General features: G+C 35.9%; 7 protein-coding genes across 13 annotated transcripts; 3 read left to right on the top strand and 4 right to left on the bottom strand.

The window, feature by feature from the left end:
* Positions 1-14,067: 14,067 nt before the first annotated feature.
* On the top strand, positions 14,068-18,653 carry EYE (conserved oligomeric Golgi complex component-related / COG complex component-like protein). Its single transcript, XM_078973494.1, has 10 exons — positions 14,068-14,400; positions 14,981-15,070; positions 15,200-15,319; positions 15,422-15,523; positions 15,586-15,863; positions 15,932-16,077; positions 16,163-16,361; positions 16,432-17,086; positions 17,774-18,109; positions 18,174-18,653. The coding sequence occupies exons 1-10, from the start codon at positions 14,116-14,118 to the stop codon at positions 18,447-18,449; spliced, it is 2,487 nt and encodes an 828-aa protein (XP_078829620.1). The 5' UTR covers positions 14,068-14,115; the 3' UTR covers positions 18,450-18,653.
* A 3,751-nt stretch (positions 18,654-22,404) lies between these two features.
* Positions 22,405-25,293, bottom strand: LOC145015407 (LUC7 N terminus domain-containing protein). 6 transcript variants are annotated; one of them, XR_013665862.1, is made up of 9 exons: positions 25,017-25,293; positions 24,677-24,805; positions 24,283-24,322; positions 24,120-24,195; positions 23,833-24,033; positions 23,536-23,748; positions 22,886-23,457; positions 22,731-22,803; positions 22,405-22,647 (listed from the first exon to the last, which is right to left on the bottom strand). XR_013665862.1 is itself a non-coding variant. In XM_078973876.1 (8 exons), exons 1-7 carry the CDS (start codon positions 25,057-25,059, stop codon positions 23,131-23,133), a joined length of 1,029 nt encoding a protein of 342 aa, XP_078830002.1. In that variant the 5' UTR covers positions 25,060-25,293; the 3' UTR covers positions 22,833-22,963; positions 23,083-23,130. The 6 variants fall into 6 exon arrangements, 3 of the variants coding, with proteins under 3 accessions (XP_078830002.1, XP_078830001.1, XP_078830000.1); XR_013665863.1 differs by having other exon boundaries at positions 22,405-22,803; positions 22,886-22,929; positions 23,083-23,457; XR_013665861.1 differs by having other exon boundaries at positions 22,405-22,803.
* A 12,461-nt stretch (positions 25,294-37,754) lies between these two features.
* LOC145018118 (cell number regulator 6-like) lies at positions 37,755-39,655 on the top strand. Of its 2 annotated transcripts, none has more exons than XM_078976032.1 (5): positions 37,755-37,888; positions 37,999-38,108; positions 38,600-38,714; positions 38,809-39,080; positions 39,171-39,655. In XM_078976032.1, exons 2-5 carry the CDS (start codon positions 38,004-38,006, stop codon positions 39,408-39,410), a joined length of 732 nt encoding a protein of 243 aa, XP_078832158.1. In that variant the 5' UTR covers positions 37,755-37,888; positions 37,999-38,003; the 3' UTR covers positions 39,411-39,655. The 2 variants fall into 2 exon arrangements, with proteins under 2 accessions (XP_078832158.1, XP_078832159.1); XM_078976033.1 differs by having other exon boundaries at positions 37,765-37,888; positions 38,004-38,108.
* Positions 39,656-42,296: 2,641 nt separating this feature from the next.
* On the top strand, positions 42,297-45,284 carry NOA1 (P-loop containing nucleoside triphosphate hydrolases superfamily protein). The gene is made up of 13 exons (XM_078972931.1): positions 42,297-42,744; positions 42,825-43,010; positions 43,092-43,178; positions 43,254-43,333; positions 43,426-43,507; positions 43,612-43,632; positions 43,746-43,791; positions 43,896-44,014; positions 44,121-44,234; positions 44,345-44,449; positions 44,522-44,611; positions 44,687-44,793; positions 44,884-45,284. The coding sequence occupies exons 1-13, from the start codon at positions 42,325-42,327 to the stop codon at positions 45,140-45,142; spliced, it is 1,716 nt and encodes a 571-aa protein (XP_078829057.1). The 5' UTR covers positions 42,297-42,324; the 3' UTR covers positions 45,143-45,284.
* On the bottom strand, positions 45,131-48,448 carry LOC145014543 (uncharacterized). The gene is made up of 15 exons (XM_078972932.1): positions 48,041-48,448; positions 47,568-47,651; positions 47,232-47,305; positions 47,125-47,158; positions 46,943-47,001; positions 46,733-46,847; positions 46,584-46,621; positions 46,399-46,496; positions 46,267-46,322; positions 46,090-46,195; positions 45,881-45,999; positions 45,708-45,761; positions 45,563-45,628; positions 45,411-45,485; positions 45,131-45,334 (listed from the first exon to the last, which is right to left on the bottom strand). Exons 1-15 carry the CDS (start codon positions 48,218-48,220, stop codon positions 45,272-45,274), a joined length of 1,221 nt encoding a protein of 406 aa, XP_078829058.1. The 5' UTR covers positions 48,221-48,448; the 3' UTR covers positions 45,131-45,271.
* A 915-nt stretch (positions 48,449-49,363) lies between these two features.
* On the bottom strand, positions 49,364-51,327 carry LOC145013945 (F-box protein At5g51370-like). The gene is made up of 2 exons (XM_078972299.1): positions 49,891-51,327; positions 49,364-49,777 (listed from the first exon to the last, which is right to left on the bottom strand). Exons 1-2 carry the CDS (start codon positions 51,183-51,185, stop codon positions 49,504-49,506), a joined length of 1,569 nt encoding a protein of 522 aa, XP_078828425.1. The 5' UTR covers positions 51,186-51,327; the 3' UTR covers positions 49,364-49,503.
* A 6,704-nt stretch (positions 51,328-58,031) lies between these two features.
* Positions 58,032-64,942, bottom strand: LOC145015603 (structural maintenance of chromosomes protein 6B-like). Its single transcript, XM_078974071.1, has 27 exons — positions 64,581-64,942; positions 64,384-64,489; positions 64,013-64,146; positions 63,814-63,869; positions 63,589-63,675; positions 63,187-63,507; positions 62,981-63,100; positions 62,613-62,747; positions 62,447-62,523; positions 62,271-62,346; positions 62,134-62,208; positions 61,931-62,035; positions 61,671-61,840; positions 61,483-61,585; positions 61,286-61,398; positions 60,984-61,188; positions 60,345-60,482; positions 60,138-60,252; positions 59,982-60,067; positions 59,777-59,872; positions 59,478-59,717; positions 59,322-59,401; positions 59,179-59,257; positions 58,774-58,831; positions 58,584-58,681; positions 58,384-58,478; positions 58,032-58,260 (listed from the first exon to the last, which is right to left on the bottom strand). The coding sequence occupies exons 1-27, from the start codon at positions 64,726-64,728 to the stop codon at positions 58,203-58,205; spliced, it is 3,174 nt and encodes a 1,057-aa protein (XP_078830197.1). The 5' UTR covers positions 64,729-64,942; the 3' UTR covers positions 58,032-58,202.
* Positions 64,943-70,698: the final 5,756 nt, after the last annotated feature.

The following is a 70,698-nucleotide window of genomic DNA, read 5'->3' as shown; positions in this document are numbered from 1 at the left end:
TAACAAGTAAGGGTGTTCGCGATGCGGTTTAGAGCCAAAACCGCACCGCATATGCGGTTTGAGCTTTTTGGAAACCACAATCCGCACTGGAAAGCATTAAAATGCATTATGCGATGTAGTTTCGTTGGGTGGTTCGTGTGGTTTGATAAATTGTTCCAATTTATAACCCTTGTTAGGTAATCATTCAATTTAAACACTTCTAATTTTTATTAGTTATATTGCATACCCTTTAAAAGTCTAATAAATATTGCAAACGAAAAATATCACAGAATGTTTGATAAGTTCTTCCGATTTATGAATATTGATACCATTATGGATTTTAAGTTTTTACCATACTTAATCATTATGATATAATATAGATTATTCGACATAATGTTTGAAAGTTGGGAGTTCTTCATTGCTTGGGGATGCGGCCCAACCATCAGTTGTCATAAGGCTTAGAGTCTTGGGAAATGAAGGATTTGGCCCAATTCGGATGTGGGTATCATTGTATAAGTGATTCAAGTGTTCGATTGTGTCTTTGGAGGTCGTGGGAATAATCGTAATTGGATATCTCAATCTTTTATGGATTTTGGGTTTTGTTCGGGAGGTTTTAAGTTTTGGGTGTGTTGTTAGGAGCGTAGGGCTTATCGCCACCTTTTCGTGGATATAAGGTACGTTGGGAACGAACCTAGGATGAGGGAGTTATGGTATTTGAAGTTATTGGCAGATTTGGCCCTTGATGGAAAAAGCTTGCATTTCGGTCCCATGCATGCAAAGGTAGCATACGCCCAGCATAATATTGGAAAAGTGGAAGCGGGTATTTGAGCTGTATGCCCAGCATACTAGAACTACACCCAACGTAGTGTGCAGGATCCCCAAACCCTAAATTTTAGGGTTGGCTCACTAATTGAACACATTAAGTCCTATGTGTTAACCCCTCTTTCATCCTCCATTGCCCTCCAACCCAAATCTCGAACCCTAGCCTCATCCAAGAGTGTTGCGAGCTCTTTTTGTGCATCTTTGGTGGGTTCTGGTGCTTATTCAAGAAGTGGAAGCTTGGTGCAAGGTGGTGGTTCAAGGGAAGGCTTGTAGATCTCGACTCCTTTCTCCACTTCCAGCTATTTAAAGCTAAAAAGTTCTTAGCTTGCTCATTAGAAGTTGATATCTAAGATTATGTGGGTTTTGGTCCCATTTTGACCTCATGAGCAAGATCTAGCGGTTAGACACCAGTCCAGGAGCTTTGAGTTGCCACTCTTAGTAGTACTGAGGTTATAAGCTCATAAAAATGCTTGTTTGATGCTTAGATATGGTCCATGCATGTTCTTGTTGGGGTTTGATGGATTAAAATGTTTATTGGGTCCCATTGAGTCATGTAAATGCATAAAGGTGCCGACTTTATGCATTAAGAGCTTAGTTGGAATGTATTATGAGGTTTTTATGGAAGGACTTAACGGATTAAGTCATGAATTAAGTTTTGGAGAAATAGCGGGCACGCCCCATGTAAACGTAAGTATGCCCCACGTACTGTGGACTTCAGGAGTACGCTCAGTGTACTAGTGTGTACGCCTAACGTAAATGGCCTAATGCCATTTTGGGCTTGTTTGTCATATTTGGGTCATGGATTTGGGTCTTGGGCCTTGAAAGTTAGACTTCTATACTGAGGAATTGTTTTTGGAGTTGGACACCTTCTTGGACTAGGTTATGAGATTTCTTTGTTGGGACTTGTGGGCCCAATGGGCTTGAGCCTCGTGGTGTCTTTAGGCTTTCTGAAGTTTACTATTGACCAAGGAACTGTTAGGCTTTTGGATAAGTCACATATGGGGGTTGGGACCAATTTGGAAAATTGGGCCATTAGTGGGCTTTTATAAACTTTTGTAGTTTTGGGCCTTTTGGTTTTGGGTTTGGGCTTCGGTTTTGGTCAGTGGTAAAATGATCATTTTACCCCAAGTATGGATTATAGATCTTGGTTTGGGAACCCAATTGCTAATTGGGTGTTATTTTAGTATGGATAGCTCGGAAAGTCATCAGAGCAGCAGCTAGGTATTTCTTTAAGTGAGCTTCTGCATTCGAGGTGAGTCTCCTTTTCTGAAAGTTATGGGTCGAAGGCACCAACGCCGACCCCTTATTTATTGCATGATATGATGGTTTTCTATATGATAATTATCATCGTTTATGTATTTGCTTGATGATTATGTGATTTATGTGTGATGTTATGTGGTAGTGGTAGGAGCAAAATAGACCATGTAACCGGTTGAAATAAATTGGAGGGTAAGTCCTAGATATGCCTGGCAGGGTAGGTCGTGCACCCAGATATGCCTAGCAGGGTAGGTTAGGCACCCAGATATGCATGACAAGGGTAGGTAGGGCACCCAGATATGCGTGAAAAGGGTAGGTCGAGCACCCAGATATGCTCGACAGGGTAGGTCGGGCACCCAGATATGTCTGTCAGTATGTTTGTGTTATATGTGGCATTTAGGGAACTCACTAAGCTTCGTTCTTATAGTTTGTGATTTGGTTTTAGGTACTTCCAGTTCGAAAGCGAATGGCCCAACTTGATCGCAGCGCATACACCCGTGTTTCCCGTAAAATGTTATTTTAGGATTTAACTCTGATAATTGTGTTACTTAGAAATGTTCTTAAATGTTTGGATCAAGTTACATCTATGTTTTGATTATAATAAAAATGAAATTTTTATAATTTATTTTTGGGATGTTACAATATATATATATATATATATATATATATATATATATATATATATATATATATATATATATATATATATATATATTCTTTACATGATGTGGTGTGGTTTTAATCGTTGTTTTGTAGTTATAAACCGCAAACCACGCCACATTGTACGGTTTGACAAAATTACGAACCACAAACGGCACCGTGAAATTCTAAACCGCATTATGCGGTGCGGACGGTTTATACGGTTTGTACGATTTAATGCACACCCCTAATAATAAGTAAATTAATATTTACGTGGTACAATTTCAGGTTTTACTCTTTTATTCCTATAAACCTATTTTTTTACACTTTACTATTTGAGATACTAGATGTTGGGAGTTTAGGTAATAAACCTTAAATTGAATGAGGCTGAAGGGCAATAACATACTAGTTTTGTCTATTTTTAAAAGATTTTTTTCTATTTAAGATTATACTATAATATTTTTTACTAGATTTTGTTTAGCTTTTCCTTTTTTTGAACTTCTCATGAGGACAAACTATTAATTTATTTTTTTAAATAAAACTAATAATTTATGTTTCTAATTATTTTGAGAATTTTTTATGGGACAGTTGCCCACACTACCCCATGCTTAGATCTTCCATTGTGTTATGAAATCTGTTACGTATACATTTTATTAAGATGTTTAAAGTTTACAAAAAGATTGTCTACATATCAAATCTAGCATCTTCTACTTCATCACATAAAATATTAAGTCTCACACCAACAACAACATACTAAGCAATATTTATGAAGCACTCAACAATATTGTGTCTCTAAATACAACTGTTCCTAAGATCTACAACACATTAAAATACAACTTCAAACTAGAAAGTCCGATAAAATACATATGATTTGATTTCATAGCTATTATATATAAATAAAATGAAAAGACAATATTTATGAAATCATTTACTTGTTTGAGAAAAAAAATCCACAAAAGTAACATCACGCATCACAACATCAACAATAATATAAAACCAAATAAACCGCATAACAAACAACCACCCATATTGTAGCAAACAACAAAAAGCGCATCAAACATCTAAGAGTTAAAAGATAGCATCCTTTCAACAACACAATAAGAGTTAAAAGATATCACTTCTTCAACAACAAAAATATAAGGGGTATCATAAATTTCACATCAAATCATAAAGGCACTATCCACCCACCCAAAGTAGCCTCATATCTCACATAAGTGTTATCCGAAACTCAACAATAACAGTACGGTATCGGGAACATCCTCATACATGATATCTTGATATTGAGAGAGGAGTAACCACTTATAAGAAGATCCATATGCAATGAAAATCTCAACGTTTACTAGTAATTATCTTGATTATGTCCACCTACTTATCTAGAATGATCTATTTGTTGGGTTTTGAGCATTCTAACACTCATATGGTGTACATGCAACCCTAAATACCTTGGATCTATGTTTTCTCTATTATACATGCAAATATCAATTTTTCCAAGGTATTATCCTAACTAGCATATTATGAAGTACAAGTAATATAGAAACTAGTAGAAATACATACCTCTTTGTTGGTGTTTGATTCCATGGAGCTCAAGAGCCTAGTGTCTCAAATGTGACACCTCAAATGGTTCACACAACATCATATGAACTTGGAATAACTTAGAGAGAAATCATCACTTCATGAAATTGGCTTTCCCTCTACATACACACATAGTGGCCGATTTTGACAAGAATGATATGTTTATATTGTGTGACACAATTAGGGTAAACCCTAGTTTTCATGGCTTTCCATTTCCTTGGATCCATGGGTTCAAATACACCATGGAGCATCCTATGGGTTTTAGCCCAAATTGATAATCCATGGAGTATCAGCTCACTATACAAGTATGGATGATTTACACAATCAACCCATATATTTAATTAGTCTTCTTTTGATCACTTAATTAGTTCTAGATTAATTCTTGATCAATACTAATTAAATAATCTTATTAATATATTATAACTTATAATATATTAATAAACCTTAAGTGTTATTTCTCTCATTTTAGTTTATCCAAATGTATGATGCCATGCAACCCAAATGGACCATGTCGGGTCGGGTCAAGTATATACCAATTATAGTTATGGACTTAGACACTAATCCAACACTATTATCATCACTGCATGTCATTGGTGACTAGTACATCAAAAAAACACATCAATGGTCATGACCTCTACATGTAACTCATAACAAGTCACACATACCTCACATGAAATAAAATGATATAATGTATAACTAATATGTCAAGTAATATAGCATGGCAACCATATTATAATAAAACAATAACGAATAACAAACAACAACCTATATGGCAGATAGATAACATAGTTAGCATAATATTACACAACAACAATATACATCAACCTATCATGGTAATCGGATAACATAGACCACACAGTATTAAAACTAACAACAGCAATAGCATGAATCTAAAACCTAACATAGAACAATATGTTGGATTTAAGTTCGAAAACAAAGAAATAAACTACATTGCTATTCTTATGTGAACCAATTTGGTCACATAATTAAGAGCACAAAAAACAGATAAATAATCATGTTTATAATGTATATATGTTTATTGTTTACCAGTTATTAATAAATAAGAATTAATTGTTAATTTGTTGTGTATTATAGGATGAATAAATAAACATTTATTTATTTGAATAATTAATAAATATTCATTAATTAGGTTTAATTAGTATGGGTTGGTAATAAAGGGGTTTAGGATTTTAAGACAAGAAAGATTTGTTAGGATAAATTCCATAACTATTATAAATAAAAGATATCCTTGACAGTTCATTCTATAAGAGACAAAAAAATTGCCAAAAACCCTGGCGTCATGAACATCAAAGAAGGGAAGGAAGAAGCATTCTCTATTGGGACTAAGTGTTATATTGGTATTAGTAGCTCGAGGAGCTAGTGGAGTAGCGGTTCAGAGAGTTGTCGGATAGCAGCCAGAGGGTTATCAACAAAGTTCAGCAATACAAGTGAGTTTTCCCTTTGTGTGAATGGGTCTACAACCACAATGTCGGCCCATGTAGTTATGAGTAGGAAGACCCGGGGGTAGGCCCTAGGCACAATATGCTAGTATAGTATTCAGGACCAAGGTCCAATGTTAGCGGGCGGGTGCCCAAAGAATGGTTTATACGATAGTTTATACTTGTTGTCTGTGTGATACATGAATGTGTCTGGTAGGGAGGTGAGTGTGGGCGAGGTCCCGTATCTCACCAATAGCATAGTATGGACGACGTTCCATTTCTCATTAGCATCAGAGCAGGGGCGAGGCCCAAGTTAGGAAATAAGTGAGTGTGGGTCGGGCCCGTATCTCACTATTAGGAGGAGTGTGGACAGGGTCCCATGACTCATCAGTAGTAGGATAAGGGTGAGGCCTAAGATAGGCAGGGCCTTAGAACAGGATTCAGTAGTATATGTTTAGTTATGTGTTATGGTATGTTTATGTGTTAGTATATGTTAGTGGGTGGGGCCTAAAAGAAACAGGTATGTATCCGAGCGGGGCTCGAAGCCAGGCGGGGCCTGGAGCGGTGGGGCCGTTGTAGCGGGCGAGGCCCGGAGTAGCGAGCGTGGCCCAGTATATGCAGTATGTGGTTATGCAAGGTATGTAGTAGGCTAGGAACTCACTAAGCTTTGTGCTTACAGTTTTCAGTTTTGGTTTCAGGTACTTCCGGTAGCGGAGGGAAGAGCTCGGGATGATCGCATGGCACACACCATAGTTAATCAGCCTGGGATGTCTTACTCTGATAATAAGAACATGTTTTGAATTTATACTCCGAATTTATGTTATGATTTATAATATGGTTTTATAAATATGGTTTTAGTAATGTTTTAAAGGAAATTTTTATTCGTGATTTTGGGTCGTTTCAAGTTGGTATCAGTGTCTTGGTTTGAGGGATTCGGGCACACTTTCGTGTGTGTCTGAACTTAAACTAAGGAATTGGTATAGAAATTTTCAAAAGGAAAATCAGTTTTTGTAAAAAGGGAGTTTTGCAAAAGAAAAGAGTTTTAGAAAAGCGAAAAGATTTTTTAGAAAGAAAGGAACTTTGAAAAGAGAAAGGGGTGTGGTGCATGCACTAAGCCGAGCTCAAGTAAGTACCCCAAAATACCCATACATGTTTATGTTATGATTATTAGTTAGTAGAACAACATGCTAGAATAGGACTAAGGATCTAATAGGATGCCTTATGTACCTGCTATATGTGTTTCAGCTTTATGAGAATTGCATGCTAGTATTGAGTAGACATTAGTAGGATATCCTGTTTAGGTTATGCCTAATAGTATGAGCTTAGCATTGTGTGCTAGTGCAATTTCTCATCGTGAGAATAGATTTGCTTGAGTAGTTTCCTATGTCTGAATGTTGCTTGCTTTGTGCTTTGTAGGACTCTGAGTGATAGGAGTTAGCCATTAGGTGAATACGTCACATCACATGTGATCAGGGTTGAATAATCTCAGAGTGTTGGATTTGGCCCTATTGTGCAGCTCTCGTCTTATTCTAACCGTTGTAGGGACAAATCTTTTACTTAAAGGATTATCTGAGCCTCGTCACATGTGATGGTATTCAGATGATGGCTAATTGGCATTACAAGGAGGCCTTCAGCAGCTGAGGATTGGTTTAGGTGGAGTCAGAGATTTTCCCTGAGGCAAGCCTATGATGAGAGTAGTAGAGATTAGTAGCAGTAGAAGGGACTTGGTTGAGTTAAGATAACTCTTGAGGAAAGTACGGATAGATATGGAAGGTAGTATGGGCCCGTACTACTGAAAGCAGAGGATCCTACTCGATTCAAGAGGGGCCAAGACGAAACTAGGGAAATTGTAGAGTGTGTGTATATGATCCCTCGGCAGTGATGAGTATTCTGATAGTTATTGTGTTATGTTTTCAGCATGGTGACATTACGTGAGAGACCAGTGGGCGGATCAGGCACCGAAGAGGGATCAGGCTCGGGTTCAGGAGCCGAGCAGCTCGAGGAGCGGATGAGGGAGTTGATATCAGTTGAGGTTACACGTAGTATCCTAGACTAGACTCCTATGATCTTTGGTTCGGTCAAGGAGGGTATACTGGAGATTTTGGATGAGAGGCTGGGAGCCTTTCGCACTGAGATGATGGCTCTGATGGGAGCGCGTACTTTGACATTTCGAGAGTTCAGAGTAGTGGAGCACCAGATTATCATGGGGCTAGGGACCCTATTTCTAGCAGCAGGTGGTTGGCTGATGTTGCCAACGATTTTCGTACGAGACGGTGTCCCAAGGGGGACAAGGTCATACTCGCCTCCTGTCTTCTGAAGGACAGAGGCAAGATTGGTGGGAGGAGGTTGGACACACCATTGGTGATGATTCCGCGTTGGACGCGATGACATGGAGTGATTTCTCGGCCAGGTTTTGGGCTGAGTTTGCACCAATTATTAAGGTGCAGCAGTTGGCACGAGAGTTTCAAGACCTTCAGTAGACGACTGAGACTATGGCAGAGATCACCACCAAGTTCAAGGAGAGAGCTCTTCTGGTTCCGCAATATGTGGCGGGCGAGGAGATGAAGAAGGCCCGATATCACGAGATGCTGAGGAGTGACATCAGGCAGTTTATGAGCAGGTCCAGCTGTAAGACGCTGGAGGGTATGATTGCTCGAGCCAGAGAAAGGGAGATTGATTTGGAGACAGATAGAAAGAGGAAGCCGAATGAGATTCAGACAGCCACAGGTTCGGGCAAAAGGCCCAAGGGGTCAGATTTGAGATCGATGGATTATCAGAGCCGCAGCCGATGCAGGAAGTGTGGTAGGGCACACAATGGTACGTGTAGAAGTGGTAATGGTGGTGATTTTGGTTGCTTCAAGTGCGGCCGGACTGGTCATTTAGCAGGGATTGTACTGCTACCACCATCCAGGGATCAGATATGATTTGTTTCCACTGCAGTCAGCGGGGCCACAAGAAGACCCAGTGCCCGAGTTTTATTTCTGCAGGACAGGTGATAGCACCTGCCCCTGTGACGTTGAGGATCACTGATGCCCGTCAGTGACGGGCAGAGGCACCTGTGGTGAGGAGCAGGGCTTTTCAGTTATCCACAGTGGAGCCGCGAGCAGCACCGAATGTTAGAGGTGCGTAACTTTTGCTTTCTTGTCAACTTTTATTCATGATTTTATTGTTATGGTACTTCATTGATGTTAGTAAGTGGATATTTTGGAGTATTATATTGCTTGTCTATGAGTGAGTTATATGTCATCTGCATGCCATGGATGATAGAGTAGCAGTCCGTAGATGTTTCCCTTAGGTCAGGTTTTCAGGATGCAGTCACTGTAACAAGTGTAATTGGGATTGGGAGGGTGCTCTATTAGTTGGCAAGATTGGTTCGGATTAGGTAAAAGTTAGATGGAGCACCAGCAGGAGTACACGTGGTTGTCAGCTAATCGAAACTTTGGATGATAGGAAGGATTAGAAATCTGTTTCAAGCAGGGAATGGTAAGGGATTAGCCGTATTAAAGTGGGGGAGAACCCTACGAGTATTTAAGAGAGGTAGCGTGCGAAATCTGGAGGAATTAGTGACCTTCAAAGAGGAAAGGAAAGCAATCTGAGGGACTGTATGGATAGAGAAGTGCAGGAGTTGGGAGTTTGGGAAACTTCCCAACATTGGGTTCATGAAATTATGATTAGTAGATGATTGGTTTAGGGAAACCAAGTCGGAGATTTTCTCGGCAGAGCGTGAGAATAGCTAGGATGTCATACTACGAGATAGCCGTAGCATTCATCGGTAGAGAGAGAAAGTATGGGAAGTGTGGTGAGATCGTAGGATGACAGTATCATTCGTTAGTTGATGAGTGGTTTATGAAACCAGGTTGAAGGATTGATAGCAGGACTCGAGTGAGTCAAGACGCAGAGTGTATGAACGACCGAAATTGGATGCTTTTGGATTAGTAGTCAGTAGCAGAGACAGTACGGATAGTGTATTAGAACCGCGGAAGAGCCGCAACATTTTAGTAGAGGCCATTTAGAGGAGTGTTGGTGAGGGCCCGTATCTCCTTCTAAGTCAGAGGAGTGTGGGCGAGGGCCCGTATCTCCTAGATAGTAGGGATGGGCGAGGCCCGTGTATCCTAGTTAGCATGAAAATAGATCGATAGAGAGTAGTCATGGAGTTTCAGGAAGGCTTTGGACCCATGTAGCCTTAGATAAGTGAGACCTGAAGGAAGGGTCGCTCAGTAGTATGGTTTAGGTGGGACCCATAGGTGAGGCCCGTGCATCAGTAGCTAGACAGGAGAGACTAGAAGGGGAAACCACTCTAAGATGTAGTCGGGTGAGACCCGTGGGCGAGGCCCGTATGTGAGTAGCAGTACAGTTGGGACCTGGTAGAGACCTTGTGGTCAAGATAGGGCATCGAGGATCCCAAGACTAGTAGGGCCAGAGTTGCAGAGTGGATAGAGCAGTTTAGATAGCCGAAATTTTCTTCGGGAGTCACTAAGAGCGACTGAGCGATTGAGCTGAGGTTTCAGTAACTGGTAAGGGTCCACTAACCCCAGTTGCTGGCAGATTAGTTGGAACCAGGGTGTCTCGGTTTGTCCATAAGGCAGATAAGAGACAACAGAACCTTAGTCAGGGGCAGTGATGCTATGAGAAGTTGTCGCGGGACAGATAATGGACAAAGAAGTGTTACGCCTCTCACAGCAGGGTTAAATAATCTCATAGGGAAGGCTTTGGTCCTGTTGCACAGCTCTTGTATGAGTCTAACCGTTGCAGGGATGAATTTTTTACTTGAAGGATTATCTGATCCATTTCGCTGGTAAAGGATTCAACATCAGGATATAGTAAGAGGAAGCAGTCAGGGAGTGTTAGGGAAGTAACCAGCACTGGGAGTAGCTGGAGGTATAGATACAACAAAGGGTATATCCCTGCAGTGTTAGAGGAGGTGGTCGTTTTTGGAAGTTTCCTTGGGAAGGCCAGTGATCGTACAGGGAAAAATTATGCTCGACATCAGTAGCCGAGCAGGGAAAAAGGGGTGAATCACTAGGGTGTCTGACATAAGTACTCGGGAGTACTGGAAGGGATTGTCGGTCGGGTAAGAGCCGTGTTTTCAGGAGTGGTGGTAATTAGAGTATTCTCAGGGTTCTTACCTTCAGGGATCATTTTTCAGAGGGATTGGACAGGAATTCATTGGAAGCGATCAACAGGAGATGTACTCTTCGGGTATGAGTGTTTAGAGCAAATTGCAGGGCAGTTGGCCGTAGCGGACTACAAGGACGAAGTCTAGTTTAAGTGGGGGAGAGTTGTAACACCCCTAATCCATCAACATCAAGAAAGGAAAAGGAAACCATTAGTCAAAGGGGTCAACTCGTCGAGTCCATGGATGAACTCGACGAGTTAGAGTGGGTCCCATGTCGAGGATTTAATGACTGACTTGGCGAGTCGGGAGGCTGACTCGGGGAGTCTAGCCTGGGTTGGAAAGCCCTAATTTCGGGGCTCAACATCATATTTAAAGAACATTTAAGGCCTCCAACCCAGCCTCCATTACCCTCCTCACCTACTCTTGAAACCCTAATCATCATTGATAGATTTTGAGCTAGTTTCTTTCCTTGTGAGTGATTTGAAGCTTGGAGAAGGAAGGAGATTCATTGTGGTGTAAGGAGGAAGTTATAGATCTAGTATTGGTGTGGAATTTCAGGCCATCTCAAGGTATGAAGCTTAAACCTTGTCTAGTGTTCATCTATATCCCCTTCTTAGCTTAGATTTTGTCCCTTTTATGCCATTTCCATGGTTATTTTGAGACACAAGCCTTGAGGATGTGATGGACTCCAAATTTGATCATTTATGAGACTTAGGAGCTCTGAGTGAGAAGCTTTATTCAGCTATGGCTTCATTCTATGTTTTGGACCTCCATTTTAACTTAGATTTGATATTCAAGCTTCATAGCTCCTTGCATGCATGTAAAGTTGGCAACTTTACGTGTAATGCTAGCCCTAGGAGTCCAGATTTGCGGTTGGAAAACAATGGATTGGACTGAAATCAACAAAATGGAAATGATGAAGATGAACTCGGCGAGTCTGTTCTTGGACTCGGTGATTCGGTTCAAAACCCTAACCTCTTCTAAATGCGAGTCGAGTCAGTGAGTTATGGCGGTGACTTAGTGGGTTAGTCAGGACCAGGACTAGGACTTGGAGGTTGAAGGACTCGACGAGTCGCGGGGTGACTCGACGAGTCAAGTCGCGAAGTATGGGGATTTCGGAGTTGTAAACTCGACGAGTCAATAGGTAGACTCGGCTAGTAGGGTCAACCGGGAAGGTTGACTTTGACCAGGACTTTGACTTTGACCAGAGTTGACTTAGTTGACTTCTAGAGTTAAGTTTGGGACTAAGTGTTATATTGGTATTAGTAGCTCGAGGAGGTAGTGGAGCAGTGGTTCAGAGAGTTATCGGATAGCAGCCAGAGGGTTATCAGCAAAGTTCAGCAGTACAAGTGGGTTTTCCTAGTGTGTGAATGGGTCTACGACCACAATGCCGGCCCATGTAGTTATGAGTAGGAAGACCCGGGGATTAGCCCTAGGCATATTATGCTAGTATAGTATCTAGGACCAAGGTCCAATGTTAGCGGGCGGGTACCCAAGGAATGGTTTCTACGATAGTTTATACTTGTTGTTTGTGTGATACATGTATGTGCCTGGTAAGGAGGTGAGTGTGGGCGAGGTCCTGTATCTCACCAATAGCAAAGTATGGACGGCGTTCCATATCTTATTAGCAGCAGAGCAGGGGCTAGGCCCAAGTTAGGAAAGGAGTGAGTGTGGGTCGGGCTCGTATCTCACTATTAGGATGAGTGTGGATGGGGTCCCATGACTCATCAGTAGCAGGATAAGGGCGAGGCCCAAGATAGGCGGCACCTTAGAACATGATTCAGTAGTATATGTTTAGTTATGTGTTATGGTATGTTTATGTGTTAGTATATGTTAGCGGGCGGGGCCTAAAAGAAACAGATCTGTATCCGAGCGGGGCTCGAAGCCAGGCGGGGCCTAGAGCGGCATGACCGTTGTAGCGGGCGAGGCCCGAGGTAGTGGGCGAGGCCCGGAGTAGCGGGTGTGGCCCAGTATATGCAGTATGTGGTTATGCAGGGTATGTGGTAGGTTGGGGAACTCACTAAGCTTCGTCTTACAGTTTTCAGTTTTGGTTTCAGGTACTTCTGGTAGCGGAGGGAAGGGCTCGGGATGATCGCATGGCACACACCATAGTTAGTCAGCATGGGATGTCTTACTCTGATAATAATTTTGAATTGATACTCCGAATTTATGTTATGAGTTATAATATGGTTTTATAAATATGGTTTTAGTAATGTTTTAAAGGAAATTTTTAGTTGTGATTTTGGGTCGTTTCACTAAGTGAAGTTTGAATGGGTTTAAGGAATACATACATTAAACCAAAAATAAATCATACCCCGTGACTTTTTTTTATTGGTTTTTAAATACCTAGCGGTCAAAATAGAACACATATTGGTTTATGAAACATACATCAAACCAAAAATAAATAATACCATATGAATTCCTTTATTAGTCTTTAAATATCTAGCGATCAAAATGGAACACGTATTGGTTTATGAAACATCTAAAACCTGGAAACCATTGTCATTTTCTTCAACCTAGTAAATACCATTTCTGAATTAATCCTACCATCATTGTCGTTCAATTCTATTTTCTTTCACTCATCAGAAGAAAGCATTGAAACATCGTAACCAGAATCGGACCTAATATTAGTGTCGTAACCCCTAAACATAATTAATAAACCAATATCAAAAACATCATAACCAAAAACCGAAACATCACCTCCATTATCATACACTATCATTTTCATTCACCACCATTATTGTTCACCTTATTATTCTTTTCTGATTCTATAATTCGTGGATCAATGGACTAAGAAATCAGAGAGAGAGAGAGAGAGAGGTCCTGGTCGGAGATGAATGAATCCTAGAGGCAAGCAAGATAGAGTGAGTTGTCATCCCTTTATTTCAAGACATGGGTTAGGGTGACTGTGGGGTCTAATATTATTTAATCAAATCAAACTATTAAATTAAAAGAAAGAAGGATTTAAGGAAAAAAGAAAGGCAAACTTGACAAGTGACTTAAACCACAATCAAACCCTCTTAAAATAACTATTTTTGCAAGTTGAAAGGTTTTAGTACTATACCTACAAAAAGAACACCAAACAAAAGAGACCATTTTTGTTTACTTTTGAAACAAAGTTAACTCATTATGTATATATATTTTTTCTTGGGGACCAAAACGTGATGAAAAATAAAATTCGGAGGACAATACCGCAACATATCCAAAACTAAAACGATCATGGTGCAAATATCATCAAATATAGTTAGTTCATAGTTCACCGACTGAAAACATTTCCAGTGGTCGGAGAAGATGATGATAGATCTGGGATCGTTCTCCGACGAGAAATTCGATGCCAAGAAATGGATAAACAATGCTTGCCAGGCACGGCATCCTCAGGATCCCTTAGACAAGCACCTAGTGGATCTCGAGATGAAGCTACAGATGGTGTCCGAAGAGATCGCCGCGTCACTCGAGGAACAGAGCTCCGCCGCCATCCTCCGTGTCCCTCGCGCTACCCGTGACGTCATCCGCCTCCGAGACGATGCTCTCTCCCTCCGTCAATCCGTCGGATCGATCCTCCTCAAGCTCAAAAAAGTAAGATCTTATTGTCGATCACAAGATACGCACTCGTAATTGTTAACTGCTATTAAGGTTTGACAATCTATCGGAGAATATAGCTTTGTTCTATTGTGCGACTGTTTCGCACAGTAATTCCATAGATATATGCTAATTCTGCAATGCTGATCCACTTTTGCTGCTAGATTGGGGTTTTATCTTGGAATTTGACGTTTGAGAGATGTATTAATGGAGTTCAATTATATTTTAAAATCAAACACATTTTTGTGGAGTATTCATGTTTGATACTTCCTATATGTCCTACGAATTGCCCATCCAGTAGTTTTAGAATCAAAATATCATTAGCTAAACACCGTTTCAACATTCTACTTTGTCATGCTATAGACATTTGGCATGATCCTCACTTGGTCACCATTATACTGTAATTGATTGAAGCATAGGAACAGGAAGCAATGTGTGAAAGTTCAGTTTTAGATATAGCCAAATTGTGCATATTTCATCTCTCTTGGCTAGAATAGTAACTGGATACAAATAGTATGAAGTGAATAGTGTATCTATAACCTTAACCTTACATGTAATTCTTCATTTGTATCTATAGGCAGAGGGTTCATCAGCAGAATCAATAGCTACCCTTGCTAAAGTTGATACAGTCAAGAGGAGAATGGAAGCAGCCTATGAAACACTTCAGGTGGAAATATATTTGATTCCTTTAGTTCTTCTGCTTAGTTTACCATAATTTGTGTTATCTTTTTCTTAATACTATGCCCTTTTATACTTCAAACATATTGGATCTTTATATATTATGGCTTATGTATAGGATGCTGCGGGGTTAACTCAATTAAGCTCCACTGTTGAGGATGTTTTTGCAAGTAAAGATCTTCCTCGTGCAGCAGAAACCTTAGCCAACATGAGGCATTGCTTGACTGCTGTTGGGGAGGTAAAAGTCAACTGACTTCTCATGTATCATTTATGTAAAAGAAAAACTCCTTATAGATAACATCATAATATTAAAATGATTTATCCACCTTTTCCCTTTCAGGTTGCTGAATTTGCCAATATTAGAAAGCAACTTGAAGTGTTAGAAGATAGACTGGACTCCATGGTTCAACCTCGTCTAACAGATGCAATAACCAATCGCAAGGTAAATTTTAAAGAACAATCTTTCTGAATTCGCCAATATTTATATATCTTTTCTTTGTTTAGGATAAGGTTGCACAAGAAATGAGGGAAATCCTCATTCGAATTGGAAGATACAAGTCCTTGGAGTCTCACTACACCAAAGTTCATCTAAAACCCATAAGACAACTATGGGAAGATTATGAAATGAAGCAGCAACATACTAAAACAAGAACCGAAAGAAACCAAGTTGAAAGCATTTCAACTTCTCATGATTATCAATCTCCACCTACAGTTTCATTCCCCAATTGGCTACCAAGTTTCTATGATAAATTATTACTTTATCTTGAAGAAGAATGGAAATGGTAAACCTTTACTAAAGATTTGACTCACATTCTCATTTAAATGACTTATTACACTACATTTTTTTCAGGTCTATGCGTGCTTTTCCTGAAGATTACAAGACTCTTGTCCCCAAGCTTTTAATAGAAGCAATGGTGGCTGTGGGTGCTAGCTTTGTTTCACGCGTTAACCTTGCAACTGGAGATGTAGTTCCAGAAACCAGAGCATTAGCCAAAGGTTATTATAATCTTAACCTTCATTACATCTTTGATTTGACCACATCTTTGACCACATATATAACAGCAGTATGTTACAATTTCAGGTGTATTAGATATCCTATCAGGGGACATGCCAAAAGGTGTCAAAATACAAACAAAACATTTAGACACATTAATCGATCTCCACAATATGACAGGAAGTTTTGCAAGAAACATACAACACCTTTTTGGAGAATCCGATCTTAACGTTTTACGAGACACCCTTAAAGCAATCTACCTCCCTTATGAATCATACAAACAAAGGTACACCACCTACACAGCTAACTGAATCCGAGGGGGTATTTCCGTAATTTTACAAATCTTGGTTATGTAGGTATGGACAAATGGAGCGTGTGACTCTGTCATCCGAGATCGCAGGGATTGACTTAAGAGGAGCTGTTACTCGTGGTGTTGGAGCACAAGGAATTGAACTCAGTGAAACAGTCAGAAGAATGGAAGAATCGGTCCCACAAGTGATTGTCCTTCTAGAAGCTTCTGTTGACCGATGCATCAGCTTTACAGGTGGATCTGAAGCTGATGAGCTCATTCTTGCCCTTGATGATGTCATGATGCAGTTCATTTCAACCCTACAAGACATCCTTAAAACTTTAAGAATCGTATGTGGGGTCGATGTTGTTGTTGGTGTTGCCCCTAAGGAAACAGGATTAGAAAAAGGGAGGAAGTTTGAGATGTCAAGTGAGGACGAATGGTCTTATGTCCAGGGTGCATTGCAAATACTCACGGTTGCAGATTGCTTGTCCAACAGGTCATCTGTTTTTGAAGCTTCCTTGCGGGCCACACTTGCTAGATTCAACACAAATTTGTCCTCTGCTGTATTCGGGTCAAGTATTGACCCGAATTCATCACATGAAACAGTTGATGGAGGTGGAGACTTGTCAATGGCTGGAAGAGCTGCTTTGGATATGGCGGCTTTGCGGCTGTTTGATGCTCCGGAAAAAGCCCGCAAGCTTTTTAATCTTTTGGAGCAGGTAATTTTTTTTATCTTTTCTGTTAAAGTTACAAATTTGGTCCCTGTGGTATACTCAAACTGATAGGTTTAGTCCAAAATTCTATTTTTGTTACATATTTGTCTGCGAGGGTTCATATTCTTGTAGTTTTTGGTCCCCGTTAATTTTAACTGCTCAGCTGTTAATTTTTTTAAAATGACAATTTTGCCCTTGGACCAAACCCTGAAAAACTGTATACCGCAAGGACCTAATTTGTAATTTCCTCGTAATTTTATTATTAAATTGTTTCCTAGATTATTACGCAGCTTATTTTATTCTAAAAGGACAACTATCATAGAGTACATTTTTTGATTTTTTTTTACCATGTTTAGTTGAAAATTGATTTTTTTTTTTTTTTTTTTTTCAGTTTTGTTCCTTATATTAATGTTTCATTTCAATTTTGGTCCCTGGAACCTTGAAATAAGGACCAAAATTGTCTGAAACCTTATAAGAGTCAAAATCAGAAAATCCGAGGACCAGAATCAATATGAAACCTTGAAATAAGGACCAGAATTGAAAATGTTTTAATTTTGCACTAAAAACTGTAAAAATCAAAAAGCATAGGGACCATTACTCAAAACAGGAGCAAAACTGCAACAAAATGAAACCACATGGACTAAACTTGTAATTTTGATGATCTTTGTTTTCAACATTTTCTTTTTAAACCAGTCAAAAGATCCACGGTTCCACGCGCTTCCAATTGCATCTCAAAGAGTATCCGCATTTGTGGACACAGTAAACGAGCTTGTATACGATGTCCTTATATCCAAAGTAAGAAAGCAATTGAATGGTGTATCAAATCTACCCATATGGTCATCCGTAGAGGAACAAACCACCACCTTTCACCTTCCAAGCTTCAGTGCATACGCCCAATCATACATAACAACAGTAGGTGAATACCTTCTCACTCTACCCCAACAACTCGAACCACTAGCCGAAACCATTTCAAACAACGATGCCAATGCTGAAGAAGCACAGTTCTTCGCAACAGAATGGATGTTTAAGGTAATCATAATCATAATCATAATAAATAAATAATTGAGTAGTAATGATGATGATGATGAAATAGGTGGCAGAAGGTGCTGCGGGTTTGTTTATGGAGCAACTGAGGGGTATTCAGTATATAACGGAACGTGGGGCCCAACAGCTGTCGGTGGATATCGAGTATCTGAGCAATGTGTTGTCGGCATTGTCGATGCCGATTCCGCCGATTTTGGCTACGTTTCATACTTGTTTATCAACACCGAGGGATCAGTTGAAGGATGTGATGAAAAATGATTTGGAAAGTCTTGATGTTCCTACAGCGAATCTTGTTTGTAAGATGCGAAGAGTGAGCCTTGAATGATGATATATGAGGTAATGTAAGAGATGTTTGAATTTTTGAGTTGTATTTATAGATGAGAGTAGTTGTGAATTTGGTATAACTATTCGCGGAGACATTTATATATGGATTAAAGAGAACTTTGATTTTACCGGATTGAACACATAAAACAGTTGTGCGTACATTTCAGACAGTTAGAAAAGAAATATACCAACGGGTTTCAATCAAGTCTCTTACACATTGCTTGATAAATTATTTAATGTCTTTTTGTGATATTATCGTTTGTAACCTCCAATATTGTCTTTTGGCATTTCTAAGAAAAAACATGGTTGTTTGGTTCTTTTAAGAAATATATGGTCATTTGGTAATTTGAAGTAAACTTGTCGTTTACTAAATTTTTAAAAAATAAAAATAAATCATGTCATATCATCCATCGCAAATGATTAGCAATATGTTTTAATTTCGCAATTTAGCTGTCTTTATAGATAGATCCGTATTTCAAAATCCTACTATCAGTTTATTCTATTATCTTTATCTTCCTATTTATTTAAATCAATAATAAATTAACAAAATGGTAATATTAAAGTAGTTCCTTATAGTGGAGGGGTGTGAGAGAATGTTAATGGTGTTTGGGAATATATGTCCAACAAATGTTAACTATAATCACACTTAGAATTTGCCTTTGGATGTAACCTATTATGGATTGATTAATTTGGTGGCTATAAAATTACGTGTGTTGATAATATTATCATATAAATATAAAAGAGTGCCACATGGGTGGCACTGTTGTCTAGATGATGAGGTAAATGACTATTTAGATATTGTTCGTTATGTGTATTCACATACAACTATGTTGTATGCTGTCGATTTTGGGGCATAGAGTTCAAGGGATCAACATCCAGTAGCAATCAAGTCCCAACTATGATGATTTCTCATATTAGGTCTTTGGATTATGTTAACCAATGTCAGTCCAATGTAAATATAAGAATGTTCTCAATGAGGAACATACATGTGATATTGGTGCATCAAGGACTGCAAATGGAGCCCGTATCTTTTGGCTTAATGATTCTAAAGCAGACCCATCTCCATATGCAGAGAAAATTATGATTGTTGTAAAGGATATCATACAAGGAGAACATTGATGGTGATTTAGTGGATAAATATATTCGAATGAATGATTATGATGTGGAGAATGAAGCAAACAAAGGTAATAAAGATTTCAATGTTTTCTCGTGTATGCCTCCTTTATCGATTAACCTAGAACCAGCTATCATTCATAAAATGCCATTGTGCTATGAGCATACTTCACATGTCTTGATTCGTCAAATGTTTAACGATAAAGAAGATTTGAATATAGAGTCGGACAAATGTTTTCATTATAGGACCACCAAATCATGCAAAAACATGTTTGTGGTCATATGCCTTTATGAATTTTAATGGCGTATTAGGGTCGTCAAAATTGAAGATACCAACTATTCCAAGTTCAAGTTTTAAGGATCAACACACCGGTTCTATAATGTAAATCCATCCCAATCATCATCATCAAGAAAATAAGTAAGTATTGGGATACTTAGGAACCATGTTCCTTGTGGTCGCTATGAATGGAAATAACAAAATCGTCCTAGTTTCTTCATCGACAGATAATTAAGTCTTTTCAACATTAAAGAGCGAGTTTGAGTTTCTTTGTTATGTTTCCTTATCTCCTCTGAATAATAGGATGCAATCTAGTGCATGTATTCTTCATTTATAAGGTGGATGTTGGCCATTACCAATCTAAATGATAAAGAAATTGTGAAATAGATTCATAGTATTATGTGATATACTAGATATGTATGGCTAATTTATGACTTTTTATAAGCATATAAAAGAGTATATAAATAGTTCCTTAAGATATTATTTCTACTAGGCTCTAGATATGTATGTAATTATGGTATTCATTTCCTAAACAAATAAATCCAGTGTTTAAACAATAATTATTATCTACGCATATGAAACAACCAAAGGGTCTTTTTAGTGTAATAACTAAAAATGGGTAATGAGCTTGTCCTTATAAACAACCATAATCCACACATAAAAAACATATTCAAATATTACTTAAGCTTCAAAAAAAAAAAAAAAAACCTATCTTTTCTAGCTAACAATCAATGGCGAGAAAATAGAGAATTGAGTCCCAACTTATCGGTGAAATAAAATACGATCTATGAAAGGGCTTCGAAAACATAAACTTGTTCTGGAATTAATGTGACGATATAATGGCAAGGTATTATGAAAAGGGTGAGATGCTTCAATAGCTTAATTGGTTCCCATACTACACAAAAAGGTAAATCACACAACTTTATCTCTTGATCTCTAGAGCTAAAGATTTGGAGATCCTTGTGGCGATGATTAATCTTTTGTAGGTCTTTGGTCATAGAGTGAAGCATGGGATGGCAATTCTTGATAGGGTTCAATGTTTTGAAGGTTCACGTTAGGTTTGAAGGTTTATGGTGTTGAAGGTCCAGGGTTTTGAAAGTTAAAGGTTCAAGTTTTAAGCTTTTTTTTACGTTTAAATGTAGTTCGTTTTTTTCCCAAAGTTAAATCTTGGGGTGTTTTGTAAAATCGTCCCATTTTAATATGAACAATGTGTGTGTAATCATCATCATAACTATCATGTCTGAAACAACTAAAAAAGTTATTTGAAGTACATTTGATTAGGTGATGATGTCATTGGTGAGAAGAGAGTGAGAGCTTGAAGATGGTGAACTTGTTGATGATTGTGAGTTTGAATGATAGGAAAGACAGAAGCAAGAGAGATGTTTGTCACAAATTAAGGTTCTTCACGGATGAAAGTAATAGATTAAGGAGAGATGAGATGTAAAATGATTGAAATACACTCACATGAGAGGCACATATATTGAGTTAACGGATGAGAGGGGTTATCTCCAGGGACCAAAACCATAATGAAACCGACTAATAGGACCAAATTTGCCATTTTTGAATATAGACCAAAACCTCAAAAAACGGCACAGGGTCCAAATTTGCATTTTTCTCTTATTTTTATTTTTTATAAGACAGGATTCAGAATGATTGCCCAATTGGTACTCATTCTTGACATGAACTTAAAAGAGGATAAATAACCTAATCGATTTTTAGAGTCTATCATCAAAGGATGAAGAGCTTCTAAGGTCGTATATAGGTTCTAGTCTTTTGCCTTTCGGATTTGGACTTTGACTTGGCCTCTTATGATGTGGAGCCATGGTGAAACCGTGTGATTATGAAAAATTCTAAATTCTATATCAACATCATGACTTGTGATTGTGTAGAGAAGAAAAATCGCTGACTTCAACATTACACTCAACAAAAATACAATAATGAGGTACTTTGTGTATTTGTAATTGGGTTGCCTACAAATACCTATGAAAATAATGCTTCTTTGACACTGCTCATTTATGTGGTTTAAAAAACTTACAGGCTAACTACGTCTAACCGTTAAATGCTTGTGGCATGACGAATTTTCCTTTATGTTGTCCTTTTCTTATTTTATCTTTTTATTATTATCATTATTTATAGTTTGATCCTATGTGTGATTCTTGAACCAAAATTTTGGGTGATCCTTAGCACAAATACCCACATGATCTTCCACCTCAAAGCACCATAGTCAACCCTACTAAAGTCCCCAACTCAAAAGACTTTCCTACAACTCCTATCACGTTACATTTCATTATTCTCATCATGTTTTAATTAAAACCCAACTTATTTAACAAGTTCAAACTAAAACTTCACACTTACCATAAAAGTGTCGAAGATTGAAGAAACATGAAACCCAACATATGAAAATAAAGAAAAATTTGGTGTTTGTACAAAAAAGGAGGTTTTTCTTTTTCCCAATAACTTTTTACACTCAAATTAATCAAGTTGGTTCGGGATGGCAAAATGCCTAGATTAAGATCCTTTGATACAAGATCTCAAAAACTTTATGTTCTAAATGCAGACATCAACATTTTACAAAGTTTATATTGAAAAAAAATGTTTGAAATATCTCAAATACATTCTAAAAACATCAAAACAGTTTAATAGCAAAGTATTAAACTGATCACAAATGTGATCTAACTTCCCTGCAAAAACAAAATGTTACAGTTTCAAGTTTCAAGCTTTGGTTACCTCTATGAGCTTCTTCAACACCTTTTTTGTAAAAGAATCATTCAACACATACAAAAACCAACTTCAGATTCAGATTCAGAGGCTGCATCATGCATATCATATCATCTCTTTATCATTCATAAACCTCATTGTAAAGATTGAAGATTTAATTGTGGGTGGGGTTACCTCAAACCATGGGAAAACCATCATGATGATTTCTTTCACCAAATCTTTGTGTTCTATTTGTATAAAACTACCCCTTTAAAACAATTAGTCACCAACCAAAGATTATGAAAACAGATCATTATTATTATTACGCAACAACAATTTAAGTAAAATACCTCCCTTAAGACTCTTTTTCTCCTTTAGTTATATCTCAACAAAGCTGTGAGAACAAAAAACAGGTTCACTTCACTTCACTTCTCCCATGAACAAAAACCAAAACACATTTTAAGACTCCAAAACACACGCATTCATAGAATTTCTATTACGGGTAGTTATATAGAATTTTTTTTTTTTTGAAAAATAAAAAGTCTACCTCTTCTGACTTGGACATTTTTGATTTTTCTACAATCTTTCTCTCTCACTAATACGGACTTCTGGATGACCTTCTTCTTCCACCATGTCTAGGGGAATGAGACCTGCTTCTGTCCCTGTATCTATCCCCTCTCCTGTCCCCACCACCTCCATTTCTGTAACTGTTGTTGTGGGCCCTACGATCCGATGTTCTTCCAGAATCCCGAGATCCTCGGTTTCGATCACGTGATGACCTGTCACTGTAACGATTCTTGTCCCTGTCAGCAGATCCACTTCTGTGTTTACCTTCAATTTCTTTTTCTCTTTGTTTCCTTCTTTCTTCTGCTTCTTTCTCCCTTGCTAATCTTTCCTCTTCCCTTGCCTTCTCCTTTGCCTCCTGTAATCAGTTTTTGAGTTTTTACAGAAAAAGAAAATGAAGAAGAAAACAAGATTTTGAATCTTGAAATTTGCTTACTTTGTATTCAGAAAGGAAATCTCTGACCAATCCATAACCGATATGCTGTTTTCCAGTGACATGGGATTGGGTTCTTTCAAGAGCATCATTTGCTATCAAAAAGGAACCACATGTTTCACAAAGAGCCATTTTCTTTTCTTGAGCAAGCATTAGAACTTTTTCATTCTGTGGTTGAAGGGTCAATGCGGTTTTCTCAATGTTAAGCAGATCCACCTGTACAAAATGGGAATCAAGATTCAAGAATCAAAAATCAAAGTTTTTTTTAGAAACCAAGAAGAACCCTTTTACTTTTAGTACCTTTCTCATGAGTGCTTCGGCTTCATCCACCTTTCCAGCTTCCCCAAGTGCCTCCACTGATTCTAGAAGGTTCTTGATTTTTTCTTCTAGAACAGATAGTTGTTCGGATTTCTCAGCTGGAATTGGAGGAGGAGGAGGAACTTCAACCTCTTGAGCAAGTCTCTCACGTCCACGTCTAACTCTCCTATCTAAGTCCATCACCTGAAATTGTTGCAAGAAAATATAAAAATCTTACCATATTATGTAACAAGAAGCATCATATCAAATCTATGCGAAAAAGTTCGTACCAATTTTTCACAGAAATGAGCAAGTTCTGCTTCAAATCTTGGCACATAAGAATCATGCCTTGGAGAGCTCTCAAAGCTATAAATCATAAAAGCAAAAAGTAATCAGATTCAAATAACAGTCTATTACAGTTTATAAAACATGTTTCAGAGTTCAATTTGTTACCTTTCTTTCAACTTCGGATCATGGATTTTAGGGCATGGACCTGAGAAAAGAAACAATACAGAAAAAGAATCAACATGTTGAACTTCATGATAAAGAATCCATAACTCTTTCAATTGCCTTTCATTAAATTCTGCCTAAAGTAACATGTTAAGTTAAATCTCCCAAGTGGTTAGTCCCGATTTCAAGGTAACTATTGTTGTGGCTTGCTTTATCAACTACTGTTTTGAGTTTTCCATTGAAATTCTTTTACTTAAATATAAGTACGCCTTTTTGAAGCTTGAAAGGGACAAAAAAGGAGAGTTGTTAAACAGACAAATTTTATTTTTCAATCTATCCGAACATTAACATAGAGAAGCTAGTTGAATATAATAGAGGAGGTTAATGCAAAACCCACCTAGATCACTTCGAGTATTCACGAACAGATCGTGTGGGCAAAATTTCACCATGTAGAAGCCACATACTTCCTTATCATCCCAAGAGATCTCCTTGTGTCCCCTTCTCTCTTCTTCAGTCAAATTGCGAGCTAAAAACACACCACCAATAACCAAAAAAACATAAGCCATCACATCAATTCAGATAATTAGGGTTTCAAAATTTCAGGTCCTAACATGCACCAATTGCGATGGACTTAAGCTTAATCCAAATCCAGAATCCCAAAATTAAAACCAAATAAAACCGAAAACATAAATACGAGAATGACAAGGATTGTGCAAGAACATATAGAAAATATAAACCTGAACCCATGAGCTCATCTAGCAAGGCTCTTTGGGCGTCCATGACTCGGATTGCAGGTAAGCAAAGAATGTATGAAACCCTAATTGATTACTGAGTAGAAGATCGACTAGGATGAGGGAGAGCTGACGGGGTTTATGGTGACGAATTGGGATTCTGTCTAGGGTTTCATCATGATAAATTTTAGGGCGATGCAATCAAATGAAAGGGGCGTAAAATAAGTATCAATGTCGAGGAGTACACCTGTTTGGGTGCTCGGTTATCTTTAACCCCTCTTAGTATGAAAAATGTTGCAACTACCGACTATTATCATTTATTTTGTAAATGATAATTATTTAATTATACTAGATCACTAAATATTTTATCAACTTTCCATTGCACATTCCACTTAAAAAAATTATTCTATATAAAGTGCAATAATTTTATGCTAACATATAAGTCGATTTAACATATACATATACACTATATTTTATATATGGATGAATTAATTATTTAAATGAAAGAATCATTGTCAGTCAAACAAACAAACTCGTTTTAGGATTTATATACAATACCCAAATTCTAAAAATTAGGTACAAAAGTATGATGTAGACATTTGTATCTCCACTTAAGAGTTAACAATTGTTTTATATTGACATTCTATATGTGAAATTGATTACATGATTGTTTATAAGAGGCTAATAAAGTTACAAGTAAATACTAACAATAAAACTGAAACAATACATATATTATATGAAAAGTAAGAAGATATTAAAAATCTATTAATTATACCATTTCACTACTTGATTGATAATTTGAAAGGGCAATGTAATTTACAACCAAATTGTTAAGAAAAAATAAGATTAAATATAGATCAAGGGTCCAAATTAGATATGAGATTGGAGACTGGAGGCAGAGTGAGCACGCTTGATTATCACTTTATCGCCTCTTTCTTAAAAATCAAAATTAGACGGTGGATGAGAGCTATTGAGTTGTTGAGTCTAAATGAAAAGTTTGATATAGTTAGCGTTGTAGCTCCATAATGTAGAACACGTCGAACGAGTTTTCTATGCGGATTCCAAGATTTTGTGGAGACAAAAGGTTTCAGGAGATAAAAGGTTGTGGAAGGAATAAGGATCTAAAACTCAATTTGAAGAACAATTCTCAACTAAGATAAGTTTCTCCAAAATATTTGTTATTACATTTCAGAGCATGACACTTTTCGAAACTCTTATCTTGGAGAAGACGTTGACATTGTAGTTGAATCTTGTATCATAGGGGCCATTAGGCCATAGGTCATTTAGGTTAACTCGCTTTTATATATATATATATATATATATATATATATATATATATATATATATGTATGTATGTATATATATATATATATCATTTAATTTAACCTAATTGTACGAAAACAGGGTGTGTGTAAGAACTATTATGGGTGTAGTTAATTAGATGTTATTATATTAGCATTCAAATTAGTAATAGATGTTGCACCAAACTTGGTAGCTAAAACATGTTACATTTCTCTTATGTTGAGTTGTGTTTCTTTCATCGGGTTCTTCCATGATTTCACAGTAAGAACCTTGTGATACTCTTGCTCTTCCAATACATACTGAATTTTTATGTTCTATATTTCAAAGTTTTCCACATTTAGTTTGACACTCTTGATAAAGTTTCGCAACAATGTTCTTTGATGTAGAAGTCAGCTTTAAACACAGAGTTCTATAACAAATATAACAAACATATATGCAACAATATTTAATATTCATTCGTATATACAACTGAGTTCGTAAATGATTAAAAAGGTTAAATTATGACTAATAATAAATTATGGTGTAAAAGAAGAGTACGTTATATTATAATACTATAAACAACATCATTAATCATGCAAATTCAATATAGTAAAAAAAAAACATATCTATAATCATGATATACCGCTTTAAATTTAGAAAGTAATTCACATCAACAAATATACAAAATAAATTTATCACAAACCTAAAGAATACGCCATACAAATGAGTACAACTAGGAATGCTTAACATTAATTTGATATAAATATCACGATCTATGTTAGAAACATTAACAGGGTACCTAAAGTTAAAGTCCGATGAGTTACTATTAGAGCTCACTAATGTGGAACACGTTGAAAGAGTTTTATGCGAAAGCCAAAATTTTGGAGACATAGAGTTTCAGGAGATAAAAGATTATGGAAGGAAGAAGGATCTAAAATTCAAATTGAAGAACAATTCTCAATTAAGATAAGTTTCTCTTGAATGTTAATTATTACATTTCGGAGGAGCATAACAATTTTCAAAACTCTTATCATAGGTTGGGACAACATTGGTTCCTAGATCATCTAGGTTAATTGTTATATATATATATATATATATATATATATATATATATATATATATATATATATATATATATATATCATTTAATGTAACTTGATTATAAGAAAAAGAAGAGTAATAATAATTAGCCACCATTATATTAGCATTAAGTTTAGTAATGGATGTTGCACCAAACTTGTTAGATAAACCAAGTCACATTTCACTTATGTTGATTGTGTTTCTTTCACCCCAGGTTCTTCCATGATTTCAATAAGAACCTTGTGATACTTTTGCTCTTCCGATACATACTGAATTTTCATGCTCCATATTTCAAAGTTTTCCACATTTAGTTCAATACCCTTATTAAAGTGTTTAATATCCTTAGGCCATTGGGTATGGTAACGGGTGAACATCTCTCCACATCATCATCAAGACTTGTTCACAATGCATTCAATATAGGTTGGAAATGGTGTTCACTAGTGAACAAGAGAGAAACGGAAGAGAGAGAGAGATAGATGTAAACGATTTTGATTGGTTGTGAGAACCCATGAGTAGCTTCAATCCACACCACCATTACACCCATTGGGGGTGGTGTTCACTAGTGAACATCTCTTCCACATAGGATCCACATAGGATTTCTACGTGTGAAATGAAGCCCATACCTCATGGCCTTATTAAAGTTTCGTAACTATGTTCTTTAATGTAGAAGCCAGGTTTGAACACGAATTTTTATAACAAACATATATGCAAGAATAATTAATAGTCATCCATATATACAATTCACTTCGTAAATGATTAAATAAGTTAAATTATAACTTATAATAGATTATGCTGAGTAAGATCAATACATTATATTATAATACTATAAACCACATCATTAATCATGCAAAGTCAAAATAGTAAAAAAAAACATATATAATTGTAACATCCCAAAATTTAAGACCAAAAAATTTCGTTATAATTAAGTTATTATAAAACCAATAATATAAGAAAACATCCATAATAACATATCATGTCAAAACCAGTATGTCAATAATTAAAGCATGCCATCATAAAACACTATCGGGGTATAATTCCAAAGATCTCATGTGTGGAAAACATAGTGTGATGCGCTGCGATCGAGCCGACTCCAGTCCTTTGAAAACGAAGTACCTGAAACCAAAACTGAAAACCATAAGCACGAAGCTTAGTGAGTTCCCCCATCATACCACATACCCTATATATATATATATATATATATATATATATATATACACACACACACACACACACATAATACCTAACATATTTGGGTGTTGGCCTCCCTTTCAGTATCTTTCAACTGGTAACTACCTAGCATATCTGAGTGTTGGCCTCCCCTTCGGTATCTTTCAACTGGTAACTGCCTAGCATATATGGGTGTTGGCCTCCCCGTCGATATCTTTCAACCGGTAACTGCCTAAAATATCTGGGTGTTGGCCTCCCCTTCGGTATCTTTCAATCGGTAACTGGGGACTATTTCATCCCTACAACTACCACATAATAACATAACATATACATGTAAATAATAAATTACCTAGCATATTTGGGTATTGGCCTCCCCTTCGGTATCTTTCAACCGGTAACCGGTGACTATTTCACCCCTACCACTACCACATAATAACATAGCATATTAACACATAAAGCATAACAGATAGTGGCAAACCAGACAATTATCACAAATACAATCATCTCAAACATAACCACCTACCGGTGGGCCGGCATTGGTGCCTTAGACCCACCTCACTGGAAGGTAACTTGCCTCACATTGTTGAAGTCCCGTAGACAAAACTCTAGCTGCTGAATGACAGGTTCTCGAATTGTCAATCATCAAAATAATACCCAATGAGCAATTGGGTTCCAACATATATCCATAAGTCCATGCTCGAGGTAAAAGGCTACTTTACCCCCATCTTAGTTTGATTCTACTCAAGGCCCAATCCAAAGGCTCAAAAGTCAACCTTATAAATCAAAGCCCAACATATGGACCAATTTTCCGAATAGGGCCCAAACCTTTACATGGTCTTATCCTAAGGCCCAACCATTTAGTCCAGTCCAACATTTGGCATTTCTAATAGCCCAATATCTCATTATCATAAAGGCCCAATTATGGCCCATCTATGTCCCAATTTTCCAAATTGGGCCCAAACCCTCACATGGGCCTTACCCTAAAGCCCATCCAATTATTCTAGTCCATATGATTATTCTTGGATGACCCATTATTGGCCCAATCATCAAAGCCTAACATAAAGGCCCAACTTAAGGCCCAAGTAAGATTAGGGTTTTCACATAAAATGACGATTAGGGTTAGGTGTTTCTTAGTTAACCCATTAAGAACTTAATCCATTAAGTCCATCAATATATTGGGTCAATAATGTCGTTGATGGATTATGAGCATAACATCATTCCTATGGTGTTCGCACAACCTTAATTGCTTTAATCTAGGTTTTTTAATTTAAACATACAACATTGAATACCAACGCAATAAACCATAGATCTAACATACTATTATCGGAATTGACATAAGATTAGGGTTAGAAACATTACCTTGATTGTTATGTAGCAATAACAATCACAAACCTTCTTGATCTTGACTTCTGAAAGCCTGGTGCCCCAATTGTTGCACATCTAATGGAGTCACAAACACTCAATGCAAGAATATGACTTATGAGAGAGCTGAAATCGGCTAGGGCGACTCAAAAAAGACATATATCTGATTTTCATATACTCAGAGATCAATTTGTAGTTAAGGCTATTAGGGTTTTATGGTCGAAACCCTAATTTCCTTGCTTAGGGCTTAAGCAATCCATGGAGCCCATCTAGAAAACCCTTGGACGAAATCTTCTTGTACTCTCCATAGATTTCGTCCAATCCGTTTCTATTATGAATCCATAGCCCAAATAACAATTATTAGATAATTGCAATATCAGTCCCCTTTATTTAATCGGTCTCTTTTGATCACCAAATTAATTCCAAATTAATTTATGATTAATACTAATTAAATAATACGAGTTCCAAATAATATATTAATATTGTAATTGTAACGCCCCGATTCTCAAGTATGGATTTAAGTAAGAATCTCTTTGGTTTTATGTCCTACTCGACGAGTTAAGGGTGCCCTACTCATCGAGTAGCAGCGAGGTGGGATCGCACATTTAGTGACCTACTAGCCGAGTCCATAAAGGGACTCGACGAGTAGGAGCTGACAGATGAAACCCTAAATCCCAGGGTTCTGCACTCTATTTAAGGAGGCATAAGCCTCATTTGGCCTCCTTGCAGTCCTTGGGAGCTCATAGAAACCCTAACCTGTGTGTTGTGTCACTCTTGTGCATTGTAATCTTGGAAGGAAGATTTTGTGGGATGAAGAACTTGGAGAACAAGAGGATATGAGTAAGGAAGGAGTGGAAATCTGAAATCTACCTTAGTTAGCATCCATTGAAGGTATCAAGTCAACATCTTTATTTCCTTTCCTTCTAGACCTCATATGGTGGAGATCTAGGGTTTTATGGTTTGAATAAGGTGATATTGCAAGACGTGAGCTAGATATGAAGTTGTAACTTCAGATTTGGACCTTTCCCAAGTTCTAGAATCATAAAGTTCCTGTCTTGGTCGTGATTGAGGCCCCCCTTGTACATGAAACCCCATTAAGAGCTTAGATTTGGCATTAAGAACCATTTTAGCCATGCATGCACGTAAAGTTTGCAACTTTATGTGAAAGGCATGCCCTGGAAGCTTGGATCTGTTAGAGCCATTGCATGGCTTAAATGAGTCTATATGGCTTAAGGACTGAAGGAACTTGGCGAGTCGCAAGGTCGACTCAGCGAGTCACATGAAGATGGACGAGAACTCGACGAGTTGGATGAACAACTCGGCGAGTCCGATGAAGATTGCCATGAGACTCGACGAGTTGAAGAATAACCCGGCGAGTCGGATGAGTTTTCTCCAGGATATGTACGCGTGTGTATCCATCGAGTCGTTAGGAGGAAACTCGACGGGTAGCCTTAAAGTTTGATCGAAAATCGAAGGAACTCGACGAGTCACCCCGATGACTCGGCGAGTAGCCGAGGGTACTCAGCGAGTTGAGGTCAATATGGATTGTTAACCTTGACTAAGGACCTTGACTTTGACCAAGGATTAACTAGTTGCCTTGTGGAATACTTTCTAAGGACGAGGACTTATAAGTATATTCGTACTATGGTAATAGGTGGTGGAGTCCTTGGCAAGTGATCGGAGAGTTGGGATTATCTACCGAGTTGACATCTACGAGGTGAGTTATCCTCGGTATACTAAGGGGTCTAAGGCACCAAGGCGGCCCATTGGATATGTTATCCTAGTAGTGTTGGATGTTGAGTATGAGGTAGTATTGCATGCTAGTGGTTATGGCAATTAGGTAGATCTATAGGACTACCTGTGATGTTATATGATTATTGCATGCTCAATAGTTATGCTATATGTTATATGTTATGTGGGGTGGGTTGAGGTTGTACTGCTCCATGCGGTGGCCAACAAACCCTAGAGTATTCCAGACATGAGCTGAGGGCCAGGCTAGGCATTCCAGACTCATGCTGAGGACTCATGAGCATTCCAGATACGAGCTGAAGGCCCGGTAGGCATTCCATACTCGTACTGAGGGCTCGATAGCAATCCAGATGTGAGCTGAGGGCTCGATAGGCATTCCATACTCACACTGTGGGCTCATAGGTATTCCAGTCCGTAGAGTTGTGGACCCGTTGCGTGTTGTTCTGTTTTAGTTGTTATGATATGATATTGTTTACATGGTTATGTGTAATGTATGTGTATCAGTATTTTGGGGGTAACTCACTAAGATTTCGGGATTACAGTTTTAGTTTATCGTTTCAGGTATATCAGAGGATCGCGGCAAGGCAAAGGCATGATCGTACAACTCCTCCCGTTATGTTTATGTTTCTGGGAAAGACTTTGATAATTAATATTTTGAAAACAAAGTTGTAATGTTTTAATGAACTTGACATGTTTTAAAAAGTTTAAATTGGTTTGAAATTTTGGATGTTATAGTAATATATTAATAAAACCATTTTGAGTATGAATTTATTATTTATATAATAAATTATACTCTCTCTCCTCTTGTCATCATATCAAGTTGCATGAGTGAAGGCAACCCAAAAGGACCATGCTCATAATCGGGTCATGTACATACCAAAATAATTATGGTCTTAGACACCTAATCTAACAGTCTCCCACTTTGATAAGTTTAATAACTATTTTGCAAGTACGACTTCAAAACCTGATTAGCAATCGTAGCTTTCAAAATTCGATGTCAACTTTAATCTTATCAGTAACCCGTCCTTTGGATAAGGGATCATATATTCCTCCATTCTAGATATCGTATAGACATGAGACATGGATTATAATCATTCTCTCAGTCTATGTGTTGTTTCTCGATTTTCGATTTATGATGACTGACAACAGACTACAATTGAACACATCAACTTAATCCCGGGTTGGCTAAGCGCTTAGGGTGACATCACTAAATCATCGAGGGGCCCACAAATATCGCTTTTATCCCACTTTGGGTAAAAGGAACAAATAAACTTCGACTCAAATGCTCGCTTGTATCTACTCATCAAATCACACACAACAATATGTTTTATAACACCAAGTTACTGGTGTGTTTACATATTATCAATGTGCAACCAACTTGTAAATTACAACTCACACGTCTCCGTTTCAAGAATATATGATATTACCGTCTCACTAATCACCCGTGATAAAATCCATGGAGTGATTCAAGTGAGCGTGAGTTTAATCCAATACTCAAATCTTATTTTAAGAGTACTCATGAACAGTACAACAAACTTTTGCTATGTCTAAAACGCTTCAGAAAATCTTTACTTGGATTCATGACAGGTTAGCTTCAATACCTACTTCCAAAGTATTAATCGACTGTGGATGGTTTAAATAATCTTATTATTCGGGAAGTCAAAACATGTAAAGTGAAACATAAGAATAATCGAATCCAATATGGCCCCAAACTTTTGAGTATAAATAAAACGCCTTTATTTAATCACCATATTAATTACTCATTATTCATTATATAATGTTTCAGATAATCAACTTATTACTTGAATTATAACAAAAATTGTCCCATGCTCCAAACATGCACACTAAAACATCCCAAAAATCCGACCCAAAATTTTTTGTTTTAACAATAATTAACAACATAAGCTCGAATATCATATTATCAAACCATGTCTCGTGTATCTCAAAAAGTCATAACAACGTATCAAATCAAAACCGATATCAAAAACATGTGGAAAATATCATAGTATAACTCCTAGGGTAAAACTGTTGTGTGTGTCATGCCATCAACTCGAGCCCTTCACCTTGCTAGCTGAAGTACCTGAAACCAGACCGAAACTGTAAGCACGAAGCTTAGTGAGCTCCCCCCCCCCCCCCAAACTACCACATACCATACATCAACATAATAAGTACATATTGGGCCTTTCCCACTGCATCGGACCTGAATCCGGAACTAACTAGGGTCTCGCCCTCTGCATCAGACCGAAGTCTGGAACTGCATCGGACCGAAGTCCGGAACTAACCCGGGGCCTTGCCCACTGCATCGGACCTAATCCGGAACTGCCTCGGATCGAAGTCCGAAACTAACAGGGCCTTGCCCTCTGCATCGGACCTAAGTCCGAAACTGAATGTACATAACATAACATAATCATAACATGTAGCATGAACACATATACTGCATACTACATCGGATCGTAGCCCGGAACACATAACACATAATCCTGCTTGAGTCACGAAGACATCAAACATACTAACTACTGCATCGGAACGAAGTTCGGAACTACTACTAACTAAACGGGCCGACATTATGGCCTTAGACCCGTTCCTACTAGAAGGAAACTCACCTCGTACAACTGACTGCTAAAATGCTGATCGGGAACTATCCGACTGCTGTTGCGGTAGCTCACCGGATACAATTCCCATAAAAACACTTAATCAAACACTGATAACTACTCTTAGGGTAGAATGACTATTTTACCCTCTGGTCAAGGTCAACTTCCTGGTCAAAGTCAACTTTCGGTTGACCTGACTCGTTGAGTTGGGCCGTCAACTCGTCGAGCCCCTATCCTTCCTTCTATTCCCCCACCCGAAACTACTCGTCGAGTTTGGCAAAGACTCAACAAGTTCTCCTTCTACATTAACGTCGAGTCGACCTTCAATTGACTCGCCGAGTTATATGAACAACTCGTCGAGTTCCCCTTCAACATAAGAACACACCCAGTCTATGACTCGCCGAGTCATATGAACAACTCGTCGAGTTCGTCTGCTTCCAGATCCAAGTCTTAACTCATAGAGTCCTTACTCTACTCACTACACAGACTCGCTACTACTGAACCGGGAGTCTAAGACTCGCAACCCGACTCGCCGAATTAGAAGAACGACTCGCCGAGTCTTTTGCATGCAAATTCCATACAGTTGATTCTAATCAACTTTAGTGCATCCAATTCGTATATCTAAGCTTCTGGGACTATCTGAACACGTAAATTTGCTAAATTTACGTGTATATAAGATGCAATGAAGCAATAACACTCAAAATTTGCTATTATGGGGGTTATTAGACCAAAACAAAGCCATGGCTGCCAAAAGGTGGTCTCCTTGAGCTTCTGGAGCTTAAGAGAGGCTAGATATTAGATATGACTTGTTCAGAAGGCTTTATCACAAAGGATTTGGGGTTTTTGAGCTTAAAACCAATAATTTGGGGACAAACTAGATCTATTAGCACAATAATCAAGATGGAAACTTCATTACCAGAAGGGATGGCCCAAGAGTCACGGTCAATTTAGGGACAAAGTAGATCTATTAACATAATAATCAAGATGGAAACTTCATTACTAAAAGGGATGGCCCAAGAGGAGTGTACTCTGGATCTACTTCTTCTTCCTTGAGCTCTTTTACCTTCTCCTTCTTCTCCTTGATCCAAAATGAACCAAAAGTTCATTCACAAGGCAAAGATCACTTACACACACTTCAATGAGGCTAGGGTTTCGGGAATAAGTCTCTGGGAAGTGAAGGAGGCTGGTTTGGGGCTATAGTGACGTTTAAATAGGGTGCAAACCCTTGAAATTAGGGTTTCATCCAAACTGGCAAACTCGCCGAGTCCGAGAATACGGACTCGTCGAGTCGCCAACTTAAGTTGCGTGCAAATCTCGTCTCTACTCGACGAGTCGGGCTACTGACTCGTCGAGTACCCCTCAAGAATGAAAATTACTTTATTTAAATCACATACCAGAAATGGGGCGTTACACACACTATGTTTACCTATGGTCCTTACTTTGTGAAATAGACCAATTGAACACATTTCCAATGATACTCATTTCACAACTCCTAATCCTTATCATTAATGTAAGAATACAAAATTCTTCCCACTATTAGAATATGTTAGATTCTAATATTTTATGTAATGATCCTTTTGTAATGTCATAGCGCCAAAGTCACCAAGACTTTTCCAATGAAATTACAAAGTGCTCTGTTGGAGATTGTTACAAGGCAATTCCATATATATGAAGTCTCACATTCAAAGTACATTCCTTTGAACAACCATCTTGCATAAAAGTTTCTAATATAGACATCAATTCTTAATGTCCAACTCCCAATATGGAAACATTTCCATATTTGTCATATGAAAACTCATTTTTAATAGAATCATATCTATAATAATAACGTCAATATAGTCCATTCATTACTATACTTCCAATTGCCCACAAGCGAACAGTCATTGGCAAACCTTAGATTGTCCTTGACAGTTGTTTAATTATTTTAGTCATATCCAGTTCTAGTCCTTTTTCCCTCTTAATGCCCTAGGCATTTGGAAAATTCAAAACGGTCGAATATTACAACATATGCAATCGATCCTATACCCTAATTGTATGAGACACGACTCATGAAAAACGTAATACTTTACCAGTTTCTTGCTATAATATTGTTATATATAGAATTTCCTTATGTTGAATTTTTTTCACCATAACATTCATATATACCTTTTGACTAAATTTGATTAAAATTTCTCGATCCAAGCTTTTGGATTTTGAAATGAAGTATAATATTCTCTCATTTAATTATAGCAAAACAACTTTTCAACCCCTGTAACTCTGCAAAGTGAAACTTTTGTTTTCTATAATTAATATTGCTAACTTTCAATACTTAAAAAAATAATAATCATGGTCCTAATAACATGATAATTACATCCATATCAGCATAACATTTATGCTCCAACAAGCATCGACACGCATTCAGAAATCATCTAAACTTCTAGGAAAACAATACTTATTGAATTTCTTAACCAAAGTTCATTCTTCTGATATGAGATGCTTTGATAAGCCTTTATCTAAGCTTCTCAAACTCATACACCTTTCATTAGACAGCTCACATGTGATCTGAAAAGTTCCTGCTCTGCTTATACTGTCGTTTGAAAGCTCCATGGTGGGCAATGATGGAGGTTTGATAATGGTGAGAAATGATGGAATCCGACAACAATCGTGTCACCACCCCTTCTAATCTGCCCTCCTCAGCTTTTTCTCTCATTCACCAACCTTAATCTCTTCTTGATTTACCACAAAATTCCAATCAGCACCACCAGACACAACATCACCAAGCTCCTGTGATTTGTTGACTGAAGGAAGGGAGGGTCGTTGTTGTTGTTGACTGAAGCTAGAATTGGTAGGAGAGAACCTGTGATTGTAAGAAGAGGGGTGCATTGATTTGAGATATGAGCCGCGTGTGATCTGAAAAGTTTGTTGATGATTAGCTGTTAAAGATAACGATGAGTTTTTGTTTATCATAAAATTGAAATCGTTGATAATTTTTGTGGTTTTTCTGATGAACACATTGAAGAACACAAATGATTTTTTGGGTGAATGTTTGATCTAAAAAGTTTAGTTTCGTGTGTGTGTGTGAGAGAGAGAGAGAGAGAGAGATTAGTGGGGTGATATATATTTTTTGTTTTTAATTAAAGGAATTAAAATTCAATTAAAACAAATAGAAAAAATAATTTAAGGGCATATTAATCATTTTAATTTGGGTATAGACCAAAATTACACAAAAATGCTAACTATAAAGACCTAAATCGCACAAAGTATCTGAAATTGGACTACAGATCCACCACCAAACTTTTTTGGACAAAACCCACATAATTTTGACAACCACAATGACCATTTTTACAGTTTTATCCCCTTAAAATAATTTTAACGAGAGAACATGATGTAAAAGACTTAAAAGTCCATTGTTAGATAAAAATTAAAATAGAAAAACTCAAATGAACTAATACCCCGTATTGAAATATAGTGCAGGGACTCAATTTGTAATTAGCTTTAAAATGGGGGTGCTCTACAAGCAGTAGATTGCAACTCGCTTGGATTCCGTAGAAGTCAGAGACCTGTTTCCTTGTTAAATCTTCCTCCAATATCCGTTTACTTCCGGACCGAAGATCATCTACATTCATATCACAGATTTTGTCTTTGACTAGTTGCTGAATTCAGTCAAGGGTATGGACAACCCGCCGGAGCTCCGGTCGATGTCTTTGTATTTAACTCGCTTGATTACTTTAGAATTTCGTCTTTTCATTTTTCTATAATTTGATCACTCGTTGTTTCAGATCAGATGGCGGATGGAGATAATCCATCGCGGTATGTAAAGTTGAACAAAGATCAAGCGCCTGTCGAGGTTAATCCGGGAGAGCTCAATCAGCCTATTGAAGTTCCTCAGGTTTGATCACGGCATGTTTTGTGTACCAATTGTAGTTAGTTGACCGATCCGGATAACGTTCAACGTTTAATCAATTAACTTTAGGGCTTTTCGGATTTTAAGTACGATGAGTGTGATTACGTGGTATGGAGCTATGGACATTGCTTGATATGAACGTACTCACTTGTTAGCTTAACAAACCCTTTGTTCGGAAGAATACAATCAACCAATTTCAATTACTTGTATAAGTTCTGTTAGTTCTTAGAAATTCTGAAGCATGTTTCGAGATCTGGATGCATTCTAATCCTTGAAATTTTACTTTCATACTACTTCAAAAGTAAACCTCTTCACAAAACTCAAAATTTAGGGCTTTTTTTTGTGTGGCAACGTGATTTAGATCTTTCTTATCCAAATCAACTTAATTCAGGATAAATCTTTACTTCTTTTCTTAAGATATGACATATTTCTTTCTACAAATTCCTCACATCCTTTTAATCTCACTTAATTTACAGTTAAATGTGCGCAAGTGCAATGAATGTGGACAACCATTACCTGAGAGCTTTGAGCCTCCTGCTGTTGAGCCATGGACAACTGGTATATTTGCTTGTGCAGAAGATCCAGAAAGCTGTAAGCTTTTCTCTCAAACCAAATTGCTACACCACACTACACAACATATATATAAATCTCATCTGATTTCCCTTTTACATTGCTATATGTTCAGGCTGGACAGGACTTTTTTGTCCATGTGTTCTATTTGGGCGCAATTATGAAACCCTAAGAGACGACTATGGCTCTACAACAACTCCATGTGTTCTTCATGCAATTTTCATTGAAGGAGGTCTTGCACTTGCTGCAACAACAGCAGCATTGCATGGAGTTATTGACCCAAGAACATCATTTCTCATTTGTGAAGGGCTGCTGTTTAGTTGGTGGATGTGTGGTATTTACACTGGGATTGTTCGACAAATGTTGCAGAAGAAATACCATCTTAAGGTAAAAAAGAGACATGAATGCCCTTGTTGTAATGTAGTTAGTTATTTGAAGCTATATGATGTAATGTATTTAGTTTCTTTGAATTTGCAGAATTCACCATGTGATCCGTGTTTGGTGCATTGTTGTATGCATTGGTGTGCGTTGTGTCAAGAACATAGGGAGATGAAGGGAAGGCTTTCTGATAACTTTGTGATGCCAATGACTCTTGTTAATGCTCCTCCTGTTCAGCAGATGAATTCGGGTGGTGATAATAATCAAGAGTCATCATCATCATCATCAGCTGTGAATGGACATGAACATCATACCAATTTGGAGATGCAACCTCTATGATATCGAGCATTATAAGTATGAAGCTGGTTTTGCTTCTACATACATAATTAAATATGGTTATTTTTATGGTTTTATAATTGTTATTTGATAGGAGGAGGGAGTATGAAACTATGAGTATGAACTTCATTTTAGTTTTTACCCTTGGATTGATGTCTAGCATCTTATGTTTTTGGTTGGGGTTTAATGACTAAATTGTTGTTTTGTTTTTTTAATTAATGAGCTAAATGTGGACATGATTTTATCTAGTAAGGGAGTGTTTGAAATTTGCTTATTTAAAGTGTTTATTAGCTTATTATGTTTGTTGTGGTTTATGCTCTGTTCTGTGAATTCTACAAATGAGGTACTCATGATTATGGCTTATAAGTTGGTTTTATAAAAAAGTATTTGAGACACACACACATTTCACCATATTTGTTTACCTAGGGAATGATCTCTCCTTCCTCCCCTCCCCTTTTTATTTTTGGTGTTTAAATAGAAATAAAAACAATATTAGTTTACAGAATAAAAACATTTAACAAATACCATTAAAATCAGAACATTTCGTTAAAAATTAATTAACTTAAGAGTTAATGTTACTGAAAATCAACATACCATTTTTTTCAAACCGGACATGATCAATTTGTACCAAAATACTATTTTTCAGTGGATTCATATTGAATTCATTTGGATCTAACTTTTAAAAATATAGCATTAAAAATAAATAGAAGAGAGAAAATAGATGTTGGTTGCCATTCAATTCCCCCACAAAGGAGGTGTAAGTGTGGGGCATTGCATAGGGGATTGTCTTCTTTGCATATTTTCCGGGATAATTACTTAGGAGGGTAACTACCTCTTATCCGTGTTCACATATTAGCAACTTCTTCTTTTTTGTATATAATAAAGCAACTAACTAGTTTTAACTGTTTAAATTATACCAATATTACCGGTTAATACATATTTTAACCGGTAACTCAAAGGGAAAATGACTACAGAGGGTAACTACCTTTTATATGTGTTCACATATTGGCAACTTCTTATTTTTTGTACATAAGAAATAAACTAATTTGTTTTAACTGTGTAACATCCCAAAAATCATGACCAAAAATTTCGTTTTTAATTTAATACTAAAACCATAATTGTCAAACCATTAATTTAATACTCCATCATCGGACCTCTCCCGACATCAGGCCCCGCCTGGCATCGAGCCCTGCTCGGTATACATATTTGTCTCTCTTAGGCCCCGCCTGTCTCCGGGCCCCACCCGCTAAACACATACAATCATCTAACATGCTAACACATAAAGAAATATACTCTACTGTATCTCTGTCCTAAGAAACATACTCTGCTAATAATGAGATACAGAACTTCGTCCGTACTCAGCTAGTTCCAGCCAGGGCTTTAACAGTGCAAGGTGAGTCTCCTCACTGTGTGAATGGGTCTAAGGCCATAATGCCAGCCCATGTAGTCTATGAGTAGGAAGACTCGGGGGTTAGCCATAAGCATTGTTTGCTAGTATGTTATTCCAGACCAAGGTCTGATGTCGGGCGGGTGCCTGAGGAATGTTTTCATGTTAGATTATACTTGTTGTATGTGTGATACTTGTATATGCCTGGTAAAGAGGTGAGTGTGGGCAAGCTCCCGTATCTCATCACTAGCTGAGTACAAACGATGTTCTGTATCTCATTATTATCAGGGTATGTTTCTTAGGACAGGGATACAGTAGAGTATGTTTCTTTATGTGTTAGCATGTTATAGGATTGTATGTGTTTAACGGGCGGGCCCCGGAGACAGACGGGGCCTAAGAGAGACATATTTGTATACCGAGCGGGGCTCGATGCCAGGCGGGGCCCAATGCCGGAGTATTAAATTAATGGTTTGACAATTATGGTTTTAGTATTAAATTAAAAAGAAATTTTTTTGTCATGATTTTTGGGATGTTACACAGTTAAAACAAGTTAGTTGCTTTCTTATGTACAAAAAATAAGAAGTTGTCAATATGTGAACACGGATAAGAGGTAGTTACCCTCCTAAGTCATTTTTCATTTGAGTTACCGGTTAAAACAGATATTAGCCGATAATATTGGTGTAATTTAAACAGTTAAAATAAGTTAGTTGCTTTATTATATACAAAAAAGAAGAAGTTGCTAATATATGAACACGGATAATAGGTAATTAACTTCCTAACTCATTTTCCCCATATTTCCCCATCTTCATACGGTACCTCATAGTATTATCAAACGAGAAGTTAGAAGTAGATTTTCGAGAAGTAGATTTTCAATTAAAATCTATTTTTTTCAAGTAACGAGTCAAACACAATCTAAATACAACTAATAATTTATTAACTTATTACGGTGTGACACCGTTAATAAATACTTAGGATGTTTTGATTGCATAACATAGTTTCTTTACAACACAACACTCAATATAAAATGTAAATGAAAAGAACATTTCCCATTTTTATTTTTTTCAACCTTATAGTTTTTACATATATGCCCTTATTTAATTTTTCTCTCAATCATTTTTAAGTGCGTTGTTATTTTTCAATATATCTTATAAACTTCAAAATACTAAAAATATCCATAATAAAAGCTTATTGAGAGTTTTTTTTTTTTTTTTGGATCAATAAGCTTGTCAAAGTCAAACAAGCTATCGTGGAAACTCTTTCACCATGAATCTTTTCATTTTGCTTGTAAAATTATAAGCTATACACATGGAGTTTTTTTATTTAATTAAATAATTTTTTCATAACAATGTATTTTTCCATTTGAGAAATAACAAGCCAAATAGATTAATATTCGAGCAACACTATTGATAGGACTAAAGTTAAGGGGCAAAAACGTAAATAAATAAAAGTAAAGGGGCCATAAAAGCCAACAAGATTCTCAAAAACGTTTTTAGCTCGAAAAAACCCACTCCAACATTTCTGATTCCGATAATGATTCCTAAAACCCTCTCCCTCACCTCCTTCTCCACATCCCTCCTTCCTCACCATTTCAAAACCCTGAAATTCTGCAATTCGAGTCGAACCATAATCATTTGCAAACCCATTAATTCACAGTCCCAACAACAAAATCCACCACCATCTCAAACCCAATTATCAGTCTCTGCACCTGAATCACAAGGAACCGGAGCTGCCGCCCCGACCCGAGGCGATATCTTCCTTGAACGACAACAATACTTAGCAGCTTCAGCTCTCGTTCTTGAGAAAAAGAAGAAGAAGAAGAAGAAAGAGAAAATCAATGGTTCCTTGAAACCTACTTCGACATCAACTTACAGCTGTTACGGGTGTGGAGCCCCGTTGCAGATTTCAGAATTGGATGCCCCGGGTTATGTTGACCCGGAAACATATGAACTGGTATAAGAATTGAAATTTGGGTACTTGTGTTCGGACAATTGTTTGTTTCATATAACTGATTATTTTTAGTGTAATTGCAGAAGAAGAAACATCGTCAGCTTAGAACAGTTCTTTGTGGGAGGTGCCGCCTGTTATCTCATGGGCATATGGTCACCGCGGTGGGCGGAAATGGAGGTTACGCCGGTGGAAAACAGTTTGTTACTGCGGAGGAGCTTAGAGAAAAGTTACGCCATTTACGCCATGAAAAGGCTTTGATTGTAAAACTGGTGAGGATTTCAATTGTAGAATCATAATCTGTAAATAGCTTTAATGGTGAATTGTTGTATGTATGGTTGATTACTTTTTAGGTTGATATAGTGGATTTCAATGGCAGCTTTTTGGCTCATGTACGTGATCTTGCTGGAGCAAATCCAATTATATTAGTTGTGACTAAGGTGAATATTCTTTCGCTTTTCTCCATTTTTTGGTTTATTCTCGTTGCTGATTTTTTGTATTAAATGTTGATGAAGGTTGATCTTCTTCCAAAAGGGACAGATTTTAATTGTGTTGGTGATTGGGTTGTGGAAGCCACCATGAAAAAGAAGCTTAAGTAAGGCCCTGTTTTCATTCTGAATTTTCTCTATTAAGTCAATCCTTCTACATTAATTGAAAAAGAAACACCCATATATTGTTTTTTTTTAGTGTTTTAAGTGTCCACATGACAAGTTCAAAGTCATTGGTTGGACTTGCTGGAGTTATCTCTGAAATTCAGAAGGAAAAGAAGGTAAGATCCCCTTTCCTCTTTTTTTTTTTTTTTTTTTTAATCAAGTGTTGTTTGGATAAATGATGTTGAAAAAAGATACATAATACACTTTTTTATTTTTGCAGGGGCGGGATGTGTACATTCTGGTTAGTTATTCAGTACAAGGGACCCACAAAATTAACTTCTTAAACTGCCAAAACAAAATGCTATTTTTTTTTTTTTTTACTAAAAAAAGTGACAATTTTCTGTGTTTCTTCAGGGAGCAGCTAATGTGGGGAAATCTGCATTTATCAATGCATTATTGAGTAAGTTAATTTTTGGAGTATGATAAAAAAAAAAAAAAAAAAAATTATAAAGCAAGCGAATGTTGCAGATATATTTATGTTAATGACCAATTTAACATACACAGAGATGCTTTCAAATAAAGATCCGGTTGCTGCAATGGCAAGAAAATATAAACCAATACAATCTGCTGTTCCTGGAACCACAGTTGGTCCAATTCCAATTAACGCTTTCCTTGGAGGAGGGGTATGCATGTCATTTTGTTTCAACTTTTACTGAATTATAATAAATCATAAATGAAGAAGGGCCATTTTTGTAAAAGTTTAAATTGTTGGATAATTCATTCATTCAGAAATTATATGACACACCTGGAGTTCATCTCCATCATAGGCAAGCTGCTGTGATTCATTCACAAGATCTACCTGCTCTTGCTCCCAGGAGTCGACTCAGAGGTCAATCATTTACAGTATGTTATGTTTTCCTTTCTTTTAATAGCAATGTACTTTCATTTACTTCTGTTTTGAAACTATATAACAGTGAAAGTGAAAGTATGTTGCTATTTCTTGGATTTAACAGAAACAGGTAGTCTTGGATCAATGGGTAAGTGAGAAAATGGAGTTTAACGACTTAACTGGTTTTTCCATATTTTGGGGAGGCCTCGTTCGAATCGATATTTTGAAGGTATTTTAACCTTCTAATGTTTTATTTATTCTTCATTTTACATTTTTTTAATGTTTTATTTCTATTCTTCAGGTCCTTCCGGAAACATGTTTAACATTTTATGGACCCAAAGCCCTAAAGCTTCAAATTCTACCCACAAATAAAGCAGAACAATTCTACAAGGTATAGTTTGACTAAACATATGTATTGTGCTAAACATTATGTTAAAAATTGAAGAATCTTGTATAACATGTGTAGAAAGAAGTAGGAGTTGCTTTAACACCACCAAGTGGAGAACAAGTAGCAACTTGGACAGGACTCGAGACTATTCGCCAATTACAAATAAGATTCGATGACACACAAAGGTATGTATTTAAACATCATTGAATTTTATATTTTTGTAACATCTATTGAGTTTTATATTTTTAAGGCATTAAAAGACTATCATTTTATAGACCTGCTTGTGATGTGGCAATCTCGGGTCTTGGGTGGATAACAGTTGAACCAGTTGGTCTTGGTCAAATGGTCAAAGAAGTGGGGTCAAATTTAGTGGAAGAAAAGGATATGGAGATATCATTAGATGTTCATGTTCCTAAACCTGTTGAGATTTTTGTCCGGGCCCCACTTCCGGTTGGTAAGGTGGGAGGAGAATGGTATCAGTACAGAGATTTGACAGAAAAAGAAGAAGAAACCAGACCCAAGTGGCACTTTTAAGAACCATATATTTGCTATATGAATGTACACGTGTCACCATTTTTGTATCATTGTAAATCAGACAAAGTTCGAGTCTTTATTGTAACATTAACTATGGAGATGAAAAGTCAACCGTGTGAAATGCCCAATCTACGTTTCATCATGTTGACCAACATTTTCTTTAGAGGCAGAGGATATACCTTGTTCAATACGCTGGATAAACATAAATAACATGACAAAATATTTAAGAACTAATTGATAAGAAACATGAATGGAAACTGATGTTTACCTGAAGAAGATGATTATGGAGCCAGTCCAGTGTTTGGGGGAAAGTTGTTGCGGATATGTTGGCTACTTCTGAGCCCTGTTAACATGAATAATAAAAATATGAAAAGTTGACCAAAAAAAGATGTCGTTAGGTTAAGAGAAAAACTAGTGTACTTGTGATGTGAAAGAGCACAGATAATCTTGAATGGTATTTAGGTTGCTAATCAGTTTGTCTTTATCCTGAAAATGTTCACAAATAAGTTAAAAGACGCATCCTTATATAATTACAAATAAGTTAAAAGAAAAAGAAACATTCTACCTTGATTGGATATCTGCTGAATTTACGTGTAGATATCCACTCTTCTAGTAATGCCTGTAGATGATAGGAAGTCAAGAATAAAAACAAAAAAGAATATTTAAAAAAAGTGATGTATCTATCAAATGTACATTTCATAATGTTGTGGATGGAATTAAAAGTTAAAATGTTTTCACCTTATGATCAAACTCAGCCATCTTTAGGACAATAGGAATTACAACTGGCTCTGGGGCTCCAGATTTTTCTCTCTTATGAATAGCCTTTCTGTCCACTGCTTGATCTTTTACACTGTTACCTGAATAGCCAAACAACCAATTAGAATTAAAAAAAAAAAAAAAAAAAAAAAACTATAAAAATAATGCAGGAGGTCGAATTAAGAGCTAACTTGTAATATTCTCAGGAATAATTTCAGGACCCTTATTCATCTTTTCAGCATTCTTGTTGGTATTTCCATCATTGATTAGGTATATGCTTGGATCCACATGCATTCCCTACAACCATAAACATTTTATTTTCTGTTTCATAACTCAAAAAGGTGAATCTTTGTGTTGATATGAAATACCTCAATAATGATTGGCTTTCCATCTTTCATTGCTTTCTTTAAATCACCAGCCAAACCTATGTCAAAACTCAAAACATGAACATATACAACTTATGGACATGTTTCCATTATTATCTGTATTTATAAATATACCTTTTCGGACTATTCTACATTCTCTGCAAAACTCAGTTATTAACTCATCAGAGGAGCTAAAGTCGCGTGCCAATAAAGGTGAAGATGCCAATGGTGCACTGAGTTAATAAGTAATAAAAAGACCATAAGTTATATGTATCATACAGATTATGGGAGGAAAAAGAAAGTATGGATAGTTTACTTACTCTGTTGAAGTCCTTAGCAATTCATACACCATATCAGTCTGTCATCATATATCAAAGATTCATGAATAATGAATGTCAATCCTATTGGAGTTTATGGATCTTTTATGCACATAAGTTTGTCAAAGAAAACATTATGTAAAAGGGTTCACCTGTAATACATTTGGCAAGTTTAACCTTTGTGCAAGTTGGGTAGCAATTGTAGACTTTCCAACACATGCTGTTCCACTTACAAGAATGACCAGTGGTACCCTTTGATGGTGAAATCTACGGAGGATGTAAATTATGAAAGAATGTTAGATTAAAATCAACTAATTATAAACACTCACCAAGTCTATTTATTTCATACTCTTTCATTTTACCTTGTCATCATCCTGTAATGGCTTATATACTCTTGCCCATAGCCATGCCATTTCATGAGCTGGAAATAGAGATAAGCAATGAAGTTTCATGCAGAAGTTTTAGGTCAATCAGAACTTTGTAATTCAGTCAATGGATAAAGTAGCATAATATAGGAAAAACATGGATCTTGCAGATATATTACCTTAAACAAATTAGTTTCCAGATCAGATTGAGAGCTGCAGAACAACTAAAATGAGATATTTGAAGCAACAAAAGATAGCAATCAAAAGATGGAATATGATGACATACACATCAAGAAGGCTATTGTCTACCAGCAACTTCTTGAGTTCAAGTGCAATTTTGAGAGCAGTATGATTAGGAATCTGAAAATAAAGCATGATAATCTTGAATTTAAGGTTATCTTAAAATATAACATAAGTATAAACACTGGTGGTAGGTGCATGCTTTTTTTCATCCACAGGTAATTCTTCTTTTCTCTATTTCTAGGACACTGAAAGTTTATTTTAGCTTTTTCTATTGGACCTATCATTCTTGATTATCATTAATCAAGATGAAATGGTGAACAATTTTCCGATTAGACATGTGGATTGAACCTTGTAAGAAACCATGGGTTGAAGGCCGAACCTTAGTAACAGTCAACATTCTGCTAAGCAAAAATCTTGAGAGGACATAGTAGTGATCAGCATTATCACCCAACCATACTTTCACCTGAAATCAATGAAACAAAACTCAGCCAATAATAAAATCATGTGCATAACCCAGGACGTTGATATAGTACTTCTTCATTCGAAAATGCTACATTTTAACTCAAACTGTGAGATATCAGATATTGTTTACTCTTTGAATTTCAAGTTGATTTCATTTGGGACTGTTTTCATTCCAAACACCTATTTCGTTGTTTTTACTGGAAAGATTAAGAAATGGAGTAGTTTCGTATCCAGCCACCTTCTAATTTATAACAAGTACTGATCAGTTTGGGTACAAATTTGCAAGAACATTCGTATCAGTTTTCATTTGAAAATTGCAAGGTCCGAAATTGCAACTCAAAACGTATCTTATCAGGACGCAGAAATCGGATCAACGTGAACGAATCAAACCTTGACGAAATCGTATTTGGAGGAACCATTACGAGTAACAATTGGCAAGGGGAAGTCGTAAGTAGTTTGTTTTCTCTCTGAGTCTTCTTCTTCTCGTACAAACAGCCTATTCGATGAAGATGCTTTCGCTACACCACTTCCGCTAGGGTTCTCTGTTACTACTGATTTATCCTTCTTCATCGTCCCTCTATATCCGTGCAGCTGCAGAGAATCAAACGGCGAACACTGAAAATTAGCGATCAGAGGAGCGTGAATTGCATATACCTCTTATCGATCATCAAGAAGATGATGACAAAGGAATGAGATTTGCACAAAAAGCGAAGCTCTCCCTTCAATTCGATGATTGTGACACTCTACAAATGGTATACGCATTTGTTCTTTCCCCAGTTTTTTGAAGAAAAGACTTTTTTATTCTTACGTATTTGGAAAGGAGTTTTTAAAAACTTGATTTTTTTTTTAGTTTTTAATGAAAAACTCGAAAAAAAATATATTTGGCGGTTGGAGATATTATTTTTTATTTTATACAATAACCTTCGAATTCAAAATTACCTCGAGTAGTTTTTGGAACGTTTTTGTTTGTAAATAATTTTATATATTTAAAAGATAACAACTATTTTTATCAAATATTTCTATATAAATAAATAAAAGCTACTTCCAGCTACAAGCTAGTTTTTCCAAAAACAATCCTATGTATTTTGCGTTACATATGTATTTTGAGTTACATTTTGACCAGAATGGTTAATATATCATTGTCACCTTTACATACAATAATAAATAACAATTAAAATATGGATGGATTATAACAAGTTTTGATTAACATGTTTTATGTATTTTTTTGTCTTTATAACACATGAATCATATTAAAAATAATATATTTTTTTAATAATACTTTATTTTCTTTAAATAAGATGATTCGTAGTTAGAAACATTTGAAAACACGTTAAGCCATTTCCCACCTGTTTGATATGTTTTTTATATATTTAAAAACCACTAATTTTATCCATTGAATGAGTTGAAATTGTCAATCTCTAAATATTACTAATATTATAGATACATGACTTTACTTTGTGTGTTAACTGTTAAGTTAGAAATGAAAGCTTTACTCATCCATCCATCACCATTTACAAAAATACCCCTACCATCAAAGGAACCTTCTTAACACCATCTTCTCCGGTTTTTTTTAAGGAAGGAAACACGAGGAAAGAAACATATTTTCATTTATCATCCAGATAGTTTATTATACTTTATATATACAAGAGTCATCATCCATTTAGTCACTTTAGTCAGACATAACCTAATACAGAAACAAAAGAAAACCAAAAAGGTAGTAATTGCATAAAGCATTGACATTCTTTCATACAACAAGAATTCTATCAAGTTAGTAATTAATACACATTAATACACAACAAGTGCAAGTGCTACAACATAATCTTTACAATCAACAAAAGTCTTAAATCACATGTTCAAATTTGCAACTTTTTAAAGAACTTACCCCCTCGTTTACCCATTCCGGACCCCACAAGACTCGTTGAGAGAACCGATCCGTTATCAGGCATCCATTTCAAGTCTTTAAGACTATAAAACAACATAGAAAGCACAGGACTCACTTCATCATCTTTCATGTTTTTACACGATATCACCTTCAAGCTTTCAAGCTCCTTCAAAGAAAGGACAACAGATTCTAAACCTTCTGTTGTTACCCTTGAGCATCCTTCTATCCACAGAAATTTAACCCTCCTATCAACACACAATCATAATTTGTATCAACATCAAATAACACAAAAAAAAAGTTGTTTTTTTATGAGAAGATAAGTAGTGAAAATTAAGAAATCAAGAAAACAAGAAACTACCTGCATAAATTGGCATTGAGAAAAATGCCATCTGTCAAACCCCAGCAATCTTTTACAACCATTTCTCTAACAGATCGACACACAAGAAAAAGTGCTCTCAGACTTTGCTTTTCACACAATCTGCACCTTTCCAATTGTAATCTTTCAAGCAATCTACAAGCTCCCAAGTGTTCATCAAGTCCAGGGCTTTGATCGATGGTTTTACATGAAACTAACCTTAAAGTTTTCAAATTTTCACAGTAGGAAAGAGCTGATAACCACCCATTATCCATTCGATGATCACAGAAGGTGAGTTCTTCTAGCATTTGACAACATTGTCCGATTGCTCTGATTCCATCATAACTCCCCTCGCATCCTCTGAGTTCAAGTTTCACTAACCTTCTACACCCTTGAGCAAGAATTGTTAACCCTATGTCTGAAACCAAAGAGGAATAGAATCCGTCAATGGTTCCAATCAACTTCAGTATCTGCAGATTTGTAAATCCCGCAATCCCATGCAGAATCTGATCATGGCAGTGATGCAAAACCATTTCTTGTAAATTCGGACACCCTTCTGCAAGACTTAGTAACCCAACCTCGGAAGAATTTAGGAGTACAAGTCGTTGAAGATTGGGGTATGCGGTAGCTAAAGATTTCAACACAGAATCTACTTCGTTAACAGGTCGGAAAGTATGGTTGTTTGGTGAAAAGACATCGGAATCGATGCAGAAGGGGCCAAATTCACGGCCTAAAGAGAGACCACAGCTTTTTAAATGGCTGCTAGAAATTACGCTTCCGTGAAGTAAATCAATGTCAATGAGGTTAGGGAATCTCGTGAACATACGACCAGATGTAAGGAAACTCCAATCGAAAACCCTAACTGACCTTACCAAACGACCTTGGAGATTGAACCACGATTTGGAGACCAAAGAATTCGAATTCCTTTGAGATCTGTCAGGAAGTTTGGAGAGAATTTGCAGGAGTGTTTCATCGGAAAGGAGGGAAATGAAATCATGAGAGGGGACTACTTCGGGGGAATCAGGAAGTAGGGTTTCGTTGTTATGGGTTTGTTGAAAATGGGGAGAAAGAGGAACAACGGTCACTTCCGATGGTAGTTGCTGTGGCGGTGGTGGTGGTTGCTGTGGCGGTGGTGGTGATTGAGGAGTGGGTGGGGGTGGGGGTTTTCTGTAGAACGAACGACGGCGGATAGTTGAAGAGACATGATCAAGAGCTTTCTTGTTCTTCAACCAAAGGTTGGACCAATTTAACGGGGAAGAATGGTTAGGGTTTTGATTCTCCACAGAACACGACGACATTGGAAACTTGTTCCTTCTTCTCCACTTCACATCTGATTCAAAGATCTTTAGAACTAGTGTGCTAATTTTTGTGTGAATCAGTTGGTGGCTTTTTTCTTGAATCTGTGTTGAGGGATTTGAGCTGCTTTTTTCTTCTCGATTTATGGATTTTTGAATCGAGTTTGCAGCCAACGGGCAACGGCCATTTTATGTGGGTCCCAATATTCTTTATTTAATATTTTGTATATTATTTTCTTGGGACACATGATTTTGTGAATTATCAATGATCAAGTTTTCCTCAATTTATGGATTTTGCCAACTCTTTCCAAATGGATTATTTTACATACAGAAGTTCGATATACCAGTTCGTTTATTTGGTTAAATCAACTTTCATATAAACAAATTCATAACAAATATTTACATAAAAATAGCGGCTAAATGAACAACAAACTGTATCGCAACCATTTTTTTTATAACAAAACTAATTTTTTTAAGAATAAATTACTAAAACCGTCCTTATGGTTTCTTATAGTTTGGTCAAAATTTCACGTTTGGTCCCTAACTTTTTTTTTGCACTCGGATCGTCCCTATGGTTTGATTTTGTTGCGATTTTTATCCCTATGGTTTGGTCAAAATTACACGTTTGATCCCTAATTTGATGTATGTAAGAGACGAAAAACGTAACAAAATCAAACCACTGGGATGATCTAAGTGCAAAAAAAAAAGTTAGGACCAAACATGAAATTTTGATCAAACCATAGAGACGATTTCAGTAATTTACTCTTATTTTAAAAACAACATCTATGGATCTTGGAGTCATAACATTATTATACATGACCCGTTGGACTCTATTGAGTAACTTCACAACTTCTGACGCAAGGAAACCGAAAGTATCAAATGTAAAGGATATAAACGTGTGTTGATTTTCCATGCACGCTTTCTCATGTTTTGCCACTTTGCTTGATGCAGTTTTTAAAGTAGTTTGCCCCACAGTGAAAACTCCACTACCAAGCCCACAAGAGGGGAAACCCCAGTTAGATCCATGCATACATGTTTTCCTCCAATCCATCCAAATACTAAAACACCAGTTGGTCTAAGTGTTGATCTACATTCCAATGGGTCAGTCACAAAGTTCACAGGTGCCTCTTTCTTGGCAAAAACCCCAGTGCGGCTAAATATTTGGTCTCTCATGTTAACCAAAAATTTGAAATGTGGTCCATTGCAATCGGTATACCAGTTCAGATTCTATCAAAGATTTCGACGGGACAAAATCCGATTCATACCAATTCGGAGTCGGAGAAGATTACATTGTATCAGGTTAGCTGTCAACTTTTAATGTCCACATTTCTTGTTAAAATTTCATAAAAAATAATGTAAATCTTAGTCTTAAGTCCTAAATATGATGAACAATATTAAATGGTCCAGTTTTTAGTTTTCGGATTACAAACAAGTTTTTTGGATGTGTTTTGTACTATGTTACTTTAGTTAAAATTTGTGCTTCACCACAAAGTGATGTATAGTTCTAACATCTACATAAACTGTGCAATTTTTGTCTAATTCGGAGACTGTATCATTCTACTCATAAAATTCGCGCTCCACTCCAAAATTGAAAAGTGTCATTTTCACCCCCTAAAAAGTCCCAAATTTTCGAAATAACATTGCAGGTGGTCACAAAGTAATGTATAGTTTTAGCATCTACATATATGTGCAAATTTCGTTCAATTCGGAGACTACATCATTCTACTTGAAAAGTTCGCGCGCCACCCCAAAACCAAAAAATGTCATTTTGACCCCCTAAAAAGTCCCGAATGGCCAAAATAATATCGCAGGTGATCACAAAGCAATGTCTGGTTTTAGCATCTACATACACTGTGCGAATTTCGTCCAATTTGGAGACTGCATCATTCTACTCGAAAAGTTTGCAAGCCACCCTAAAGCCAAAAAATGTCATTTTGACCCCCTAAAAGTCCCGAGTAGACAAAATAATATCGCAGATGATCACGAAGGGATGTATAGTTTTAGCATCTACGTACACTATGCGAATTTCGTCCATTTCGGAGACTGCATCATTCTTGTAACACTCGATTCTAGGTATGAAATTATTTCCAAATGTTTTCGTAATTCCTTTTGAACATGGCATGGTGAAGCCTCACCACGGCGTGTCGGTAGGGTGATAGGCAGCGGATTTTATTGGACCAACACGACGTGTTTGTATCTTAACACGGCGTGTTAGGGGCTGCTGGGGAAACCCTAATTTTTAGGGTGTTGCACCCTATTTAAAGGTCTTAACTCTTAATGGTTAGCCTCCTTACCAACCTCCTTTGCTACTAAAACCCTAAAATCGATCTTTAAATCTCTTGGTGGTGTTCTTGAGCTAATGAGAAGCTTTTGGTGCTCATGTTTGGTCCTTGTGAAGAAAGAGGGGATCTTGAAGTTGTCCAACTTGGTGGAAAGGCTTTGGATCCAAAATCATCTTCTTTTGTGCAAGCTTTCTAAGGTATCAAGTTTGAACCTTGACTTATAAATGCTTAGATCTCTTCATATTGTGCTTTGTTATACTTTTGGCCCCTTTTGGATTGATGAGTGAGTGAAGTCATTTTATGGGCTTGCTATTCCAGATCTGAGTTATATTGGACTCCTTGAGCATAAAGGTGCAAAATTTATGAGAAACTTTGGTTACATGCATGCATTAAGTAACTTTACATTGTTTTCCAGCTCAAGGAGGTCAGATCTATGTTTTGGGGTTATGTCTTTAAGAGTTAAGTGCTTATTGGTTAAGCTTTGTGCTATTAAGCCTTAGGGTTTGGGTTTTGGACCCTTTTGGTAGTCCTTATGGGTAAAGTTGGAAACTTTACCCTTCTAAACCTCGTTTTGGTCTAGATTTGGCCTTTGGAGCTCTTAGAGTCGAAGAAGGTATCTTTATGAGTTAAGTTGTTGGAACTCAGGAAAACATGACATGTTTGCAAGTCAACATGGCGTGTTGTCTGGGGTTTTCCCCAACTACTTGGATGATGGCGAAACACGGCGTGTTGTCAAGTCAGCATGGTGTGTGAAACATAGACTGTAGACCTTGAGCTTGACTTTTGTCTTTAACCAAATTTGACCCTAAGGGAGGGTGTTGAGATATTTTGAGTTATATCTAAGGATCGGTCATTCTTTAGGTGTCGGGTGGAGCTGATATCATCACAACACACGAACACAAACACAACACGCCCACAACCATCTTTCACGGTGGCTAGTGGCGGCAGAATAGGGTAGCATGGCGGCAGCAACAACACTTACGGCGACAGAAGAGCATTCCCAGCGACAGCCACCATGGTTGGCTGCCATGGTGGTCTTCTTACGTTTTCCAGCCAACATCTCACCTACACACGCCTGTAATATCTTCTTAAACACGCACAGTGCAGTCATTCTTATGGTGATATGCGGTGGTCTGAGAGAATAATGTCAGCATATGATAGTCGTTGGAGCGACGATGGCGATGGACGCAAGGAACAACCGAATAACGAAGGAGGTGTAGGAGTTCGCTATTAACGAAGAAGGTAGAGGCAACATCGGTCACTCACCATCTGGCGCTCTTATTCTATTGTTGGCAACAACAAGTGGTGGTAGGTTTCGGCAGTTCATTGCAGCAAGGAGCATGGCGACAGCGGTATCCGGGCTCACGGTGGCCATACGGTGACTGGAGGAGTGGAGGGACAAGGATGGTGTAGGTGGCGGCTGAAGATACCCCTAGGGTTAGGGTTCTGGAAGGGTGACAAGTTTGTATACCCGATTCATACAACTTCAGCCCATGATGATGGAAATGGCCCCTCCTTCTCCATTTTCTTTCAAATTTAATCCAAATATTACCAAACGGCCCTTCCTATACAAAAACCCTTTTCAATTTAGGTCTAGAATTTACCATTTAGTCCCTGCCCCCAAGAATCTATTCAATGTAAGTTGAAATAATATCATACACCCCCTCACTACTGAAAATCTTTGCAAAATAAGTCCCGAAACTACACTTTAACCCCCGAAAACCCAATTTATATAATTTAGCTCCCCGAAACCAACACCCGCTAAATATTATGGGTTTTAGGGCTACTATTCGCTTATAAATTTTTATCCATTTAATCATCTAATAAATGGGATGTTATATCTCATACCAATTGTTAAGAATAAAACTTGAATGATAGATTATATACAAACAGGTAAAAGAATCAAAAAACAGAATGAAGATCAAAGTTGTGCCGAATGATTAATAAGCACAACTTTAGAAGAGCTCGATGAAGAACTGCTACTATAAAGATCGTATAGGATTTACAACTTCGACAAATTACAAGATATGGTGCATGCATGCACTTTAAATAGTAAAATTCTAATAATAAATTAACCGGGTGGACAGGCCTAACTCGCTATACAAAACATGGACTAAATAATGCAATCCATATGACCCAACATACGTCATTTTATGAGTTTTTATATTTTATTAATTTTCATATAATATTTTAATGTAATAATTATAATAAATGTAGTAATAAATAGATATTAATTTCATTAATAAATTCACTTTCTAATTTCAAAATTTCCAAAATTAAAGCTCATTAGTTTTTTGTATTTATTTAAATTATTTGTTTAAATTTAAAAGATAAAAAATATTTCCATTATAATAATTCATTATTTAACTTTTTTTTAAATTAATTCATCTAATACATGGATATCACAACTAGTTATAAATAAAGTAAGAATGTTTAGTTGATGCAAGGCGCCATGATAATTAGAGATAATAATGTGAATGAATATATAATGTCTTTGAAAATCTTTATAAAAAATTAAAGGTAGGAAAGTAGATGGAGTTAGATCAAAGGCGTACAAAAATAGGATTTTATTTTATCCAGATTGGATTAAACTAGAATATTTCATATTAGACTTTAGACCAGACCGGATAAACAAGAACTTTTATCGAATTTCAGTAATAATACAAATAAAGTTTTTTTTTTTTTTTTTTTGTGTAATTTCAATAGAAATTGCAGCATTTTATAAAAAATCTAGTTGAGTTAGATTGATATATCTCATATCTGTTGTAGACTATTTCTATTGTTCGAATTTATAAGTATTTATTCTATAAAATATAAAAATATGTATTATTAACAATTTTCAAACTAACTATATAACATTAAATAATAAAACTTATATAGTCTAACATTGTCCAAAACAAAACAAAACATAATAAGTTACTAAATATATAAAAAAAAATGTGTATCTGATAAGTTATTATCCTTTCTTTTACTATTATATTAGTTTTTTAGATGTTAGATCAACTCTTAGAAAATTATAAATTGTCGTTGCAATTATTTATTTTGTATATTTTGCCTCTATATTTAATTATATAATTATATTGCATATAATAGTTTTATTACTTTTAACTAATTAATCTACTTTGTTAAATATACAAAATAAAATGAATATAATATATAAAAAAGTATATCATTAAATTTCAAAACAATCAAAATTAGACAAATATTGAATGTCAAAAACATTACAATATCAATATCTTTATCTCTTTTTTATTGTTTTTATTTATTTGAATGTTAGTGTCAAGTTATAAATTTCTCTAAATTTGAAATAAATATTTTACTGATAAATAAGTTACATTTATAAAAAATAAAAATGTTAGATCAATTGAAAAATGATTTTTTGTTTACTTGTTATTATTATAAAGTAGTTGAACCAAATTTAATAAACGGTTTAGTTTTAACTTATAAGCTAATTTACCAATAAACTGTCTCACATAGTTTATCAAAATGTTAGCTTATAAGCTAGTTTATAAATTTCAAAAAACTATTTTGTGGCCTTAGCAAACCATAAATTGTTATAATCTAATTTATACGCATCAAACAGAGCATTAATTTTAATATAACATGTCACCCGAGATAATGTTTTGATTTGCTTTTGTCACTTGAAGTTTCAATAATTAGATGTTCACGTGGTTCAAATTTTTGACAAACTTCAATCATACAATGAACTAATATTGAACTAATAGATTATCAAAAAAGTCAAATGGTACATTATGTTATTATTTTTTCACTATGGCACTGTATTATTTTTGTTCTATATGGAACATCGTATTTTCAAAATTTATTCAACTTGAAAAACTTCACCAAGACCCTTTTAGGATACCCAATTTGCCATGTTTAGTTGGAAAATACTATGTTTAAAAAAAAATCTTTAGAACAAAAAACTAGAAAATGCATGTCTAAATAAAAAATGAAAATTTAGTGAATTGTCTCATTGACTGGTATAGAAATAGAAGTGCTCTGTATTTTCCTCTATGCTTGATATGTCAAAGTACATGGATATATATAGGTAGAAATAAATCACTAGCTAAATAACTAAGGGGACAATTTGACTTGTACTTACCAGGATTGGTCAGAAAAATAATCAAACAATATAAATTCAATCAGATGTGGACTCAGTAAATATTTCTAACCCAATCAGCAATTAGCAAACGATCCTTAATCCTTGAATACACGTCAACTATACCTAGGAGACTAGGAATACAAGTTGACCAAGTCAAATACTTTCTTTAACATAGTATCAGTTTTATCACGTTGTTAAATGGAAATGAAAAGGTCAAACATTGAATAAAATTGGAAAATACATATTCAAATTATTATTTTTTTTTTTTGTCAAAAGAAAAAAAAATGAAAAACAGTGTCTTGTGTCAAAGAATCAGTTTTATATCAACTACTTTTTAAATGTTCAGTGTTATATGAGATGCCTAGTATCAAGTAAGCAAAACAATTCACAAGCAGAATAAACTCTATGTAACATAGATAGGGATCGTGTTACATTTTATACTAACCCATAATAACAGTGCAAAAATTAACTAGAGCCAATATCTACATTCATACACTGGAGAAAAAAAAACACAATATCATACAGAAACCCAAGATTCAGTTATAAAAACTTGAAGCAAGATAGAATAGATAGATGTGATGTTAGTGAGTGATGTTTACAATAATGAATAATGCATTAACAAAAGCAAAGCTTTGTTTATGAGCGAGGTGCTGCCATTTGTTGCTTCTTTATCCTCTCATCATGTTTTACCATGCTGCATTTAAAATATATACATCTCAAGTAAACTCTATACATAAAATGTGACAATACTATTCTTTATTTTTTCCTAAATTGTTAAAAACATTTATTTTGTAAGTAAATAAAGAAATGATCTTACCTTATATCATGAGGTGTAATAAATATCCACTGTGATCCTTGCGCCAAAGCAAAATCCACAATGGTGTCCAAGCTTATTTTCCTACTCACAGCATCCTGCAATATCAATATAAAAATTATTAAAAGTAAAAACTTAAAACCATACCCCACTCATTTTGTTTTTTTTTTTAAATTAATTTGGTTAAAAAGAAGTAATTTTACCATAAAGACATCAAACTCATCCATAGCTCGAAACGGAGCTTCTGTCATCTCATGAAGTGCAAGTGCAAAACATAGTGTTGAGAACGATCGCTCTCCTCCTGTTATTATAAACACATATCAACATTTTATTAAAAAAAAAAAAATGCCTGAAGTTATCCGAATGTAGTTATAAAAATTGATAAAAGGAAACCTGAAAGCCCTCTAGTGTCGCGAACATTGCTGCTGGTTGCATCTTGGGGCATCTTAACCTAAATAATAATATAAGTAATAACCAACCAAATTAGGGCTATAAGGTATATTTACTATTTTGGTCCTCAAGTATTAAGTGGATTTTGCAATATTGGTCCTAAAATGTTCCCATGTAAACTCATTTTTTAATAAAGATTTGTTATTTATAATAAGTTTGAATTACTTTGGGCCCACTACCCCCTTCTTCTCAAAGTAATACAATAACTATGTAGACTACGTTCAAACTTTTATTTAAAAAAATAAAAAAATAGATAAAGGGTAGCATAGAAGAAAATGGTTACAAAATCCTCAAATAAGGGACCAAAATTGCAAAAAATCAGCTAGCTTCAATTGTGAAGTTACTTGCCTCTATTGAAAGCTTCTGCTCCTCATAACTAACTTTAATGAGCCCACTGATCCCCTTCTTTCTCAGATGCCCATTAAATCTAAACCACAGATATTAATATGAGAAGTGAGAAATTTGAACAGATAAAAGGAGGAAGAACATACTGCCACGTCAGCTGTCTCTTTAAAAGAGTGGCATTCCTCTGAAACTTGCTCCATCGTTTGTCAAGAGCTGTATGAATTGCCTGAATAATGAAATAATTTCATATTATATATAAAATCAAAAAGAATTGAACTGAAAGGGAGAAAAGGGTTGCTTACAGAAAGTTTGTCTCTAAAAGCTTTGTAAGTTTTCTGCTGTTTGATAATCTTTCTTTGTTTTTTATCATGCAGCATTCGAAGCTCATCAATGGATTCCTGATGTCTTTGGGTTTCCTGTTGGAGTCTCTGTTTAAGCCTTGTGAGATGGGCTTGGAGTTGATCAGAACTTGTGTCATCACATCCTCCTAAACTCTCAATTTCACTCTCAGGGCATATGATTGAAGCTTTCTCATAACTCACCTGTATTTTTATTTTTAACATGATTGGTTTTCATATATCTTATAAAAGTAACTACACACCTTTCGCTCCCTTTCCAAAGCCTTATAATTTTGTTTTGCAGTTTCAATTCCTTTATGGACCTTCTGCTGCATAAGCCCTTCATAATGACGTTGTTCCTATACAAAATATATTTAGCACAATTAATGATATATATATATATATATATATATATATATATATATACATAAATCAGGGCAATAATATCACATCAGAAAAGTGAATTACCGCTTCAGCAGCACGTAAATCCTCCTCAATCTGAGTCAACTCACCCGTTGCTTTGTCCAGAGCGCTGATGTCAGCTTTTGCCGACTCTGTATAGATAGAAAAAAGGATAAAAATGTAATTCTTATATAATTGTTATAAAAATAAAAAATAGCATACCACAAAGCTCTTCGAATGATACTTTGAGTTCATTTGCTTTGGCTTCGGCTTCCTGCAATCTCTCCTGAATCTTCTCAAGTGACATCTCAAATTGGTTTTTATCGCTTTCTAATCTCTGGAAATTAGTTTAATTAATTTAAGACATTTGATTTGAGAATACGAATGTTTTACAGGGGTAAAATGGGAAATTTAATTTAGAAAACAAACCGAAACTTCTTGATGGAGCTCATCAACATTAGATACGGATGAAGCTGCTGCTTCTGCTTCTGCAGCAAGTGAATTCTTCAAATCTTTTAGTCCAAGATTCTTGCTCATTACACACTTCTCTGAATTCATCCGTTGTCTCTAAATAAAGATTAAAAAACATAAGTACTAATATTAACATGTTTGGTCCCTTAGTATAGCTTATCTTTGCAATTTTGGTCCCAAAAAAGTTCTTTTGCAAAATTGGTCTTTATTATGAAATTTCCTAACGACTTTTGTCCCTGTGTCTTAGCCTAGCTGTAACAAAATTTAGAATGACCATTTTGCCCTTGGACCAAACTTATGAAAAGAAACAGTACGCCACATGAACCAGATCTGTAACTGAGGTCTATAACATTTCGATTTTATATGTGCATATGATTTTTTTAACTTTTCCTATTTTTAATGCATAATGTCAAATGAATTATGTGCTACAACATATATAAATATATCTTGCTTTTCTAACATATATTATTCTTACTTATATATTACTAACATATCTTGTTATATAAAAATTGTTAGGAAACTTACTTCATAATAAGGACAAAATTAGCACGAAAACAACTTGGACAAAAATGTAATTTACCCTAAAAAGCATCTTACTTTTGCATTTTGAAATTCATCTTGAAGATTCTTAACACGTTCTTCAAAAGTCCTTTTCTTTCCCCGAATTTGTTTAGCTTCTTCTTGCATGTGGATTGCTTCTCTTTCATAAATTTTAATTTGATCATCATATGAACTACAAAGACGCCCACTCCTTGCATTCTTATTCGGGGGTAAAGTCGTCTGTGCTGAACCACGAGAAAACCTAGAAACAAACAAAAAAACCCAATATCTCTTCACTTTCACTATTCTGTATTAACTAAATAAAAAAAAAAAGAAATTTTAAATTATATTAATCTTACATCCTATGACCCTCTAACGTATAAACCTCCTTCAAATTTGGAATCCTTTGATCAAAAGCAATCGTTTTTCCCATATCATAGTCTCTTACAAGCACTTGTCTCTCAGCCCCACCCTACATAAACACACCAACATTTATTTTATTTTCTTTTTTTCAAAAAATCAAAAATAAGAAAATGTGAAAGTCATTATTATTTACCACATCCACCAACACATTGACTACTGTTGGACTATCGGATTGCATTACTGAAATAGCAGTTGGATGATTTGTTTGAGGAAGCATGTGATTTGGAATTTGTAATCTACATTCAAAGTTTAATTTTCAGATCTTGTTATAATCATATAACTTATGTTCCCTAAATTAATAAAGAAACATAACATACATACCTTGGTATAGAAAAATCATATATAATGATTTGAAGGTGGTGGTAGTTTGCTTCTCTAGCACATGATCTTAATAAAAGAGAATCTTTATGATCTGTTACTATGAAAGCATTCAGTAATTTTCCAACAGCATTTTCAACAGCAACAGCCCATTTGTCACCATGGAGTAACACCTGTGATTATAAATCAAATCATCATATAAATATATAAGAACAATAGAGATGATAATTAATTAGTTAGTTATTTATTAATTTAGTACTGACCACATGTGCTCCTAAAGGACCAATGGGAGGCTTTTTGAACTTATGGTGATTCCTCTCAATAACTTTTAAAAGACTGGTAACTTTGTATCCTCCAAAAGCTGTCACCTGTTGAAAAAGATATATACAATCAAAAGCTACAATTTTTAATAAAACATGAAGATATGTGAATTGTTGTTTTTAGTTAAATTAAGAAATTACAAGACCTTGTTTGTCTGATTCAGGCGTAGGTCACGAATTCGGCGTTGACTATCACTTATCTTCTTTTCATACTCATCAATCTGAAAGAGAAAAAAAATAAATAAATAATTTGGTAAAGAAATACATGAAAGCAATTCCATACCTCAGAAGTGATCTCTTTAAGCTCATCTCTTGCAATCGCTAATCTTTCTGATAAATCATCCTCAATATTCTTCAATCTGAAAGTTGATAAAATTAACAAAGCATAATGAAATTATTATAATTATTATTTATTAAATATACTCCTATGTTACACAAGAACCATGAAACAAACAAAACCTTAGGCAATCTGACTCAGCAACATTGATCTCTTCTTGAAGCTCCTTCAATTTGTTCTCCATCTCATGTTCTTCAGCCTACAAAATCCAGATATGATATTACATACCCATGTTCATTGTGAATTGCTAAATATTTATACAAGTGAAGATGATATAGAAATAAAAACCTGTGTGTCTTTCATATGTTGTTCACTGACATCATTGATTTGTTGCTCAAGTAACTTGATCCGTTTAGCCATTTTAGCAACATTGTTCCTTCTTCTGCCATATTCTTGCTCTAACTCAATCCTCTCCTTGGTAGCCTTGTAATTGATATTTTTATTAGTATGAAAACTCAATTTTTTAGAAAATAAACATTGATTTATAACAGCTTTTGAATAGATAGTCATTTGCTATTTACCTTCATTTCTTAAGGATAAATAGTCATTTCCTCAGATTCAGACAGTTCATTTAGTACAAAAAGTTTTATGTATACAACACTTTACTCAGAGCCACTTTATCTATACAAGACTTAATGTCAGTTTTTTAAACATACCAAAGATAATTTCTGCTCCAATTCACTCTTCCTTTTCCTAGCTTTTGAAGTACTTTCCATCATAACTGCACTTTGAGCTTTCTTTTTGTCTAAACAATCCTGCAAGTCTGCTACTTTTGCCTACCAAATACATCAATATAAGTTCTTAAGAAGTACCCACAAATCAAAATTCATAAAGAAAGTATTTGAACTCTCTTCTTACTTACAATTTGTTGATCAATTCGAGCTTGACATTGAGGTATTCTCTCTTCAAATTTTTTAATCCTTGCAGTTTCTTCTTGGATTTGTTTATCTATGTCGTATACCAGTGACCATGCACATTTTTTGGTCAACAACTGAACCTTCTGTGAAATTTCTTCAATATGTTCCATGCTTTTAATCTTTCCTTGTAACTCATTCAATTCCTTTTCTATAGGTGCTATTGACCTTTCCAACTCAACAACCTCACTATTTGCCTTGTCAAGATTGTCTTTGACACTTTTCAGTAGATCATCCACTTGACTTAAAAGTGTAGCCTTGAAAAAGAACTGAAAAACAAAATGTCAAAAAAAAGAACCCTATAAAGATTTTACATCCAAATATTATATACATGTCAATGAAAAAAAGACCTTGAATTTATCTTTGTCATTCCCTGAATGCAAAAACTCTCGGCTCTTGTCCTGGCTCATCACCACACAAGGATTTTCAACATCAATCTGCACATGGAAATGCAAGATGCTTAGAACATGTATGAGACTTAGTAGATCTTTATATGAGTTGTACATAAGATTAAAAATATGGTTATATATAATAAAGATAACATGTGAGATTTAGCCATTTAGGCAGATACTCACGTTAAAATGTTCCACAAGCTCACGGATGTCTTCTTTTCGGGTAGCTACTTTTTTCCCTGTTATATATAACATGTTGAGTAAAAGATAAGGATCAAAAGGTGGATTTTGTTTCCAGCAATCCAGCATATGAAGTTTTAAGGATGGACATAAAATTCAAAATCATAGAGATTAGAGAGGAAGGAGAAAGTAAACCAAAAACCTTGCTGATCTTTAAGGACGCTAGTACTGGTTGATTCAGTAATCCTGCGCTCTAATATTATAACATCTCCATAAATGCCATGCTTAAAAGCATCCTCTCCCTGATTTTTTATTTCCAAATGAACAAGGGCGTAGCTGGAAACAAGTATATAGTATCAAAACATAGATCGTGTGAATAAAGAAAACTAGCCCCATGTCCAAGGTTTAGATCCATATGATATATGATATGCAACAGCAGAAAAGCAAAGATAGACGATAGAGAGGACAAAATTAGCTTTCACAAAGCTTACAATATCTGGATTTCTGAAACAAACTAAAGATATCACATAATTGAGAATCAAACTTTCACCATCTACACCAATGACTACAAACCTGCAACCAGTCTTTATAAACTCCTTCAATGTCGTTGCCCTGTCTGTACTTTTTGCTCGACATCCAAAAGCAATACACAACGCCGTAAGTATCGCACTCTTTCCACCTATAAGACAAAAAAGACCACTCAAATGTGAAAAAAGATTAACAGAGAGCAGATGATATTGAAAGAGTAACAGAGACAAAGATAGACTGACTTCCGTTTTGTCCGGTGATGAAATTAACACGGTCGCCAATATCAATTTCCATATGAGTATGGCACATGAAGTTCTCTAATCGGATTTTGGTGATGATGCCTGCTTGCAAAGCCCCGGCAGGTCCATTGGAAACCCTAGCGTCGGCCATCTTTAGGGTTTAATCGCGAACTACAATATGTTAACTACTGATTATACGAGTCACGCAGAATTCAGAACGGATTTCAATTCGCATCGTCATCAACAACAACAAGCGGTTGTCGTTGTTGCTTTCTTTTTCTCCTGAATTTTCTCTGCGATTAGGAAAAAATTGGCGGGAAAGAGAGCTTCACCGTCGTTGATTGGGCTTTCTGGGCTCTGACAGAAAAGTATCGAAAGGCACGCTTTTTGGATTGTATAATGAAATTTTATTACAAAAATATAACACAAATGGTCCCTGTAGTTTGAGTTAATTTGTAAATTTGGTATAATATTTATGTTTAATTTGGATATGCTTTGTAGTCCATCACCAACGTAAATCCACTATAGTACATTTATAAAAATAATTTTTTGTATTTTTTAAATGGGATAATGAGTTAAAAGGGTAATATATTTTTAAATTTTACATATTTGTTCACTGAGTTTTTTTTGTTTACATTTACCCTTTCAACTTATTAAATTGTACACATCTAGTCTTTATAATCAGTTAGCCGGGAAAAATGACATATTAGATAAATATATTTATCATTTTGTATATATTTAATCATTAATATTTTTGTACACATTTAGTAATTAATATTTTTATTTGTTTCAAAATAAGTTTTTTTTTGTACACATTCAATACTTATGAATGATTTATTTAGGGTTTTTCTCACCACATCTAACGTTGGACTATCATTGATGAGGTGTTTGGGGTTGTTGATGTTTATGTTAATCGCGTTCTCGACTGTATGGTTGCACAGGTCTTGTGGTTTGGCTTAGGTTTTGTGTTCCGAACGTCGTAACTTCTTCATATGATATCTGATTTTAACGATCTTTATATCCACGTGTTCGTTTTTTAAGTCTGTTATAATTTTCGTTAAGATTACTCCCCTTAAAATATAATATGCTTTTACTTACGATTTTGTAAAAAAACATTCATACATGCATTCATAAACATATGAATATAAATATTGTAAGTGAAAAATATATTACTTTTTAACATAAACAATATAAATGAAAGTTGTAATATACTAAAATACAAACGCATAGATATAAATCCGAGATAGTATGAAAAAGTTATAACATCCAAAACACATGACCTAAGCAACCAAGTAGTCGAGATCGCGATGGACATAAGCATCAAAAGTCAAAAACACCTCGGTAATGATTGTTCCACATAAGATGTGAGAAAAACCTAAAGAAATTATTCATAAGTATTGAATGAGTACAAAAACAAAAATAAATTATTTTGCAACAAAAAAAATTAAGGACTAAATGTATACACAAATATTAATGACTAAATGTGTACAAAATGATAAATATATTACCCTATTAAGACATTTTTATCAGCTAACATGGAATAGTCGGTCATAATGACTGAATGTATATAGTTTAACAACTTAAATGAGTAGATGTGGACAAAAAATAAACTCAGTGACCAAATGTGTAAAAATCAAATAATATATTACTCTTTTGAGTCATTATCCTTTATAATTTTTTGTTTATTTATTTATTTAAAATATTGTTTTCAAAAGTTTGGTTAAAATCTTATTTTTTGTGTAAACTTTTAAAAGTTTGACAAAACACATCTCTATATTTTAAAAAATTACATTACTAATGGTCTTCAAATTTATCATTTTGTTAGTTTACTAATTTATAATTTTCAATAATATGATAAAAAAAAAACACATCAACCCACCCCTTCTTCTCCCATATTTTTTTTTCTTTCTTATCACCTCTTTTTTCTCTATAGCAACCAAACTCAAAAACTCTACCGCCTACCACCAACGACCCAATCTCGTCAAACATTTTACACTCCTTGATGAAACCTCCACCTCTCTATTGGCTTTATCTCCCCCCCCCCCCCCCCCCCACCCACCCACCCACCCACACCCACACACACAAAAAAAATAAAATAATAAAATAATAATCACTACACTATGATGTCATCGGAGGTGGAAAAATACATCCATAAATTACATTCCCTTGTGGGGAATGAAAAAACTAAAGGACGATATGTGGTATTTGGTAGTGGATTATTTCAAGCCGTTAATGCAGTTATGTATGCCCTTTTATCTCGTAACTCTTCTTCACCTTCAAATGTAGTCGTTATAATCCTATACTATCTGATAACAACAAGTTTTAATCTATATAAAATCTCCATTCTAAAGCATTTTGGTGGTTGCATTTGTTGTTTGATTATCTACTAATGTATGTGTAATGATTGGTTCAAGTATGAGATTGTTCTTCGAAAATTGGTTGTATCTTCCTTTGGGACTCGACGAGTTGTAAGCTCCAACTCGTCGTGTCGAGAGGGTGTTGGTCGCGGAAGTTAATGATCCAACTCGGCAAGTTGAGGTGCTTCAACTCGGCGAGTTGGCAGCTGGGAAGGAAACCCTAATTTTTAGGGTCTTGCACCCTATTTAAAGGCCTTAAGTCCTTTTTTGGCCTCCTTATTAGCCTCCAATTTTATCAAAACCCTAAAACGAGTTGTAGCCTCCATTGTCAAGATTTTGAGCCTTGGAAGGAAGTTTGGTGTCCATTTTGTGCATTGTGAAGGAGTTAGACGATATTGAAGTTTCTAGCTTAGAGAATGAAGTATTGGATCCAGAATCCATCCATTTATTGCAGTTACTTTAAGGTATCAAGTTCATACCTTGATTTGTAGATGACTAAATATCCTCATTTTGGGTTTTGTTGTGTTTTGGCCTCTTTGGGGGGATGATAATGGAGTGAAGTCATTTTAGGGGTTTATTCTTTCAGATATGAGTTAGTTTTGGTAGCCTTGAGCTTAAAGGTGCAAACTTTATGAAGATTTTGGTGTCATGCATCCATTAAGTCAATTATTAAGTCCATTTTAAGCTTTAAGAGGTTCATTTAGACATGCATGAACGTAAAGTTGGCAACTTTATGTTGTTTTCCAGCTCAATTAAGTCGGATCTATGTTTTGGGGCCATGTCCTTATGGATTAAGTGCTTAATGTGTAACAACCAGTTATTTCCAGTCAAAGTAAGTTGACTACGTCAAACAAAAATCAAATGGTTACTACATAAAAGCATACTTGTACCATGCCTTTGAGATTCCGGTTGAGTGTGACCGAAATCTCCTTTCTAAGATCAAACCACAAGACTGAAATCACTTGTAACGCTCGTGTTTCTAGGCCAAGCATTAGTATAATAGTGTAATAGTTAGGGTCAACAATTATAACCTACTTTGAAGTAATAAAGATAAATTATTTGAATATTATGTGCATTTTACTTATTTATAAGATATAATAAGTTAAGAATAAAAATAAGCGTCAAAAATAAAATAATAGATAGACCCAATATCTATGAAGAAAATTTTAGTGATCGGTACAAGGATTTCGGAGATATAAAGAATGTTGAAATCCGAGTTATAATGAATAAGTTATGACATGTCGAAGTTACAGTTGTCTGAGAGCATGACACGTGTCATAAACCCTAAACTGGGTGGACTCACGATTTGAGCATGATTTCTCACGACGTGAGGAGTCAAAACGCCACTTTTCAAGCCTAAAATGCAGATGACAAGTCTACTTTTAAGGCTCACGACGTGAGGAGTCAAACAGACACTAATCGATGCTAGAAAACATCTGGGAAGGCTATGGGATGACACATGGAAGCTCACGACATGAGCATGTGAGGCTCACGATGTGAGAGACCAAAATCAACCTATAAATAACAAGCTCGACCATTTCACTTCTTCCATCAAATTCTTCTCTCTCTCTCTCCCCCTCGTTTGTTGAAGGCGTTCTGCTTCCCGAGCCCGACGATCACGAATTGTTGACCGTTTCTAGTTAGATTCTAACCGCAATCACGCTCAAGGTGAGTTCATACCCCCACATTTTTCAAGATTTTTCTATGTTGGGGGGGGGGGGGGGATACAAGTAAAACACAAGGAAACTTATGTTAAAATTACAAACCGTTTATTATGTTTTATTATATTTTATACATATTACGTAAAAAGGTTAAATAATGTTACTACCAAAATTATAAATTTTTACATGCAAAGTGTTATAATACAAAGGTTTTTCATTTCAATATAACATACATTATAAACTATAATAGGTATAGTTTATGAGTCATTTTACAATATATACTCAAAATTTTCTTTGGAATAGTTACATTTTCCTTTACTAATGGGTATTACATATTCATTTACAATATATGGCTACTGGTCTAGTGCGTAAAACCACAATTCTGAAAAACACATCATAATAAACATCAGAATACTAATCATATCTCGAGGGTTCATTCATGTACAACAAGTTCCTTGGATTCATCTTAGCCTTCATTGACTCAAGTACAAATCCTCTATTTTCAGTAGTACAGGCACATACTACCTTCCACATCTGTCCGTACTTTCCTTAAGAACTGTCTTGACTTTACCAAGTGCCTTCTACTACTAATGCTTCACGTGCTACTCTCATCCTAGGTTTACCCTAGGGTAATCTCCAACCTACTCTCCGTCATCAATTGCACAAGAAGTCCTTGTTACCCTTCCCTAACTAGCTTGCGAATACAGTTACATATTACTCAAACTAGATAATTCTTTGAATGAAAGATCTTACCCTACAACGGTTGGACTCAAACGAGAGCCGCGAAGTAGAGTTAGACCTAACCTTCTGTAATTATTTAGACCTCACAATATGTAACTTAATGTATTCGTTTTACTAGTTAACAAAGGACAACTAGAACTCCTTAAAGCACAAAGCAAGCAGCATTCGAGCATTGAGTAACCATAACTAAGCATAACATAATCATGCTATCATATCATCGAATAATAAGTACTTAGCATACAACTCAACAAACACATATAACAGACATATAAGGCATCATTCTTAGATCCTTAGCCCTAATATAGCATACATTTCTCATACACATAAAGCAAGCATACAAGGCATCAATTCCTAGGTCCTTAGCCCTAGTCTAGCATGCTAATCACATAATCATATCATATCAAAATAACTTGTATGGATAGTTTGGGATACTTATTTGAGCTCGGTTGATTGCATGCACCACAACCTTTTTCTCTTATTCAAAGTTGTTTTCGTTTTTCTAAATTCTTTTATTTACAAAAAAAAAAGATATATTTAGAAAATTTTTCTATACCAATTCCTTAGGTTGAGTTCAGATACACCCAAGAGTGTACCCGAATCCCTCAAACCAAGGCTCTGATACCAACTTGTAACATTCCAAAAATACGGTCCAAAAATTTCATTTTTAAATTATTAATAAAACCACAAATATCATCATCATGTAAAAATCATAAAACATGTATCTCAAAAATATCATAACAACTATCAATGTATCGAAAAATCATATCAAACATCATAGTGAAATATCCTAGGCTAAAAATTGTGGTGTGTGTCATGCAGTCATCCCGAGCTCTTCCCCTTGATAATGGAAGCACCTGAAACCAAAACTGAAAACTGTAAGCACGGAGCTTAGTGAGCTCCCCAAACTACCACATATCATACATATAACATATAACATATAACATAAACTTTGTGACTCTGCCCAGCTGCATTGGGACGAACCCGATATTGGCTTACCCGACATCGGGCTTACCCCGGCATCAGACCATGCCTGGCATCGGGCCTCACCCGACATCGAGCTTTCCCCGACATACATACAACATATCTTAAGTGTATCACATAAGCATATACAAATAAGCACATAACATAAGCATATAAACATACATTGGGCTTGCCCCGACATCGAACCAAAGCTTGGAACACATGACACATAACATATAAGCTAACATGCATCGGGCTTTCACCGGCATCAGAATGAAGTACGGAACACATGTCACATAACATGCAAGAATCACAAAGACATCAAGCATACATAAACACTTCTCGGGACCGCCCCAGCATCGGACCGGTGTCCGGAAACATATAATCTACATCGGAAGGAAC

Source organism: Lactuca saligna, chromosome 9 (assembly GCF_052625555.1).
Source record: "Lactuca saligna cultivar CGN05327 chromosome 9, ASM5262555v1, whole genome shotgun sequence".
Lineage (NCBI taxonomy): Eukaryota > Viridiplantae > Streptophyta > Magnoliopsida > Asterales > Asteraceae > Lactuca > Lactuca saligna.
This window is presented reverse-complemented; position numbering and strand designations above follow the sequence as displayed.

Bases quoted from the DNA above. Each gene is read 5' to 3' on its own strand.
- EYE (XM_078973494.1), top strand. From the start codon at position 14,116: ATGATGATAGATCTGGGATCGTTCTCCGACGAGAAATTCGATGCCAAG. The intron at 15,320-15,421 runs GTAAAAGTCAAC...TTTCCCTTTCAG, and splicing joins GCTTGACTGCTGTTGGGGAG to GTTGCTGAATTTGCCAATAT. The intron at 15,864-15,931 runs GTAAACCTTTAC...CATTTTTTTCAG, and splicing joins CTTGAAGAAGAATGGAAATG to GTCTATGCGTGCTTTTCCTG.
- LOC145015407 (XM_078973874.1), bottom strand. From the start codon at position 25,059: ATGGACGCCCAAAGAGCCTTGCTAGATGAGCTCATGGGTTCAG. The intron at 24,034-24,119 runs GTACGAACTTTT...CAACAATTTCAG, and splicing joins CTCATTTCTGTGAAAAATTG to GTGATGGACTTAGATAGGAG. The intron at 23,749-23,832 runs GTACTAAAAGTA...CATTTTGTACAG, and splicing joins CCGAAGCACTCATGAGAAAG to GTGGATCTGCTTAACATTGA.
- LOC145018118 (XM_078976032.1), top strand. From the start codon at position 38,004: ATGGCGGATGGAGATAATCCATCGCGGTATGTAAAGTTGAACAAAGAT. The intron at 38,109-38,599 runs GTTTGATCACGG...CTTAATTTACAG, and splicing joins AGCCTATTGAAGTTCCTCAG to TTAAATGTGCGCAAGTGCAA. The intron at 38,715-38,808 runs GTAAGCTTTTCT...CTATATGTTCAG, and splicing joins TGCAGAAGATCCAGAAAGCT to GCTGGACAGGACTTTTTTGT.
- NOA1 (XM_078972931.1), top strand. From the start codon at position 42,325: ATGATTCCTAAAACCCTCTCCCTCACCTCCTTCTCCACATCCCTCCTT. The intron at 43,508-43,611 runs GTAAGATCCCCT...TTATTTTTGCAG, and splicing joins AAATTCAGAAGGAAAAGAAG to GGGCGGGATGTGTACATTCT. The intron at 43,633-43,745 runs GTTAGTTATTCA...GTGTTTCTTCAG, and splicing joins GGCGGGATGTGTACATTCTG to GGAGCAGCTAATGTGGGGAA.
- LOC145014543 (XM_078972932.1), bottom strand. From the start codon at position 48,220: ATGAAGAAGGATAAATCAGTAGTAACAGAGAACCCTAGCGGAAGTGGT. The intron at 46,848-46,942 runs GTAAAATGAAAG...CATCCTCCGTAG, and splicing joins CATTACAGGATGATGACAAG to ATTTCACCATCAAAGGGTAC. The intron at 45,335-45,410 runs GTAAACATCAGT...ATGTTTATCCAG, and splicing joins TCCATAATCATCTTCTTCAG to CGTATTGAACAAGGTATATC.
- LOC145013945 (XM_078972299.1), bottom strand. From the start codon at position 51,185: ATGTCGTCGTGTTCTGTGGAGAATCAAAACCCTAACCATTCTTCCCCG. The intron at 49,778-49,890 runs GTAGTTTCTTGT...GTGTGTTGATAG, and splicing joins CTCAATGCCAATTTATGCAG to GAGGGTTAAATTTCTGTGGA.
- LOC145015603 (XM_078974071.1), bottom strand. From the start codon at position 64,728: ATGGCCGACGCTAGGGTTTCCAATGGACCTGCCGGGGCTTTGCAAGCA. The intron at 61,586-61,670 runs GTATGTATGTTA...CTTTGAATGTAG, and splicing joins TATGATTTTTCTATACCAAG to ATTACAAATTCCAAATCACA. The intron at 60,253-60,344 runs GTTTGTTTTCTA...ACTAATTTCCAG, and splicing joins AGCTCCATCAAGAAGTTTCG to AGATTAGAAAGCGATAAAAA.